This window comes from Hyperolius riggenbachi, chromosome 7 (assembly GCF_040937935.1).
Source record: "Hyperolius riggenbachi isolate aHypRig1 chromosome 7, aHypRig1.pri, whole genome shotgun sequence".
Lineage (NCBI taxonomy): Eukaryota > Metazoa > Chordata > Amphibia > Anura > Hyperoliidae > Hyperolius > Hyperolius riggenbachi.
Window position 1 is genome coordinate 19468212 of NC_090652.1, and position 62696 is coordinate 19530907.

Consider the following 62696-nt stretch of genomic DNA (forward strand, 5'->3'; position numbering starts at 1 on the left):
CTAAAGGGGGGGGGGGGGGGGGACAGAGGGAGAGGAAGGTTCAGCAGTTATACGTATATACATATTATACATAATACTTTAGAATGCACATAATTATAATATTTCCTCTGTAATGCAGTAGTCATACCATTTGCAGAACACTAATTATCCCCTTTTGGGGGCATTGCTAGGATCCTAAGAGATCAAAGAGATTAGCACAGGTTATCAAGTCCGTTCACTGGAGGAAAAAGCCAATTAGGACAGTCCTTACATCCTGCTCTCTCTCTCTCTCTGTGCTCTTGATCAAAACTTGACATGTAAAAAGCAGAGAACATGAATATAGCATAATTCTGTGTGTAACATAACTCAGCCAGGTAATATCGTCACCACAACTTCGTGTTTCGTGACTTTGGTGTTTCGTGACACTCCAATAACGTGCAACCTGCCACCGGTGCTGCAACACTCCCCTTATGTGTCTGCACTAGTGTTGGGCGAACAGTGTTCGCCACTGTTCGGGTTCTGCAGAACATCACCCTGTTCGGGTGATGTTCGAGTTCGGCCGAACACCTGACGGTGCTCGGCCAAACCGTTCGGCCATATGGCCGAACTAAGAGCGCATGGCCGAACGTTCCCCGAACGTTCGGCTAGCGCTGTGATTGGCCGAACGGGTCACGTGGTTCGGACCCGAACGCGCTCTGATTGGCCGAACTGTCACGTGGTTCGGGTAAATAAATACCCGAACCACGTCATATCTCCGCCATTTGTCTGTGGGTTTAGCTTTGGGTAGGCAGGCAGGGTAGTTCGCGCTCCAGCCACGCTAGCCAGGGTCCCCCCCAGTCATTGTGTGTCGCTGCTGGGAACAGTAGTACACCGCTCGTTCAGCCACACTATATAGCATTCTGTGTACTGTTCTGTGTCTGCTGGGAACAGTAGTACACCGCTCGTTCAGCCACACTATATAGCATTCTGTGTACTGTTCTGTGTCTGCTGGGAACAGTAGTACACCGCTCGTTCAGCCACACTATATAGCATTCTGTGTACTGTTCTGTGTCTGCTGGGAACAGTAGTACACCGCTCGTTCAGCCACACTATATAGCATTCTGTGTACTGTTCTGTGTCTGCTGGGAACAGTAGTACACCGCTCGTTCAGCCACACTATATAGCATTCTGTGTACTGTTCTGTGTCTGCTGGGAATAGTGGTACACCGCTCGTTCAGCCACACTATATAGCATTCTGTGTACTGTTCTGTGTCTGCTGGGAACAGTAGTACACCGCTCGTTCAGCCACACTATATAGCATTCTGTGTACTGTTCTGTGTCTGCTGGGAATAGTGGTACACCGCTCGTTCAGCCACACTATATAGCATTCTGTGTACTGTTCTGTGTCTGCTGGGAACAGTAGTACACCGCTCGTTCAGCCACACTATATAGCATTCTGTGTACTGTTCTGTGTCTGCTGGGAACAGTAGTACACCGCTCGTTCAGCCACACTATATAGCATTCTGTGTACTGTTCTGTGTCTGCTGGGAACAGTAGTACACCGCTCGTTCAGCCACACTATATAGCATTCTGTGTACTGTTCTGTGTCTGCTGGGAACAGTAGTACACCGCTCGTTCAGCCACACTATATAGCATTCTGTGTACTGTTCTGTGTCTGCTGGGAATAGTGGTACACCGCTCGTTCAGCCACACTATATAGCATTCTGTGTACTGTTCTGTGTCTGCTGGGAACAGTAGTACACCGCTCGTTCAGCCACACTATATAGCATTCTGTGTACTGTTCTGTGTCTGCTGGGAACAGTAGTACACCGCTCGTTCAGCCACACTATATAGCATTCTGTGTACTGTTCTGTGTCTGCTGGGAATAGTGGTACACCGCTCGTTCAGCCACACTATATAGCATTCTGTGTACTGTTCTGTGTCTGCTGGGAATAGTGGTACACCGCTCACCCGTCACTGTATAGCATTGTGCTCTGTGTCGCTGCTGGGAATAGTGGTACTGTATAGCATTTCTGTACTGCCACTGTACTGCTGCCAGTCAGCGTGTACTGTAAGGATAAGTGAAATGAGGAAGAAATCCGGTGAAAGAGGGAGGGGCAAGGGAAGAGGTGTTTCCCCTGACGGTTCACGTACAGGCCACAGGGGAGCACCCAAGAAAACCCACTCAATACCGCCCATGTTGTCCAGGACAACAACCCTCACAAATCCAAAAGAACAGGACCAGATAATTACTTGGATGACCTCTCAAGCGTCCAGCAGTGGGTTAAGCAGCACCAGCACATCACGCACGAGGTCCGAGTCCTCAGCCAGTTACAAGGAGCCAGTGGGCACAAAGCTGACACAACCGGCAGCGACACCACGCACACAACTGCCAGATAACCAGTCCGATGAATTACCTCAGGACACAATGGGGTATTCGCAGGAGCTATTCCCAGCCCAACAAACTTCCACCTTTCAAAGGTCAATGGAGGAACAGCCAGAAATGTTGTGCCTGGATTCACAACCGTTAACTGTGGGAAATGCACCGCGCACTGAAATACAAGGCGAGTCCGAAGAGGACTCGGAAACCCAAATCCCAGAGCAATTTGGGCAGGAGGGGTTGCAATTGCAGGAGGTCGGCCGACAAGATCTGGAAGACGACGTTGGAGTGTGCTGCGCAGAGGTTGTTGTGGGGAGCTCTACTCCACGGCGGTGGCCCACAATGACATATGACGAGTTTGAGGAGATGGAAGAGGAGGGTATGGACAATGTGGACAGAGACCCAGATTTTGTTTGTGAACGAGAACATCGCCGTCGTAGCAGCAGCACAGATGAGTCTGTTGAAGAACACACTGCTGCACGAGTTCGCCTTGTGCCACAAGGTAGGCGGCGCGCAATTTCAGGCACCACAAGCGTGGAAGTTCAAGTGAGAGGCAAAAGAGGAGCAAACAGAAATCGCCAGCAAGGAGGCAGGTGCTCCAAAGTCTGGGCTTTCTTTGAAGACTGCACTGAGGATGTTACCATGGCGATTTGCAAGGTGTGCAAGACCCGCCTGAGCAGGGGGAAAAATATTAACAACCTCTCCACCACCAGCATGAGCCGTCACATGCTATCCAAACATCCCACTCTTTGGGCAAACGCGTCAGGACAGGGTACCAGAAACAACACTGCCTCCCTTGGGTTCACCAGACTCACCACCAGACCCGCCTCAGCAGCAGCAGTAGCCCAGCCATTGCGTGGTTCACAACATTCACAAACATCAGACGACGCTGACACTGTCACTTTCCGGAGTAGTGCTCTTGAGGTCTCCCAGTGTTCATCAAACACAACAACCAACAGCCCTTCCGTGTGCAGCGCTACGGTTCAGTTGTCTGTGTCGGAGATGTTTGAGCGCAAGAGGAAATTGCCAGCAAATGACCCCCGGGCCGTGGCAGTAACAGCCAGCATAGCCAAGCTTCTGGCCTGCGAAATGCTGCCATATCGATTGGTGGAGACAAACAGCTTCAAGGGCATGATGTCAGTGGCCATCCCACGTTACGTGGTTCCCAGCCGCTACCACTTTGCACGCTCTGCAGTGCCTGAGTTGCATGAGCACGTGGTCAGCAAAATAACCCGAAGCTTGAAGAATGCCGTTGCCTGCAAGGTTCACCTCACCACTGACACCTGGACGAGTGCGTTCGGCCAGGGTCGATACATCTCCCTTACCGCGCACTGGGTGAACCTTGTGGAGCCTGGCAGCGATTCCTCACCTGCTACGGCACGGGTGTTGCCCACGCCACAAACAGCTGCACCGCCGTCCCTCCCACTGGATAACAACAGCAGCACCTACCTCTCTGACTCCTTCTCCTCCAACGCATCTCAAAGCTGTACCTCATCCGGAAACGCTAACCCAGCAGCAGTAGGATCGTGGAAGCAGTGCAGCACAGCTGTTGGCATGCGTCAGCAAGCGTTGCTGAAGCTAATCTGCCTTGGGGATAAGCAGCACACAGGGGAGGAAATTTGGAGGGGAATAAAGGAACAGACGGATTTGTGGCTGGCACCGCTGGACCTGAAACCGGGCATGGTTGTGTGTGATAATGGGAGTAATCTCATTCGCGCTTTAAGGTTGGCTAAGCTGACACACATCCCTTGCCTGGCGCACGTGATGAACCTAGTAGTTCAGCGGTTCCTGAGGACATACCCAGGCGTGCCCGATCTGCTGTTGAAGGTGCGTCGAGTGTCCAAACATTGTAGAAATTCCAGTACTGCTTCGGGGGCACTCGCCAAGATGCAGGAGCGCTTCAATCTCCCCCACCATCGCTTGCTGTGTGATGTCCCTACGCGCTGGAATTCTACGCTGCACATGCTAGCCCGCTTTTGCGAGCAGAAGAGTGCAGTGGTCCAGTACATGACGGCGCAGTACCGAGGCGCATCCGGCCAGCTGCCAAGCTTCTGTGGATCCGATTGGGCCAACATGTTGGACCTCTGCCAAGTCCTCCAAAATTTTGAGCAATCCACGTTGCTTGTGAGCAGTGACAACTCTTCAGTCAGCATTACCATACCACTGCTGTGTTTACTGAAGAGGTCGATGTTAAAAATCAAGGAAACAGCTGTCATGATGCAACTGGGGGAATCTGAAGGAGAAAACGATCAGCGTGATGGTACCAACATCAGGCCATCCGCCTCAGGGAACGCTGGCCCCAGCAGCTATGACGAAGAAGAGGAGGAGGAACAGCTGGAGTTGGAGCAGGAATTTCATGCCACCACTGACGAGGGCCAGAGCGGTGCACGTTGGACTTCCACAATTCAACGCGAATGGTCAGCAGAAGCAGACCAGGAGGAAGGTGACGACTATGATGCATCACAACAACTATCACAACGCTCACAAGAGGATGATGAGGATTCTGGTAGGACTCTGGCACACATGGCTCAATTCATGCTAGACTGCATTGAACGTGACCCACGCATTGTGCGCATTCTGGACAACACCAATTACTGGGTTTATACCCTTCTGGATCCACGGTACAAACACAATGTTCCAAAACTGCTTGAAGAAAGAGTCAGACAGGTCAAAATGGAAGAATACCAGCAGGCCCTTGTGGAGACTTTAGAGAGGAGATTGACATCCTCCCCCTCCTCTAGCCAGTTGTACGCAGACAGACTGACTTCCGCAAACCCAGGACGACCAGGAGGGCAGCAAACAACGCAAGCCGCAGCTAGTACCCAAAAGGGAATGGTATCGGCAGTGTCCTTGGAGTGGGAAAATTTTCTGACACCCATGCAGCCGCAGCCCACTGAACAGCAAGCGTGCAGATCCACCTCCAACACCGATCGCCTGGAGAAGATGGTCAAGGACTACATGTCAGATGGCGTAGCTGTGTCGAACCATCCATCTGCACCCTTCAACTATTGGGTATCGAAGCTAGACACCTGGCACGAACTGGCAATGTACGCAATAGAGGTGCTGGCTTGCCCGGCAGCCAGCGTTATGTCGGAACGCTGTTTCAGTGCTGCCGGAGGCATCGTCACAGATCGGCGTATCCGCCTCTCTACAGAAAATGCAGACCGTCTGACTCAAATTAAAATGAATCAATCCTGGATTGGAAATGACTACGCAACACTCCAGGACCCCAACCAAGTAACATGACCAATGAACATCTGGGATGGTGTTGCGTTTCCGGGCCCTGTTTATTGAACCTCTCATCTGTATTACATTTATGACTGCATGGCGGCAAAAAGCATTGCTGCTATATCCGCACGCTTTTTGTCCACATGCAAGGCCTGGGTTGTTGTGTCTCACAAAGCGTGGCCTTCTCCTCCTGCGCCTGCTCCTGTTCCATCACGTCTGCTGCTGCTGGGTTAGCGTTGCCGCGTGGTCCCTGTTTATTGAACCACTTATCTTTATTACATTTATGACTGCATGGCGGTACAAAGCATGCTATCCGCACGCTTCTTGCCCTCATGCAAGGCCTGGGTTGTTGTGTCTCACAAAGCGTGGCCTTCTCCTCCTGCGCCTGCTCCTGTTCCATCACGTCTGCTGCTGCTGGGTTAGCGTTGCCGCGTGGTCCCTGTTTATTGAACCACTTATCTTTATTACATTTATGACTGCATGGCGGTACAAAGCATGCTATCCGCACGCTTCTTGCCCTCATGCAAGGCCTGGGTTGTTGTGTCTCACAAAGCGTGGCCTTCTCCTCCTGCGCCTCCTCCTGTTCCATCACGTCTGCTGCTGCTGGGTTAGCGTTGCCGCGTGGTCCCTGTTTATTGAACCACTTATCTTTATTACATTTATGACTGCATGGCGGTACAAAGCCTGCTATCCGCACGCTTCTTGCCCTCATGCAAGGCCGGGGTTGTTGTGTCTCACAAAGCGTGGCCTTCTTCTCCTCCTGCGCCACCCTCCTCCTGTTCCATCACGTGTGCTGCTGCTGGGTTAGCGTTGCCGCGTGGTCCCTGTTTATTGAACCACTTATCTTTATTACATTTATGACTGCATGGCGGTACAAAGCATGCTATCCGCACGCTTCTTGCCCTCATGCAAGGCCTGGGTTGTTGTGTCTCACAAAGCGTGGCCTTCTCCTCCTGCGCCTCCTCCTGTTCCATCACGTCTGCTGCTGCTGGGTTAGCGTTGCCGCGTGGTCCCTGTTTATTGAACCACTTATCTTTATTACATTTATGACTGCATGGCGGTACAAAGCCTGCTATCCGCACGCTTCTTGCCCTCATGCAAGGCCGGGGTTGTTGTCTCACAAAGCGTGGCCTTCTTCTCCTCCTGCGCCACCCTCCTCCTGTTCCATCACGTGTGCTGCTGCTGGGTTAGCGTTACCGGTCCCTTTTCCTGGAACCTCTTATATGTATTACATTTATGACTGCATGCCGACAAAAAACATGTTACCTGTGCAAAGAAAACAGACATTTCCCGCATTTAAAAGACAGTTTTCCCTTTGAAACTTTAAAATCGATTTTCTCAAAAACTATAAGCTCTTTTTGCTAATTTTTTTTTCCTCTTGTACCCACTCCCAAGGTGCACATACCCTGTAAATTTGGGGTATGTGGCATGTAAGGAGGCTTTACAAACCACAAAAGTTCGGGTCCCCATTGACTTCCATTATGTTCGGAGTTCGGGTCGAACACCCGAACATCGCGGCCATGTTCGGCCTGTTCGGCCCGAACCCGAACATCTAGATGTTCGCCCAACACTAGTCTGCACTCACCCTGGCATCCTCCTTTAAGATCTGGACCTTTAACATGGACTAACGTTGGCCCATTGTGCCTCAACAGAAGGCTCCTAACAATAGTATCTGAACCAGGGAAAGTAAACCGTCCTCCCCTGGGATGCTTTCCCAGCACTCTATGCATTCTTTGCCATATGCTCACATTCCTGGAAACCCCATCGTCCCTCATTGGTGCCTTGCAGGATATTTAGAATATATAAGGAAAACATTTACCTGTTTGTTGCAGGCAGAAAGCGAGCAGAAGTTGAGTAAACATCATCTTTTCTGATCACGGAAATAGTAATAAATTTATAAGTCTAACATTCCATTTCATCGTACAGCAGTGACAGGTCTGTCTGCATTTTTTTTTATTGGCGAACTGCGAACACAGTTCTAAGCATCCATCCCAGTAGAGAGAGCAGTATGCAGTTATTTTAGGTGGAGCAGCCCCTGGAGGAAAGTAAGGCCAATCTTGATTAAGTTCACCTGCAGCTGGTGTGTTCATGCTATGCAAACACTCAACAGGCAGAGTTAAAGTGGATCCAAGATGAAAAACTAACTATAACAAGTAACTTGTCTATATATCTTATCTAAAGTTTAGATAGTTTACAGCTTCAATAGAATATGATTATTTCTTCCTGTGATACAATGATAGGAGCCATGTTGTTTGTAATAATTACACAGAGGCAAGCTGATCTGCATCTTGAGCACTGAGGCCCAGTGTAAAACCAAAACCGCTAGCAGATCCTCACAACGCTAGCGGTTTTTGGAGCAGATTTCAGAGCGATTCTAGGCATGTTTAGAGTCGTTTTCTAAACATGCCTAGCGTTTTTGGGAGCATTTTAGTGTAGCTGTGAGAAAACGCGGAAAAGCCGCCGTGTGTGTTCAGAACAAGGCGGCTGATTCCACGTCCAATGCGGCGGTTTGCGCGCGTGGGCCTACATCTACTATTGTGGCTGAACGCGTAGAAACCACCGCATGCCCTGATAGCGGTGCGGCTGGTTCCGCGTCCAGCGCGGCGGGTGGTACACAAAACATGGCTGGTGTGGCTGGGACTGATAGTCCACACAGGTTCAGAAGGACGCACGCGCGCGCTGAGAGACAGAACTTTTATGACAGCCAGAAGGGAGTCAGCTGACCAAGCCGGTCAGCTGACGATTCAACCAGTTCCCATTGGTCCAGCAATTAGGGGAGGCGCTGGAGAGCGCTGTGCTATATATACTGGGTGCTGGTCATTCACTGGTTGTCTGCCGTTGCGATCACTACGTGGAAGCACTCAGACCTTTTGTTAGATTCTGTGTTACCAGTTGTTATATCCAGACTAGTTCCAGGGTGTTGATGATCAAGGACCTCACACCCGATTAGGGACTTGTATTACCATTCTGTTATACTTCAGACTAGTTCCAGGGTGTTGATGATCAAGGACCTCACACCCAGATTAGGGACTTGTATTACCATTCTGTTATATTTCAGACTAGTTCCAGGGTGTTGATGATCAAGGACCTCACACCCAGATTAGGGACTTGTATTACCATTCTGTTATACTTCAGACTAGTTCCAGGGTGTTGATGATCACGGAGCTCACACCAAGACTAGGCATTGTTTATTATCTGTTATGACCTTCTGCTTTCCTGACCACTCTTCTGATTACTGATTTGGTACTTCGCTAGATCTGATATTCTGTTGCAAAACTGTGCATGTTTTAGGATTACTGAATCTGTCTCCTGTCTTTGTACTTATCTGTCCGTGTGTTGCCGACCTGGCTTGCCCGACCTCGAGAGCTATCTCCCCACCTTAGAGAAAGTTCACAGATCATTAGTAACACCCTCCTATTGGTGTCACTCACGCTCTGGTCCTTCCATCACCTTGCCTGGCTCCTCCCTTCGGGAGATTCTCAGGTTACTGGAAGGCACTTGTTCTCTTTTGCAGTATAGCCTACTGCTCTGATACCTGTTCACCAGGTATTGCCCTCAAAGTATTTACTGTTGCACCAAAACACTCATATCTCTCCGGTGTCCAGAGGTTAGTGATATATCTGATTATCGGTGATACTGCAGATCATCAATAATCGGGTATATATCTGTATTCTTGGTGATACTGCAGATCACCAATAATCAGACCCTCTCTGTGTTACACCGATCGTTACAGTAGCAGATTACAAATATTGTTACAGTAAAAGCTGTTACTGAACAGCTTCTGTAACAACAACGCCTGGAAAACCGCTCTGATGTAGCGTTTTCCAGAGCGGTTTGCGTTTTTCCTATACTTTACATTGAGGCAGAAACGCTTCTGCAAACCGCAAACGTGCAGCAGGAGGCATGTTTGCGTTTTGCTAAAAATCTCAAACCGCTGGTGTGCAACATTGTAATACATTAGCCAAGCGTTTTCACTGGCGGAAGCGGTTTGCAGATCGCTGCAAAAACCGCTCGGTGTGCACCAGGCCTTAGCCTGTGAAAAAACCTAATCCCCCCTCCTCCCCTTTGCCCCTGAAATCTCTGGCTAGTAACACTTCCTCCTCCTCCTGCCCAGACTGAGCTCCCATGAGCCCTTGCTACTGTCTGAAAATGCCAAGGCTCTCTGAAAAGCTGTGGGCGAGGCTTGTTTAGATTATAGGGAATTAGAGTATTAAAACAAAAGCAAAAAAGTATTTGGCTTGAGGAATGCCCTATAAACAATAGGAAAGGAACACAATTATGCAATAAGTAAAAGTTCATCACGGATCCACTTTAAATAAGGGTGCCTTCACACATATCCCTGCTATTTTCAGCTGTGTTTTTCCACTTTTTTTTTTTCAATCCTGTGTTTTTACAATTTTTTTGCATACGATTCCTTTTTTTTCTTCCTTTTTTTTGTAATTGAATGTGACTCTCCACATTACGATTTTTACTTGCAAACCAATTCTCCAATCATATATGTAGGGCGCTTTTTTCTGAAGAAAAATGGGATGAGAACATTTACATTAAAAGACACATCAAATGCGATGCCATTGACCTTCATTAACCACCCTGGCGTTCTATTAAGATCGCCAGGGCGGCGGCGGGAGGGTTTTTTTTAAATAAAAAAAAAACGATTGCATGCAGCCAACTGAAAGTTGGCTGCATGAAAGCCCACTAGAGGGCGCCCCTGAAGCGTAATTCCGATCGCCTCCGGCGATCAGAATTAACAAGGAAGGCTGCAATGAGCAGCCTTCCTTGTTTTGCTTACCTCGTCGCCATGGCGACGAGCGGAGTGACGTCATGGACATCAGCCGACGTCCTGACGTCAGCCGCCTCCGATTCAGCCCTTAGCGCTGGCCGGAACTATTTGTTCCGGCTGCGCTGGGCTCCGGCGGCTGGGGGGACCCTCTTTCGCGATCAGGTAGCACACGCGGCTGGCAAAGTGCCGGCTGCGCGTGCTGCTTTTTATTTGAGGAAAATCGGCCTAGCAGGGCCTGAGCGGCAGCCTCCGGCGGTAATGGACGAGCTGAGCTCGTCCATACTGCCCGGCTGGTTAAGGCCACTAAAGATCCAATTTCTAGCGAAAAATCGTTCACTACACCATCAACAAACCAATCTTTGCTTCCTATCTATCACAAACAACAAGAATATCCAAATTTTGGTTTGATGAAAATCCAATTGGATTGTTTTTATAATTGTATAATCGTTCACTCGAATGATTTTTCGCTACAAATTGTATCTTTAGCGGCCACCTTTAGATGTGCGGCGAACAGAAATTCTCAAAACCGCAATTAATGTATGAATTCTGTCGCCATGTGTGAAGGGGCCTTACCTCTCAAACCCGCTGTCTGGGTGTCACCCTAGACTCCACACTCTTCTTCACCCCCCCCCCCCCCCATCCAATACCTCACAAAGTCCTGCAACTTCCACCTCTGCAACATCTGCAAGATCTGCCATTTCCTGACATCTGTCACCACCAAACTCCTCATCCATGCCCTTATAATTTACCGCCTTGACTACTACAATGCCCTGCTGTCTGATCTATGACCGAATTGTCCCGCTGCTGTCCATCATGAATGTAGCAGCCAGAATGATCTACTCCTCCCATCGCTACACCTACCTAGCTGCTTACTCTGCTCCTACAATGAACTTTGCCTGACTGCCCCCACATCACCCAATCCCATGCATGCCTCCAGGACTTCTCAAGAGCTGCTCCAACACTATAGAACTTCCTACCTCCACCCATTAGGGTCACACCGTCTTTCAGCATCTTTAAGAAGGCCCACAAAATTAACCTTTTCACCTTTGCCTATTCCCCCTCACTGGTTCTCTAAACCCGCAGCTGAACTCTGGTCCCCTACCTTTCGTGTCTCTACCTCTCCCTTTAGATTGTAAGCCTTTGGGCAGGGTCCTCCTCCTTGTGTCTCCTGATCATGCACCTCCATTACTGTACACCAATCCTATGGATCTGAGTGAACTCGACTTGCCTAATCTCCATGCTCCATCCAGTGACTGACTAAGCATTACCTTGCACTCATACTGTGCTGTGTGATCTGGTGTTTCTTGTATTCCTGTATTGTCTTATTTCTGTATGTCACCCCTAAATATTGTCTGTAACCCTAACTTATGTCCAGCGCTGCATATGTTGGCTCTTTATAGATACAATAAATAAATAAATAAGGTATTGTCACTACCTATGACTAGAATGTTTTGAATGTGCCCAAATCTCGGATAGAGTACAAAAAGCATAATTTTAAAGTGAATCTGTAGTTAAAAAAACAAAACATAAAAACAGAGACTTACCTACAGAGAGGGAAGGCTCTGGGTCCTATAGAGCCTTCCAATTCCTCTCACAGCCCCCTCATTCCAGCGCTGCCTCCCCTGTTAGCAGGGTTGTTTGACTGGCTGGTCGAAGACTGCTCTCTCGAAGTCGAAGACTGTTCTCTGCCGCTGTGGGAGGCTTATGAAGTCTTTGGAAGTCCCAGAGCTCCCAAAGATGGTTTGCTTCATACTGCGCATGTGCCAGCATGCTCTTTCATGCACTCGCACATGCGCAGTACAGAGCTGCCCATTTATAGGAGCACTGGGGTTCCCCAAAAATTTCTGAAGCCTCCCTCAGCAGGATATTTGAATAGGGGAGTCAGCGCTGACCAGAGACCATGAAAGGAACAGGCAAGCTCTATAGGACCCAGAGCCTTCCCTCTCCTTTCTTCTTAAACAAATTAATTTAAGTCTACGGGAGAGGCAAAAATCAGCAGTGAACCACTTTCGCCTTTTGAACATTGCTGATACGTTAAGAAGGTTGCCACGGCCCGTTAGCCTGGAGATCAATGTATAGGAACAGAGTTCCCATTCATTGTTCTAAGTCTCCGTTAGAAAGACCGACTGCTTCTTTCAGAAGCCACAATCTTTCTATAGAAAAAAAAAAGTTTCCCACCCTCCCTTCACTTCCTGTAAGCGAGAGCGTTCGCTTACAGGACTAAAAAAAATGTTTTGACTGCGGCCATCTTGTGGCAAAATAGTAAGATTACATCTACATACTTTTTTTTAATAAATACAATTTATTACATTTAAAATTAACTGTTTACCCCCACACTCCAAAAAAAAATCCAAATAAATTTTGTAATAATAAAAAAAAAATTTACAATATAAAATAAATAAATAAATAGTTACCTAAGGGTCTGAACTTTTTTTTAATATGCATGTGAAGAGGGTATATTACCATTATTTTTAAATGATAAGCTTGTAAATAGTGATGGACGCATAACTGAAAAAATCCACCTTTATTTCCAAATAAAATATTGGTGCCATACATTGTGATGGGGACATAATTTAAATTGTGTAATAACCGGGACAAATGGGCAAATAAAACACATGGGTTTTAATTATGGTAGAATGTATTATTTTAAAGCTACAATGGCCAAAAACTGAGAAATAATGATTTCCCCCCCCCCCCCCATTTTTATTCTTAATATTTTTTTTCAGGAAAAAATAATTCTTAGCAAAATGTACCACCCAAATAAAGCCTAATTAGTGGTGGAAAAAAACAAGATATAAATCAATTCATTGTGATAAGTAGTGATAAAGTTATTGGCAAATGAATGGGAGGTGAAAATTGCTCGGATGCATAAGGTGAAAAACGACTGAAGGCTGAAGTGGTTAAGGGGCACCAAGCAGGGTCTTCAAACTCTCTTGTCCCTCCTACCATAATTTCACATATACTGGCGTCACATAAAAGAAAAACTCTTTATGTCCATCAATGAGAAACATTAGCACTTCTATCAAAACTCAAAGCACAAGACTCTCATTGTGGGCAAGGTGTGATACCCACTTTTCCAGCAATTTTTCTGATTTCATCCTCAGAAACACTTTCTATATTTATATTGTTATATATTGAATAAAACCCTGCCTTCCCAGTGATGTTTAGCCTAGGCTGATTAGCTATGTGCAATTCTTTTCCCTCAGCGTTCTGGGTGACCAGGTATATTTTCTACTGGTTGCAAAACTCTCAGTAACCAAACATTCCGCAGAGTTGCACCTGCCAGGACTAAAGAGGTCACCACCTGTGATAAATTTCAGGATGTAAATCAGGGAGAGTAAAGATTTTACAATGGGCAAACACTGACTAAATCAAGTGAATGTTGTTAAAGGCTTCTGTCTTCACAAAGGAAACAGCACTGTTGCAAATTACAGAGGCAGAAGAGTCTCAATCTTCAAACTGTAATATTAAATACTTAACGCAGGAAGACATGAAGGCAAGACTAAATAAATTAAAAATAGACAAGGCACCTGGCCCGGATGGCATGCATCCTCGGGTCCTAAGGGAATTAAGTTCAGTTATAGCTAAACCCCTTTATCTTATCTTTTGTGACTCTCTTGCAACTGGCAGAGTCCAAGTGGATTGGCGTACAGCCCACGTTTTCCCATTATTTAAGAAGGGCAAAAAATCAGATCCAGGAAATTATAGACCTGTAAGCTTAACATCAGTTGTATGCAAACTATTTGAGGGGTTACTAAGAGATATTATACATGACTTCATAGTAGAAAATAATCTTATTTCTCAGCATCAACATGGGTTTACTAAAGACAGGTCCTGTTTGACTAACATGCTCAGCTTTTATGAGGTAGTGAACGCTAATGTGGATATTGGGAATGCTGTAGATGTGATATACTTGGACTTTGCAAAGGCCTTCGACACTGACTGTTCCTCACAAAAGTCTGGTGCAAAAGTTGAGGATGCAAGGACTGGGGAAGAGTTTGTGTGCATGGATAGGGAACTGGCTAATGGACAGAAAACAAAGAGTTGTGGTCAATGGATCGTACTCAAAATGGGAGACTGTTAGCAGTGGGGTCCTACAGGGGTCTGTTCTGGGTCCAGTGCTCTTCAATTTATTTACTGTATTAATGACCTAGTAGATGCAGTAGTGAGCAATGTTGCTATTTTTGCAGACGATACAAAATTGTGCAGAATCATCAACTCTCAGGAAGATAGTGTCATATTGCAACAGGATCTGGATAGGATGGCTATATGGGCACATACTGTACATGGCAGATGAAATTCAATGTTGAAAAATGTAAAGTCATGCATTTTGGTCGTACCAATGGTCTAGCACCATACAAAATAAATGGGATACAGTTGGGGACATCAAACTTGGAGAAGGACTTAGGAGTACTCATCGACAACTAGTTAACCTGCCTGGCGTTCTATTAAGATCGCCAGGCAGGCTGCGGGAGGGTTTTTTTTTAATAAAAAAAAAACTATTTCATGCAGCCAACTGAAAGTTGGCTGCATGAAAGCCCACTAGAGGGCGCTCCGGAGGCGATCTTCCGATCGCCTCCGGCGCCCAGAATAAACAAGGAAGGCCGCAATGAGCGGCCTTCCTTGTTTTGCTTATATCGTCGCCATAGCGACGAGCGGAGTGACGTCATCGACGTCAGCCGACGTCGTGACGTCAGCCGCCTCCGATCCAGCCCTTAGCGCTGGCCGGAACTTTTTGTTCCGGCTGCGCAGGGCTCAGGCGGCTAGGGGGGCCCTCTTTCGCCGCTGCTCGCGGCGAATCGCCGCAGAGCGGCGGCGATCAGGCAGCACACGCGGCTGGCAAAGTGCCGGCTGCGTGTGCTGCTTTTTATTTCAGCCAAATCGGCCCAGCAGGGCCTGAGCGGCAGCCTCCGGCGGTACTGGACGAGCTGTGCTCGTCCAGACCGCCCAGCAGGTTAAATAATCGTACTCAATGCCAAGCCGCTGCAGCTAAAGCTAACAAAATTTTGGGATGCATTAAAAAAGAAATAAAAACTCAAGATGCTAGCATAATATTGCCCCTGTTTAATTCTCTAGTAAGGCCACATCTGGAATATGGAATTCAGTTCTGGGCACCACATTACAAAAAAGATATTGCAGTTTTAGAGCAGGTGCAGAGACGAGCAACAAAATTGATACGTGGGATGGAAGGTCTCGCTTACCAAGAAAGGTTAGATAAACTGGGTTTATTTAGTCTAGAGAAAAGACCCCTTAGAGGAGATCTAATTAACATGTATAAATACATCAGAGGGCAATATAATAGCTTGGCGGATGAGCTTTTTGTCCCTAGGCCTTCTCAAAGGACTAGAGGACATGATCTGCGCATGGAGGAAAAATGTTTTAGCCATTTATTTAGGAAAGGGTTCTTTACAGTAAGAGTGATTAAGATGTGGAATGCATTGCCACAGGAAGTCGTTATGGCAAACTCTATACCTGCATTTAAAGGGGGCTTAGATGCTTTCCTTGCATTGAAAGACATCCATGGATACAATTACTAGGCTATGCCTAATGATGTTGATCCAGGGATTTTTTTTGATTGCCATCTGGAGTTGGGAAAGAATTTTTCCCTTTTGGGGCTTCCTCTGGATCAACAGGGATATGTGAGGGAGCAGGCTGGAGTTGTACTTTGTACTGGTTGAACTCGATGGACGTTTGTCTTTTTTCAACCAAAATAACTATGTAACTATATGTAACTATGTAACTATGATAACCGAAGTAACATGTGACATGATGAGATAGACATGGGTATATACAGTGCCTAGCACACAAATAACTATGCAAACTTTGTGAAAGGCAACAGGTGTGACTCTGACATTCTGCTGTGTACTCCTATCTCCATTGCCTGATGAAGCGGGTACAGACCTGCGAAACGCGTTGTATAAAATTCCTGGAGTATACCAATAAATCTACTGTTGTCTAACTACACAGTTTATTGTGTCTGCTTGAGGGAGGTAAGTCCACCACTGCCTCCTAAGCAATTTTAAATATTTTAAAAATTGTTTTTACTCTTTTGGCGCCTCTGTTCAGTATACAGTATAAACTTAATCTTGTTTATGCGTCCTGTTTGTTTGATTCTCTGCTAGAGTTGGGCCGAACGGTTCGCCTGCAAACGGTTCCATGCGAACTTCAGTGGTTCGCGTTCGCGTCCCGCAGGCGAAGTTTTGCGGAAGTTTGGTTCGCCCCATAATGCACCATGAGGGTCAACTTTGACCCTCTACATCACAGTCAGCAGGCCCAGTGTAGCCAATTAGGCTACACTAGCCCTTGGAGCCACTCCCCCCCTAATAAAAGGCAGGCAGCGGCGGCCATTACGCTCACTCGTGTGCCTGCATTAGTGAGAGTAGGGCGAACTGCTGCAGACTGTCTCTCATAGGGAAAGATTAGTTAGGCTTAGCTTGTTCCTTCCTGGCTGCATACCTGTTCTGTGAACCCACCACTGCATACCTGTACTGTGAACCCACCACTGCATACCTGTTCAGTGAACCCACCACTGCATACCTGTTCAGTGAACCCACCACTGCATACCTGTACTGTGAACCCACCACTGCATACCTGTTCAGTGAACCCACCACTGCATACCTGTTCTGTTCAGTGAACCCGCCACTGCATACCTGTTCTGTTCAGTGAACCCGCCACTGTATACCTGTTCTGTTCAGTGAACCCGCCACTGCATACCTGTTCTGTTCAGTGAACCCGCCACTGCATACCTGTTCTGTTCAGTGAACCCGCCACTGCATACCTGTTCTGTTCAGTGAACCTGCCACTGTATACCTGTTCTGTTCAGTGAACCCGCCACTGTACACCTGTTCAGTGAACCTGCCACTGCATACCTGTTCTGTGAACCCACCACTGCATACCTGTTCTGTTCAGTGAACCCGCCACTGCATACCTGTTCTGTTCAGTGAACCCGCCACTGTATACCTGTTCAGTGAACCTGCCACTGCATACCTGTTCTGTGAACCCGCCACTGTATACCTGTTCTGTTCAGTGAACAGTTTGGTGTGTCAGTGTGAAGCAGTACCTTAATTACACTACTTGATTGATGTATACACATGCAAGATGTTTTAAAGCACTTTAGGCCTGTCATTTAGCATTCAATGTGATTTCTGCCCTTAAAACGCTGCTTTGCGTCAAATCCAGATTTTTCCCGGGGACTTTTGGCATGTATCCCACTCCGCCATGCCCCCCTCCAGGTGTTAGACCCCTTGAAACATCTTTTCCATCACTTTTGTGGCCAGCATAATTTTTTTTTTCAAAGTTCGCATCCCCATTGAAGTCTATTGCGGTTCGCGAACTTTAACGCGAACCGAACCTTCCGCGGAAGTTCGCGAACCCGGTTCGCGAACCTAAAATCAGAGGTTCGGCCCAACACTATTCTCTGCATGATCATAATGCTGATTGTTTGTTTGTAAGCTGTGTAACTGTTTAGTTGCATAACTCTGTGCATGAACTTAATGTGCAACATTTATGCTGATTATAATAAATCTTTATGTTTATTCCTTTAATTCCAGTCTCAGTGTTTCTTGCATACTGACAGAGCAATATTCCTTGCACACCAATGCAGCAGAATCATGACAGATGAGCTAGCCAAAAAATTCTGTCACCAGGAAATACTGAGAGTAGGTTTGCCGCCATGGGAATTAAATGGAATTATGCAAATATCGAATATCATTGCTGTTTGGCTGAGGATGATGAAAGTTTCTGTTTTGATAAGTTGTATGAATATTCATATGATGATTTGGTGCAAAGCATTAGGCAGATCAATTCATATGTCCAGCAGGGAGAATTCCTTGAATCTGATGTTCAACCTTTGTTAAAAATTCTACACACTCTTGAATTTATGAAGTCTCCCACCACCAACCAAATTTATCAAGCCTCTGTAACCAAATCCTTGCCAGTTCCTCTTCCCTGCAAAATTCCCACAGCAGTATTAAACCAGAGCAAACCAAATAATGTTCCAGCCACCTCCATGCAGACCGTTCACCCTAAAACTTATGCTCTGGATAATGAATCTGCCTATGACAAGAGTTCATGGGATCCTCCTTTTGAAAAATGGGAAATAGAGGCCTTAGTTTTTGAGATGGAATGTGATGAGGAATCATTTATTGATTATTACTTTGATACCAGTGAAAACTTTTTGAATGAATGCATAGATTCTGCATCCACTTTAGTTGATATGGGGGTTTGTATGAATGATTTTGTGGCCCCCTTAATTGATATCTGGAAAGATCTATTGCGTGAAAATTTCCCTCCTTCTGATGTTTCTGGCAGTCAGTTTATGCCGTACTCAGTAATCAATCATAGTTCAGTCAGATCCAGTAAATTTTCTAGTGTTAAAAGTGACAGGGATTGTGTTCTTGATTTTTCCTCTGAGCCTGTTAGACCGCATGCGGATGCATACCTGAGTGGTTGGAATGACTCCATTGATCAAGGTATCTGCAAAAGTCAAGCCTGTTTTGATATGACTGCTGAAGAGATTGATGCTTATTATTGGTATTTAAATGATGACAGGACAAGTTTCATGGAATTTCATTGCAAACAGAATGTGGAATTTGTAACCAAATGTCTGCTGAGTGTTAAATCCATGTGTGCGAATGGACTTTGTAAGCATGAAGCTGCTTCTGCCTTAATAATCGCTTGGCAAAGGGTTCTGTCTTCTCATTTTCATGTTTCTCCTTCTTCCGTTAACTCTGTACTCACCTCTGGCCAGAACTCACAATCTGCAGCAGTTAAAGTCACACCTGTTACTAAGGGAGACTCAACGTGTCCGTTGCCCTTAGCAACCAGTTATAAAGACTCTGTCTCGTCAGGATCCAACCGTCAAAGGAGACCTACTTCCTTGCAAACTGCAGTCAGAACTACACCTTGGTCCTGGCAAAAATCATTAGAAAATAAGTCATCATCCAAAAAGAAAAAGAAATTCTTTCCTACCAACTCCGATTCCAGTCATGTGCAGCCTCCAGTCGATTCCAGTCGTGTGCAGCCTCCAGTCGATTCCAGTCGTGTGCAGCCTCCAGTCGATTCCAGTCGTGTGCAGCCTCCAGTCGATTCCAGTCGTTTGCAGCCTCCAGTCTATTCCAGTCGTGTGCAGCCTCCAGCTGATTCCAGTCGTGTGCAGCCTCCGTCCAAGTCGGTACAGACTCCATGCAGGTCGGTGCAGACTCCATGCAGCTCCATACAGACTGCAGTTGATTTGTGTCCTCAACAATCTCCAGTCAGTCCTGAGCAGTCCCTCGCCTTTCTCTGTGGACTCTTTCATGGACTAGATTTGCTGACAGTGGGTCAGCCTGGCAGGCCTGAAGAGCCCCAGCATGTTCATCCTGCAGTATCCAGTCCTGCAGAGTGTTGCATCTTGCCTGCAGAACTTTGCTCCTTGCCTGCAGAACTTTGCTCCTTGCCTGCAGAACTTTGCTCCCAGTCCGCACAGGCTCAGTTCACACAGTTTCAGTGCCAGTCCGCACAGACTGTATTGGGATCTCAGCCAACGGTCCAGCCAAGCGCTCAGCCAACGGTCCAGCCAAGCGCTCAGCCAACGGCCCAGCCAAGTGCTCAACCAAAGGTCCAGATCCATGAGGTTACACAGTCTGCTGCCCTGTCTGAGACTACTGAGTCTGCTGTCCTGTCTGAAGCGTCCCAACCTGTTAACTTGCCTAAAGTTATCCTGTCTTCTGTTTTGCTTGAGGTTATGCAAGCTGCTCCCCAGCCTTCACAGACTTTTGTTGCTACCCTGTCCGAGACTATTCAGTCTGTCGCTAATCCGCCTGCAGCACTACCTGAAGTTTTCCAGTTTACTGCTCAGATGTCACAGACCTCTGCTGCTGCTTCCAAGTCTGGTGACTCTGTTGCTGCTTCTGAGTGTACCCAGTCTGCTGCGGCTGCCGCTTCTGAGGGTATGCAGTCTGCTGCCGCTTCTGAGGGTATCCAGTCTGCTGCCGCTTCTGAGGGTATCCAGTCTGCTGCCGCTTCTGAGGGTATCCAGTCTGCTGCCGCTTCTGAGGGTATCCAGTCTGCTGCCGCTTCTGAGGGTATCCAGTTTGCTGTTCCAGCTGTTGCTTCCAAGTCTGGCGACTCTGCTGCTGTTTCCAAGGTTGGTGATAGTGTTGCTGCTCCTGAATCCGGTATCCCTATGGCTGCTCTCCAGTCCGATGATTCTGTTGTTGCCTCTCCTGAGGGCATTCTGCCTGTTGCCTCTCCTGAGGGCATCCTGCCTATTGCCGCTCCTGAGGACATCTTGCCTGTTGTTGTTCCTGAGGGCATTCTGCCTGCTGCTTCTTCCGTGGGCATCCTGTCTGCTACCCCTGATGGTATCCCGCCTGATGGTGCCAAGGCTCTTGCTCAGCCTGATGGTGCCAAGTCTGCTGCTCAGCCTGATGGTGCCAGGTCTCCTGCTCAGCCTGATCCTGCCAAGCGGTTTGATCCTACTGTTCCTGTCAAGTCGTGGGTTCCTGTGGCTGCTCCCCAATCTGATGTTTCCGCAGTGGCTTCCAAGTCTGCTGATGTCCTTTCAGTGGTTCCCAAGACTGCTGCTGTTCCTCCGGTGGCCTCCAAGTCTGCTGTTGTTCCTGTTATGGCCTTCAACTCTGTTGTTCCTGCTACCACTTCCAAGTCTGCTGTTGATCCTGTTGTGGCCTCCAAGCCTGTTGTTCCTGCTGCTGCTCCCGAGTCTGGTGTTCCTGCCAATGTTCAGTCTACTATGCTACCTGAAGTTTGCACATCCTGGAGTCCTATGGATGTCTTGCCTGTTGCTTCTGCACATGGATCTTGGGCTGTTGCATTGCCTAAAGGTCTCCAGTTTGATCGTCAACATTATTTGTTACCTGATGACCCTGAATCTACTCAGCCCATCATTTTGCCTGTTACCTTGTTCATGTTTGTACACTTTTTCGCCCATGCCCTCCTTGGCCTTGCCTTTCTGCCCAATATGTCCTGGGATCCTGGTGGACGTGAGTTCATATGGAGCGTTTGGAGACCGCTCCTTGAGGAGGGGGTAATGTCACAAAATGCATCTGCTGGCGAATTTCCTGAACTATTTATGAACTTCCTCCATTTCGCCAGCAGATGTCATCTGTGTCCTCAGAGTTTGAAACTGCGTGAAGTATCCTCTGCCACCAGCAGAGGTCTCACTCACAAGAACTGTTATTATTATAGATTTAATGAGGGCAGCTCTGTGATCACCTGGACTCTGTCATCTGACTTTCTTGGACACTATTTAAGCTGCCTTAACAGATCACTCTGGGCTAGCTCATCAAAGTCTGATCCTGAATCAAAGTCTGTTCCTGATCAAAGTCTGTTCCTGATCCTGAGTTCTAGCCTTGTATCCTGTCTTGAGTCTTAGCCTTGTATCTGCTCTGATCGTGTTTGACCTGTTTTCTGTATCTGACTAACCTTTAGCGATTATATCTTGTTTGTATCTCTGGTTTGACCCTGCATGTATGACGTTCCATTGCCTGCCGATTATAATTCTGATGCTCTGTCTCTGTATATAATGTATATTATTCTCATGTGTATATATTAGTCAGGTTTGGGGTTCAGTGTGCACACTATATTGTTATGCTTGGATACCTTTGCATATTATCCTATATGCAGGGGGTCCATAGCATCTGCAATACCTGATATATTCTGCTTATGTGTTATGCTTCATACACACTTGAGATAAAAGTCTTTGGAAAAGGCAAGATCACAGACCAATTTTACCCCCTTCCATGTACTATGAGAGCCATACCTACACAGTCTATTCTATGGAGCTGAACTCCCCATCAGATAAAATCTTTGCAAGATGCTGCACAGAAAGATGCCCGTACACACTCAAAAGATCATTATCTGCAAAAGATCTGTTCCTGCAAAAAATCCATTCCTGCAAAATGCATTCATAGTCTATGAGATCTGCAGATCCTCATACACACCTGGTTTAACAGACAATCATCTGCAGATCATCTGCAGATCAGATCCACCAGGATGGATTTTCAGATCTGCAGATGATTGCCAGATATGCAGATGAAGTCTGTTAAACCAAGTGTGTATGATGATCTGCAGATCTCATAGACTATGAATGCATTTTGCAGGAATGGATTTTTTGCAGGAAAAGATCTTTTGCAGATAATGATCTTTTGAGTGTGTACAGCATCTGTGTGTGCAGCATCTTGCAAAGATTTTATCTGATGGGGAGTGCAGCTCCATAGAATAGACTGTGTAGGTGTGGCTCTCATAGTACATGGAAGGGGGTAAAATTGGTCTGTGATCTTGCATTTTCCAAAGACTTTTATCTCAAGTGTGTATGAAGCATTAGTTTCCAGTTGCACCATTGCTTATATTAATTGCCTGACGTCTGCATGATTCTCTGCATAAACTTAATGCTAATTGTGTATGCATTCTGATGGTCAGATTCTCTGCATAAACTAAAGGCCCATACACACGTCGGATTTGCGCGAACGACGGGTCGTTTGAACGTTCCGTCGTTCGCACGTTTCCGCATGAAATCCGGCGTGTGTACAGACTATCGTTCGGGAGATAAGACTGGTTACCAGCGATCCGCCCGGCGGATCGTTGGTAACCAGTCTTATCTCCCGAACGATAGTCTGTACACACGCCGGATTTCATGCGGAAACGTGCGAACGACGGAACGTTCAAACGACCCGTCGTTCGCGCAAATCCGACGTGTGTATGGGCCTTTAATCTTGTTTATGCGTCCTGTTTGTTTGATTCTCTGCATGATCTTAATGCTGATTGTTTGTTTGTAAGCTGTGTAACTGTTTAGTTGCATAACTCTGTGCATGAACTTAATGTGCAACATTTATGCTGATTATAATAAATCTTTGTTTATTCCTTTAATTCCAGTCTCAGTGTTTCTTGCATACTGACAGAGCAATCTTCCTTGCACACCAATGCATCAGAATCATGACAATATTACAATAAAAACATTCAGTGTACAGCTGTGCGCAAACATTGCAATCCTTCATATTACTGTCTTCAACCAGGAAAGAAACAAAGTCCCCCCAAGAGCAGATTAGTGGGGAGTCTACATCCATCCTTCTGCACTGACTCCATCACGCGGGGCAATTAGAAGGCACTGAAAGGAGAAAAATAACTTAGATATAAAAAACATTTTCTAAGATATTCAATGTTGTTAGAAAATTGTTATTATTTACCGTATTTTTCGGACTATAAGACGCTCCGGACTATAAGACGCACCTAGATTTAGAGGGCAAAAACCAGGAAAAAAAAAAATTACTAAATCTAGGTGCCTCCATGGTCCAGGAGTCTCCTATAGACCTTTAACCTCCCCCTAAGATGTTTCTAATACTGCCCAGCTACACTAACCACTTCTGCCCCACCAACTACACTAACAACTGATACCTCACCCCCAGCTACACTATACTTCACTAACCACTAATGTATCCCCCCACCCAGCTACACTATACTTTACTAACCACTAATGTATCCCCCCACCCAGCTACACTATACTTCACTAACCACTAATGTATCCCCCCACCCAGCTACACTATACTTCACTAACCACTAATGTATATCCCCCCACCCAGCTACACTATACTTCACTAACCACTAATGTATCCCCCCACCCAGCTACACTATACTTCACTAACCACTAATGTATCCCCCCACCCATCTACACTATACTTCACTAAGCACTAATGTATATCCCCCCCACCCAGCTACACTATACTTCACTAACCACTGATGTATCCCCCCACCCAGCTACACTATACTTCACTAACCACTGTTGTATCCCCCCACCCAGCTACACTATACTTCACTAACCACTGATGTATCCCCCACCCAGCTACACTATACTTCACTAACCACTGATGTATCCCCCCACCCAGCTACACTATACTTCACTAACCACTGATGTATCCCCCCCACCCAGCTACACTATACTACACTAACCACTGTTGTATCCCCCCACCCAGCTACACTATACTTCACTAACCACTGATGTATCCCCCACCCAGCTACACTATACTTCACTAACCACTAATGTATCCCCCCACCCAGCTACACTATACTTCACTAACCACTGTTGTATCCCCCCACCCAGCTACACTATACTTCACTAACCACTGATGTATCCCCCCACCCAGCTACACTATACTTCACTAACCACTGATGTATCCCCCCACCCAGCTACACTATACTTCACTAACCACTGATGTATCCCCCCACCCAGCTACACTATACTTCACTAACCACTGATGTATCCCCCCACCCAGCTACACTATACTTCACTAACCACTGATGTATCCCCCCACCCAGCTACACTATACTTCACTAACCACTGATGTATCCTCCCACCCAGCTACACTATACTTCACTAACCACTGATGTATCCCCCCATCCTGCTACACTATACTTCACTAACCACTGATGTATCCCCACACCCAGCTACACTATACTTCACTAACCACTGATGTATCCCCCCACCCAGCTACACTATACTTCACTAACCACTGATGTATCCCCCCACCCAGCTACACTATACTTCTCTAACCATTGATGTATCCCCCCACCCAGCTACACTATACTTCACCAACCACTGATGTATCCCCCCACCCAGCTACACTATACTTCACTAACCACTAATGTATATCCCCCCCACCCAGCTACACTATACTTCACTAACCACTGATGTATCCCCCCACCCAGCTACACTATACCTCACTAACCACTGTTGTATCCCCCCACCCAGCTACACTATACTTCACAAACCACTGATGTATCCCCCCCACCCAGCTACACTATACTTCACTAACCACTGATGTATCCCCCCACCCAGCTACACTATACTTCACTAACCACTGTTGTATCCCCCCACCCAGCTACACTATACTTCACTAACCACTGATGTATCCCCCCACCCAGCTACACTATACTTCACTAACCACTGATGTATCCCCCCACCCAGCTACACTATACTTCACTAACCACTGTTGTATCCCCCCACCTAGCTACACTATACTTCACTAACCACTGATGTATCCCCCCACCCAGCTACACTATACTTCACTAACCACTGATGTATCCCCCCACCCAGCTACACTATACTTCACTAACCACTGATGTATCCCCCCACCCAGCTACACTATACTACACTTCACAAAGCCCTGTCACCTCCCCCCCCCCCCGAACCTAGCTACACTAATTAACCATTACTATTAAACTAAAAGCTCACCCATAATGAGGAGGTTCGTGGCAGCAGAGTTATCCAGAGGGGGTCCAGCATAGCAGCAGCTGCTGCAATCTGTATGCCGGTGTCCATTGTCTTGTCCCCCGAGCGGCGGCATTGGGGTCAGCTGTACATCTCCCTGGGTGGCATAGCAGCAGCCGCTGCAATCATCTGCAATGCCTGTGTGTATCTGCGGCTTGTCCCCCGAACGGCTCCAGCAGCAGCGTAATCCGAGATAACTCCCCGGGTGGCTGTAGGTGCTAATAAGATTGCTTATGCATGCGCCTCTTCTGCCCCGCATCAGCCGCGCGTCATTGTAATACAGGCACAGCGGGACATCTTCAGCCACGTTACTATCAGCATCCGGCAGAGACCTCTGAACTGCTTCCTTATTGGTGCCCTCTGATGACCTGCGTCGCACGTGCGCCGGGGTCATGTGGCGAGCCAATAAGGAATGCTAATTACACCAGAGAGAAAATGTGTGCATCAACCAAGTGAACCTGACAAATCTGGCTTTGCAAATTTGGCCTATTGGCTAATCACGAGACATTGCTCATGCAAATATGCATTTGCTTTCGCATGCCTAAATATGCAGGGTCAAAAACCAAAAACCGCAAAACAATCGCCCTGCGGGAATTAGTTCATGCTACATAGGACTATCCAGGGGCGCCACGAGGAGGCTTCCCATTGCCCCCATACAACCGGGGGGCCGCGGGGGTCCCAGGCTCTCTCACCGCCTGGAACCCACACATCGGCACCCCGGAGGTGGAGGCTGGGGGTGCAGGCGATCTCCCCAGCGTGGCCAGCGCCGGGAAGAGCCGCCCGCACACACCTCCCAAGATTAAAAACAGGCACTTACCTTAACGTCCATTACGTTCTGCTATATGCGCATGACCTGGGCGCGACACATAAGGGGAGGACAGGCGCAAATAGCCTGCTCCAGGGCTCTCACCTCCTAAAACAAGCCATTCACCACTTGCCTCCAAAGGAAAGAAAATGCAATGCTAATTACACCAGAGAGAAAATGTGTGCATCAACCAAGTGAACCTGACAAATCTGGCTTTGCAAATTTGGCCTATTGGCTAATCACGAGACATTGCTCATGCAAATATGCATTTGCTTTCGCATGCCTAAATATGCAGGATCAAAAACAGCATGAACTAATTCCCGCAGGGCGATTGTTTTGCGGTTTTTGGTTTTTGACCCTGCATATTTAGGCATGCGAAAGCAAATGCATATTTGCATGAGCAATGTCTCGTGATTAGCCAATAGGCCAAATTTGCAAAGCCAGATTTGTCAGGTTCACTTGGTTGATGCACACATTTTCTCTCTGGTGTAATTAGCATTCCTTATTGGCTCGCCACATGACCCCGGCGCACGTGCGACGCAGGTCATCAGAGGGCACCAATAAGAAAGCAGTTCAGAGGTCTCTGCCGGATGCTGATAGTAACGTGGCTGAAGATGTCCCGCTGTGCCTGTATTACAATGACGCGTGGCTGATGCCGGGCAGAAGAGGCGCATGCATAAGCAATCTTATTAGCACCTACAGCCATGCCGCCCGGGGAGTTATCTCGGATTATGCTGCTGCTGGAGCCGCTCGGGGGACAAGCCGCAGATACACACAGACATTGCAGATGATTGCAGCGGCTGCTGCTATGCCACCCAGGGAGATGTACAGCTGATCCCACTGCCGCCGCTCGGGGGGACAAGACGATGGACACCGGCATACAGATTGCAGCAGCTGCTGCTATGCTGGAACACCTCCGGATAACTCTGCTGCTGCTGACACAGTGCCCGCCCAGACAGGTAAATTGTTACATTTGGACTATAAGACGCAGTAACTTTTTCCCCCCACTTTTGGGGGAGAAAAAGTGCGTTTTATAGTCCGAAAAATACGGTTTATAGTTATTACAGTAGAATCTTTTTATAGTAAACTCCAAGGAACCAGGAAAAGTGGTTTACTAATAGTGATGATGGTAATCCACTAATTATGATTACACAAAATTTTGCATAAATTTCCGCCTATACCAAATTACGATTTGTAAATTTAATTGATCTTGTATGGTCATTTGCGGAATATTTTGCATAATTTCATGCTGACTTAATAGCAAAACCCACATGCATGCTATTGACACCACAATTGATACATACAGTGGCTTGCAAAAGTATTCGGCCCCTTGAAGTTTTCCACATTTTGTCATATTACTGCCACAAACATGAATCAGTTTTATTGGAATTCCACATGAAAGACCAACACAAAGTGGTGTACATGTGAGAAGTGGAACGAAAATCATACATGATTCCAAACATTTTTTACAAATAAATAACTGCAAAGTGGGGTGTGCGTAATTATTCGGCCCCCTTTGGTCTGAGTGCAGTAAGTTGCCCATAGACATTGCATGATGAGTGCTAATGACTAAATGAAGTGCACCTGTGTGTAATCTAATGTCAGTACAAATACAGGTGCTCTGTGAGGGCCTCAGAGGTTGTCTAAGAAAATCTTGGGAGCAATCACACCTTGAAGTCCAAAGAACACACAAGACAGGTCAGGGATCAAGTTATTGAGAAATTAAAAGCAGGCTTAGGCTACAAAAAGATTTCCAAAGCCTTGAACATCCCAAGGAGCACTGTTCAAGCGATCATTCAGAAATGGAAGGAGTATGGCACAACTGTAAACCTACCAAGACAAGGCTGTCCACCTAAACTCACAGGCCGAACAAGGAGAGCGCTAATCAGAAATGCAGTCAAGAGGCCCATCATGACTCTGGACGAGTTGCAGAGATCTACAGCTCAGGTGGAGGAATCTGTCCAAAGGACAACTATTAGTCATGCACTGTACAAAGTTGGCCTTTATGGAAGAGTGGTAAGAAGAAAGGCATTGCTAACAGAAAGCATAAGAAGTCCCGTTTGCAGTTTGCCACAAGCCATGTGGGGGACACAGCAACCATGTGGAAGAAGGTGCTCTGGTCAGATGAGACCAAAATGGAACTTTTTGGCCAAAATGCAAAACGCTATCTGTGGTGGAAAACTAACACTGCACATCACTCTGAACACACCATCCCCACTGTCAAATATGGTGGTGGCAGCATCATGCTCGGGGGGTGCATCTCTTCAGCAGGGACAGGGAAGCTGGTCAGAGTTGATGGGAAGATGGGTGGAGCGAAATACAGGGCAATCTTGGGAGAAAACCTCTTGGAGTCTGCAAAAGACTTGAGACTGGGGTGGAGGTTAACCTTCCAGCAGGACAATGACCCTAAACATAAAGCCAGGGCAACAATGGAATGGTTTAAAACAAAACATATCTATGTGTTAGAATGGCCCAGTCAAAGTCCAGGTCTAAATCCAATCGAGAATTTGTGGCAAGATCTGAAAACTGCTGTTCACAAACGCTGTCCATCTAATCTGACTGAGCTGGAGCTGTTTTGCAAAGAAGAATGGGCAAGGATTTCAGTCTCTAGATGTGCAAAGCTGGTAGAGACATACCCTAAAAGACTGGCAGCTGTAATTGCAGCAAAAGGTGGTTCTACAAAGCATTGACTCAGGGGGCCGAATAATTACGCACACCCCACTTTGCAGTTATTGATTTGTAAAAAATGTTTGGAATCATGTATGATTTTCGATCCACTTCTCACATGTACACCACTTTGTATTGGTCTTTCACGTGGAATTCCAATAAAATGTATGCATGTTTGTGGCAGTAATATGACAAAATGTGGAAAACTTCAAGGGGGCCGAATACTTTTGCAAGCCACTATATGTTAAGGATAATAGTGGGTACAAGTCAAAAAAAGTTTTTGAGAAAATCGATTTTAAAAATGCAAAGAAAAGATGGTTCTTAACCAGTTCGCATTCAGTCGTTTTTCGCTTCATGCATCCGAACAATGTTCACCTCCCATTCATTAGCCTATAACTTTATTACTACTTATCACAATGAACTGATCTATATCTTGTTTTTTCCGCCACCAATTAGGCTTTCTTTGGGGGGTACATTTTACTAAGAGCCACTTTACTGTAAATGCATTTTAAAAGGAAGAATAAGAAGAAAACGGAAACAAATCATTATTTCTCACTTTTCGGCAATTATAGTTTTGAAATAATACATGCCTCCATAATTAAAACCCACGTATTGTATATGCCCATTTGTCCCGTTTATTACACCATTTAAATTATGTCCCTATCACAATGTATGGCGACAATATTTTATTTGGAAATAAAAGTGCATTTTTTCCGTTTTGCATTCATCACTATTTACAAGCTTATAATAAAAAAAAAAAAGAAATATTTCATCTTTACATAGATATTTAAAAAGTTTAGACCCTTAGGTAAATATTTGTGTTTTTTTTTTTTTTAATTGTAATGTTTTTTTTTTTTTTTAATTAAACATTTTATGTGGGTATTTTTGGGAGGGTGGGATTGAAATTGTATTTTTTTTGTAAATATATGTGTATTTTTATTTTTATTTAACATTTAGATGTAGTTTACTTTTTGGCCACAAGATGGCAGCCATGAGTTGTTTACAGTGACGTCACTCTAAGCGTACCACGTACGCTTAGAGCGACATAGGAGGCAGAAAAAGCGTAGCTTCCGAGAGAAGCTGTCGCTTTTTCTGCGGGGGAGAGGAATCAGTGATCGGGCACCGTTGCCCGATTCACTGATTCACTGGCTAACAAACCGCCGGCCGATCGCGCGCGTGCACGCGCGCGATCGGCCGCGTGGACGCGCAGGAGCGCACATGGCTTCCTGGACGTGAGTTTCACGTCCAGGAATGTGAAATAGTTAAACTCAGAAAAAATTACGATTTAAAAAAACATTTTTTCTTTGCATTTTTAAAATCAATTTTCTCAAACACTACAAAATCTTATTAAAAAATTATTGAAAAATTATTTTTTGACTTATACCCAATATTCTCTTTAACATGTGTAGCAATTTTGGTAGAAATATCATGTATAAGGGCTTTGATATTAACCGCTAAATTTGGCAGAAAATTACACAAAATAAAACGAATATTATGCAAAAAATTATGCGAAATTGTGAAATATTAGTAGTATTACATATAATACAAAATTAATTATGATTTTATCTTTATTTTGATTTATAAATTTTGATGCAAAATTTCGGTCCACCACTGTTTACTATATCAGAAGTTTACTATGAATGAAAATCAAAAATATCAGAATTGGTCATACATTGCATATTTATACAGACACATTTGCTCGGACCCAAAGACTCAGTTTACTATATTCAAATGTTTACTACATCAGAGTTTACTATAATGAGATTCTACTGTATTAGCTAAATTAAGGCCGGGTTTACACCAAATTGCTTTCCCCAAATTGCAATCGCTGGTCCTGCAGCATTTTTGGAGCTTTGGTGCTTCAATGCAAAGTAAAGGAATGCTGCAAAATCACTTTTCCACAGCGATTATTGCTGTGCTTTTACTACCCAGAAAAACTTGCTGTACCCAAAACCTCTTGCAAAAACCTGCGCCCTTCCTGTTTCCTGTTTCCTGGATGGTACGAGGACATAGTTTAGGATTATCCACAGGCATAAGAGAAATAGCTAGCAAGCAGTGGTTCAGCACTGAGCAACTGATTTCTCAGGTCCAGAATCATCCAAAATCATAGCAGCCATAGTGCATTTTGAAGGACCAATCAGGTTGTAAATTGCTGATGAAAATTGCAAATCATTCAGTAAAACGCTGAAAAATCTCTACCATAAACGCATAGCGGTTGCAGTTATGATTCACAATTACTAGTGGGCCTCAGTCATTGCTCTCTGTTGACTGAAATGTTGTGTGTTTCCCAAAATGGCTGAAATCTACAAAAAATGCATCTCACACTTCAATGCAAGACTGCAGGACTTCTCAAGAGCTGCCCCAACTCTCTGGAACTCCCTTCCATCACTTATCAGGCTCGCCCCATCCTTCAACACCTTCAAACAAGGCCTCCAAACACACCTCTTCAAGATTGCCTAAACTCCAGCGTCATTGCCATAACTCACTCTGCTGAACACCTTTATGCAACCCGTACCTAGTGTGCTCCTGCCCACTCCCTTTAGATTGTAAGCCTCTGGTAGGGTCCTCCCCCCTAATTTATCCAACTTGATCATGCAACCCTTCCATCGAGTACCCTTCCTGTGGTGGACTAACTTGGATTTGAACTAAGTGGTCTCTAAGACTTAAACTCTGTTGCATGATCTTGTTTCTTGTGCCTTGCTGTCTGTCTCCCTATTTATCTATTTCTCAGTGTTGTGTAATATGTTGGCAATTTATAAATACAATCAGGGATGCTCATCCGGATTCCGGTTATCCGGGAAACCCGGATATCCAAACTTTTTTATGTTGTCCGATTCAGATTCGGATTCCGGATTTTTTTTTTAAACGGATAGCTATCTGCGGATATTTGGATGCATAACACGGATTCTCTCTCTCACTCTTCAAATCTTGTCTTCCAGGAATTTGTAGGGTCTCAAAAGCAAGCTCACATACATTGGCCAGGAATCAAACCCAGGTCAACTACTTGGAAGGCAGCTATGCTCACCACTATACCACCAACACTACATGCTGAATTTAAAGTCTGGAAGATTCCAGATTCCATGAGCCCATAACCCAGAGGTTGATGGATCTAAACCATCGTCTGCTAGGTGTACTTTGTTTTTTACACCTTGCTTTACCACATGGGCCAATCGGCGGCCATAGCCCCTTAAGAGAAAGTGTCATTAGGGCCTTGCTGTAATAGAGATTGTAGTGTAACTATTTCAACTAATGTACCCTTCTTAAACTTGAAGACTGTATACAAATGTAAGCAGAGTGACGTAGTGGAAGTGTGCTGGGCCCATAACCCAGAGGTTATGGATCGAAACCATCCTCTGCTAGGCATGATTTCGTTTTTGCTTTAGGTTAGCAGGAATGGTTGCATTGCCACCTAGCTTTTCATCCTTCCCACCCTTGCCCTGGAATCTTCCAGACTTCAAATTCAGCATGTAGTGTTGGTGGTATAGTGGTGAGCATAGCTGCCCTCCAAGCAGTTGACCTGGGTTCGATTCCTGGCCAATGTATGGGAGCTTGCTTTTGAGACCCTACAAAATCCCTGGAAGACAAGATCCGAAGGGGGAGGAGGAAGAGAGAGAGAAAGAGAGAGAGTTTAGCTTCCAAAACGGTTTGGAAGCATTTTAAGGCCACTTCCGGTTTTCAAACCGGATATCCAAATCCGACTGGATATTGGGTTCGGATATCCGATTCTACTCGGATACCCAAAAGTTCGCATTCGGATCCGGATATCTGGGTATTCGGATCCGAATCTATTCGGATTTTAAAAATTGGTATCCGAGCAACCCTGAATACAATAAATAATGATATATAAGGAACTCACATATCTCCAGAGGTCCTGTACTGACTTCCTTTGGTTGCTCCAGGCTAGGATGCTCCACTCTACAGATGATCTCTGAGCCTTGGTCTTCACTCATGGTTGGAGTAAAATATAAAATTGCTGTACAGCTAGAGGTCTTCTTTTTGCTCTCGTGTTGTACGACCTCAGAACCCTCATTACCAGGGAATGGAACCGCGGACTCCTCACCTCGTCTTTTCTTAAACCAAGCCACGGATGTAACATCGGGGAAATAATCAGTGATGTTGCATCTTATCCAGGACTCCTCCTTATCTATGAGTTCTGGGACTAATATGTCTAAGTCTGGAGGCCAGGGAAGCTCTGCAAGGACAAATATTCATTCACATATAACTAATTATATATTTACCTATTTATTAATACATTTACTTAATTATTTTTTTAACTGCATTACTTTTAAAGCGAACCTTACGTGAAAATAAACATATGAGATAAAGAGTTGTGTGTGTAGTACAGCTAAGAAATAGAACATTAGTAGCGAAGAAAAGAGTCTCTTAGGCCCGGTTAACATTTGCAATCCCTGTCCGGATCCGCCTGATTGGATCCGGACCGTATACTGTACAAACGGAACGTACGTTCCGCATAGCAATGCAAAGGCTATGCGGACGTTCACACGCTTACGTTCCGTACAGTACGGAGCCGGACCGGATCCGGACTCCGGACACTTTTCCAACATGTGCTATTTTTTGATCCGGCTCATCCGGCCCACGCACCCGGACCGGATCCTGACTGCACCATCCGTAAATATGAAACCAATGGGAAATGGAAGCACAGAACACACTGGAGACAACACCGGACGTTCTACCCCACTTCCTATGCGTATCAAAGCAGCCATTTCGGATGGGGACACATGGGCCCAGCATATCTGGAGTGGAGCAGCAGTGATACACGTGCTGGAGCTGTTTTGGCAGTATGTCGGAGGTGGAGGTGAGGCCTACAGCGGAGGACCTGATTCTACAGGTGCACCAGGTGCACTTTCTGCAGACCCCAACAAATTTTAAGGTTTTTTTTTTCCCCCCACGGATCCGGATGGCAGCCTGAAGCAGTCCTGATGCGAACGGACCGGATCCGGATCGGATCCGGATCGGATCCGTACGGTTCCAATCCGGATCAGGTCCTGATACGATCCGGATCCGGTCTGTTTGCATGCCAAAACGCAAGTGTGAACGGGGCCTTATTGTTTTCCAGTACAGGAAGAGTTAAGAAACTTCAGTTGTTCTCTATGCAAAAGAGATTCTCTGATCTATTCCACCCAACGTGAGCGGAATACAGTCCTGTTTTCTGAAGCACTTTAGCAGCCTAGAAACAGTGAGGCCTCCTGGCGCTTCACTGCGCACTGCGTTTGTGGTAAAAGCGCTTTTCTAAGCACTTTACCAGAGCGGTTTTGTAATTCACTCCCTGACGCAAGTCCGGACGTGAACTCTTTGACCCGGAAAAGAAGAAATACAATGTATTTATTCTAAAAAACGCGAATACAATCGTTGCATAAAGCAGTTTTTTGAGCATTAAGCGCTGTTCCTATACTTTCCATTATAGCAAAAACGCCCCAAAAGTGGTACAGGTACCGCTTTGCTGAATGAACCTTGCTGATATGAACTTCTCATAGAGATTCATTGAACAAGCGTTTTGTGAGCTGTTTTTACAATCGCCTGCGCTTGAAAAAAGGCCGAAAACGCCCCTAATGTGAACGAGCCCTGAAAGACAGTTTGAGATAAGGTTTTACTGCAGAGAAGTTCAAAGGATCATTAGTTCTGTTTTGTTTTATAGAGTCAAATACAGAGTGTGGTCTGTGAACTACAAGTATGACAGAATGATGCAATGTTTATTAACCTCCTGAGCGGTATGGACGAGCTCAGCTCGTCCATCACCGCCGGAGGCTGCCGCTCAGGCCCTGCTGGGCCGATTTTTATCAAATAAAGTGCAGCACACGCAGCCGGCACTTTGCCAGCCACGTGTGCTGCCTGATCGCCGCCGCTCTGCGGCGATTCGCCGCGAGCAGCGGCGAAAGAGGGCCCCCCTAGCCGCCTGAGCCCTGCGCAGCCGGAACAAAAAGTTCCGGCCAGCGCTAAGGGCTGGATCGGAGGCGGCTGACGTCAGGACGTCGGCTGACGTCGATGACGTCACTCCGCTCGTCGCTATGGCGACGATATAAGCAAAACAAGGAAGGCCGCTCATTGCGGCCTTCCTTGTTTATTCTGGGCGCCGGAGGCGATCGGAAGATCGCCTCCGGAGCGCCCTCTAGTGGGCTTTCATGCAGCCAACTTTCAGTTGGCTGCATGAAATAGTTTTTTTTTTATTTAAAAAAAACCCTCCCGCAGCCACCCTGGCGATTTAATCAGAACGCCAGGGTGGTTAAAAAAGTATGTAAATAAAAATAAGAGACTTTTCTGTGCTAATAATGTTCTAATCCTTATCCGTACCACACACACAATTCATTGTATCATACTGTTTTTTTGCTTTAGGTTTACTTTAAAAATGGCTTTACCTTTTACAGACAAGATTTTGGTTTCAGGTCCATCCATGGCTTTGTGTTCCCAAGTCACGTAGAATTTAAATTGGGGATCCTTAAAGCTACAGTCCAGATATTGACATTGGCTGGTGACACGGAATGTGGCATCGTCTTGTTCTGTGACGGTTTCGGTGTGTCTTATGTCCTCTCGTACCCCTTTTATGGGCTCCGTCTCCCCCTTATGCCATTTTACCCTTATATCATTAGGAAAGAATTCCTTCAGAGTCAGACAGAACCGAATTGTACCATGATCTCCAAAACTTATCTTCATGGAATCCATCCGAGGTTTTCCTGGAAAAAAAGTGGCAAGTAGTAAGTCAAAAACTGGTGACATATTTAACGGTCAAGTTTAAACTTCCATTTTTAATGCCTGCTTGTGGTATGAGAGTACGATGGCTCTCTAATAGGGACGATCTGGCACTTTGATGGCACTAGGCAGCTCTCGAAATTCACTGGAAAACGAGTAAAGACACAAAAAGAGAGAGCGCTCTTGAGTGTAGCTAGTAATCAAAGGGCAAGTTCCATAATATGGAAAGTAGGGATGCTCATTCGGATTCCGCGGAAATGCAATTTCTGAAATTCCGATCGGAAATTGCATTTCCGCATCGGAATGCGGAAATCGGTAATGCAAGTGCGGTAGGTGGATTTCCGCCGGAAATCGCGGAAATTTCCCACAGAAATTGCGGAAATTCCACCCGACTTTAACATCGATTTTCTCTAAAACTATAAGGTCTTTTTTGAAAACTTTTTATTGCATCTTGTTCACAGGATTTAGTTTAATAAACCCTGAAAATTTGGTGTTTCTAGGACTTACTGGGGCTTTGCTATTAACCGCTAAAGTCGGCGGATTTTTACTGTAATGTAAAATGCAGAAAACCTGCATCTGCCTATTTTCTGCATTTTACATTACAGTAAAAATCCACCGAATTTAGCGGTTAATAGCAAAGCCCCCGTAAGTCCTAGAAACACTAAATTTTTAGGGTTTATTAAACAGAATCTTCTGAACAAGATGCAAAAAAAAACTTTTCAAAAAGACCTTATAGTTTTTGAGAATATTGATGTTAAATTCGGGTGGAATTTCAGCGATTTCCGGTGGAAATTCCGCATTGGAATGCGGAAAGTGGTAGCGGAATCGGTAATTGGCAATGGCGGAATGCGAATTTACCGCATAATCGGAAAATGCCATTTCTGACCATCTCTAATGGAAAGGTCTCACCTGGTTAGTGTGTGGCTGTATCTGTGAGGACAGCCAGCGAGAGCAGTTGTCCCACTTGTCAAAGGCCAGAGACCGGGCTCTGGAAGGCGTCAGCTGTACAGAAGATCCCAGTGCTTCCAACCGTATTTACATCCTGTTGCGCGTCTATTCCCCACTGCAGTCGCACTTATTATAGCAGGAATCGCGTGAGGGGGAAGTGAGCGGCCGCCGATACCATGCGCCACGGCTTGTGGAGACGAAGAGGAGCCGCTAGGTTGCTAGGCAATGCTGGATCGTGGCAGTCAAGTTACGTATTATTGATGGGGGGGGGGGGCGCTAAAAGGGGTTTATTGAGGTTAAAACAACGCGTTTCACAGAGGACCACCCTCCATTCCATCAGGTTGAACCTGATGACAGTGATGTGGAACAGACGTGTGACAGGATTTAATTAGTCCCGGTAGCCCTGGGATCCTCTGTGTAGCTGATAACTTCCAGAGCCCAGTCCCCGGCCTTTGACCAGCACAGCGGGAGACATGGCAGCACTTTCATACAGAGGCTGTACCCGATAAATCAATCTGCATGGATGTGCAGAGCTCCAGAAACTGGACAACATTACACAACTAGCACTAAAACAGGTATAACAAATGAGGGTGTTAGCTTCAGTAAATCATTTGTGCAAAGATCATTCTGTGATTCTGTCACCCTTGAGCGCTGTCATTTTTGACAAGCATGGCAACAGCTCTCTCCAGCTGTCCTCATATACAGCCACACACTAACCAGGTGAGACCTGTCCGTGTAAGGGCACTTACCCTTGTATTACTAGCTACACTCAAGAGTGCACTCTCTTTTTATGCCTTTACTCATTTTTAATGCATATGACAGTATGTTTGCAAGAAAAAGCAATGCAGGATTTTTCAGTAAATATGTTGAAAGTACCTGACTGGCTGGCTCCTGAATCTGGTAGAAATGATAGGGAAATTTTACTGGACAGAAAGCGATACAGACTCCTCCCCTTACCCCATCACCCCCAATTGAATTAGCTAGGAGAACTGTGAGGAGACATTAGCCAGCTTGTGTATGAGGCTTATATCTTGTACACACAATAGATAATTCTTAGCCAAGGGGGTAATCTTTGCCGCGAATCTAGGGTCCGTAAGGAACTCAGGCCCAAACTGTTGCCTGAGGGATCAAGTCCCGTTCCCTGACAATCCCTGTATGTGGGAAAAACTGCTCACCCCCAGCAAGTCCGTCATGCTCTGAGCCTGCAAGCCTTCAAATGTACTCTCAAATCGCACCTGTTCAGACAAGCTTATAATTGGAGGTTTATTGCCTTACCCGCTAATCCCTGTGTCTCCTCTCCTAGTGTCTCTGCCCCACTACCCTCTAGACTGTAAGATCACAAGAGCAGAGGGCCTCCTCCTAGAGTTTCCTATATCCTCCTAGTGTTTCTTATTCTGCTGTAAGTTATGGTATTGGTGATGTCTCAAACCACATCTACTATGGGCTTGATTCACAAAGCGGTGCTAACCTAGTACCTAAAGGCTTTAGGCGTGCTAACTAGGGTGCCAAGTAGTTAGCACGCACAAAGCTTCAGGAAACAGTTCTCCCAGCAGAAGCCCTAGCAACCAATCACAGAGGGGAACCTTGGCCAGCCCCACCTGACCTCATTGAGCCAATCAGAGGGCTCCCAGCCTAAACCCTGGCACCCAATCACAGAAAGGAACACTGGCCAGCCCCCCCAGTATAATAAGGAGGGCTGCCATGATGAGACATATCATCCTAGCTTGCTGAATGCTCACTGAGAGACATGCTCCAGTGCTGCTGGCCTAGCAAGGGCTGTACATAGTTATAAACCTAAAGCTGTTCAGTGATTAACCCCTTCACTATCACTACACTATTGTTAAATCGTTAATTAGCTTGATGTCTTTGTGTGACAGTCATTGTGTGACAGTCAGAGTGTGTGCTCCAGTGCTGCTGGCCTAGCAAGGGCTGTACACACAGTGATAAGCTGTTCAGTGATTAACCCCTTCACTATCACTACACTATTGGTATATTGTTAATTAGCTTGATTTCATAGTGTGACAGTCAGAGTGTGTGCTCCAGTGCTGCTGGAGCTGCTATGTGTCTGTGTGTGTGCTGTGTACAGACCAGGCCAGCTACTGCCTGCTGGCTAGCTATTAGCCTTAGCTAGCTACAGTTTAGGTTAGGTTAGGGATTAGGGGATAGGATTACTGTGTTATTGTGTAGTTAGTACTGTAGTACTGCAGTCAGTGCTAGTAGTTGTTAGAGTAGTAGTACTACTGTGTTAGCTTTCTACAGAACTACTGTGCACTAGTGTCTTCTCCTCTGCTGTCTGACTGTCACGTGGCACTTGGCACGTGTCACTTGGCACGTGTCACGTGGCACTTGGCATGTGTCACGCAGCACTTGGCACATGACAAATGCCAAGTGACACGTGCCAAGTGCCACATGACATGTGACACGTGGCAAGTGACACGTGGCAAGTGACACGTGCCAAGTGCCAATTGCCACGTGCAGGGGCGTAGCAATAGGGGGTGCAGCGGTAGCGACCGCATCGGGGCCCCGAATGGCCCTCCCTCAACTACAGTATTAGCTCTCTATTGGTCCTGTGCTCATAATAATCATTTATATATATATACTTTGAATAGTGGTAATCATTAACAAACTATTCCCCATCCCCTTTTTGCACCTCTGACATTGTAGTTGCCATTGGCAGCTTTTAGTGTGCCGTTTCAATTGCTATGTATAGAGTGCATGGGGGGCCCCATTATAAAACTTGCATCGGGGCCCACAGCTCCTTAGCTACGCCACTGGCCACGTGCCACATCCGGCATGCTCCTGGCACACGTTACACCTGTTGCTGCTGAATTGCCCTGCTCCTGCTGCCTGTGCAGCTCCCACCGCCAGGCCAAGGTGCCACAGGCCACTGATACCACCTATTTAACCCAAAACACAATTGTTGCGTAATTTTTTTGGAGGTGTCTTGGCTGAAAACTGTCATGTCCCAGTTGTGCGGTTGGACTTTGGACACAATGTGGGCTGCACGACCGCTGTCTGGAACCTGGGCCTGATGCTAAATGACAGCCATTTTTTTGGGGGGGGGGATTTTGAGTCCCCACATCATCAATTAGTGTTCCCCTTTAAAAAAATAATGATGCTACATGTCTCATTTACCCTAAATACCATTTTTAAAGCAATTTAAAGGCCACTTCTGTTTTTCTATCCGGATATCCTAATCTGTCTGGATACCCCGGATACTGAGGTCGGATATCCGATCCGGATCGGAAAATTTTGAAATCGGATATCTGACCCGGATTGGATATCTGGGTATCTGGATCCGAATCGGATCCGGATTTTGAAAAGGGGTATCCGAGCAGCACTAGTTGGCGCAATATAGCTGTAGGGGTGCCGCAAGCTACTCAAGCTGCTTGTCTGAGTGACAGAAGTTAGTTTAGGAGAGGATGCTGGAGAATGAATATTAACACTTGTACTGCTGTGTGTGTGAGCAAACATTTAATCTTAACCAAAAGATAAGGGATTAATGAGTGAGATTTGTAAGTTTGATCTCCTGGTAACTGGTTCAAACTTGCTTACCAAAATTTTCAGTGAAATTGCTGGCCAATCTCTGACTAAATTTTGCATGTTACATTGTCAATAGCAAGAAGTTTTAGATCAGGATGATACCATTTATTGGCTAACTTAGAGATAAATAAAAATTAAGCTTTCAGTTAATAATAAGTCTTCATCAATGGCATCATCCTGATCCAAAACTTCATGCTTTTACTGATGGCTAACACGGTACAACACTCTACTGCTTCTTCTACATTATCGATAGCAAAGCTCACATATTTGCCATGTTCACCAATTTGTTCAGGTACGGTAAGTTAGGGATGCTGGGGAGAATAGTGAGAACAAGTATTTTTTTTTTCAAAAAGACCTTGTAGTTTTTGAGAAACTGTAATTTAAAGTTAAGATAGGATTTTTTTTTTAAAGGGACTCCGAGCAGTGCAGAAACTATGGGAAGATGCATATCATTTTAAAGCTCTCTTTCTCCTCTTTCCAATGATATATAAACCACCACCCTACGCCTTTTAGTTTTCGCTATATTCGCGATCGAAATTTCAGCGGCCGCGACTTCGATCGCGAAAATAGAGAAAACTAAAAGGCATAGGATGACGATTTTGGTGTCGCCAGAAAGAGGAGAAAGAGAGCTTTAAAATGATATCCATCTTTCCATAGTTACATTGTATTACACAGGGCGACTTTTTCTGCTGAATGGAGCTGCTGACTTTGAGAAAAAGTCGCCCTGTGTAATACAATGTAACTATGGAAAGATGGATATCATTTTAAAGCTCTCTTTCTCCTCTTTCTGGCGTCCCCTAAATCGTCGCCCTACGCCTTTTAGTTTTCTCTATTTTTGCGATCGAAGTCGCGTGCAATTTAGATTGTGAATATAGCGAAAACTAAAAGGCGTAGGGTGGTGGTTTATATATCATTGGAAAGAGGAGAAAGAGAGCTTTAAAATGATATGCATCTTTCCATAGTTTCTGCACTGTTTGGAGTCCCTTTAAATGCAGTTAAATGAAGGCCCCCTGGATGCTTCATTTGTGTTAAAAAATACTTAATTTTGGTAACACGAGCCCTAGAGGATGCCCAAGGATTCTTCATTCAGTGGCGGGAGTTAATCAGATGTGGCGGCACCTTAGAGGATATTGTCATGGGACCTTACTTTTGATATTGGCAAGGGAATATTAATTCAATGTATCTATTGTTATTTTTCAAATAATACAATTCTCTTTTCTTTGTGTGGTGTTTTGGGGAAATCAGTAAGGGGTACATAAACACTCCTATATACGTGGTAGCTGGCATTGTTTAAGGTGCGGAGCTCCACACAGTCCGGGCCCTGAATTCTATTCTGACTACACCAGCCTTGCTTGGGGTAAAAATTGGGGGGATATACAACAAAATATTCTAAAATAAGGGGAGGGGATATAGAGCAAAGTATACACTTCCACCCTACAGTGTTGTTGTTGCTGGGGCAGTCCCAACCCTATGAGCCACAGCAATTTGAGCAGATTGTGGGACCACACTGTCTTGTAAGTATAGGTAAATTGAAGGATTAGCATTTTTTCCCCATTGGCTTTGAAGCCACATAAAGGTTCTTCCCAAGATATCCCTTAAAATGGGAACAAAAACGTATATAGTATAGCCTGTATATATACTATTCTATCACCCTCATGTGACAGGCATTCATTAACATACAAGGTGTGAGAAACACAGAAGGGGTCCACCACCTGTGGGCTCAGGCGCTCCCCCCCATTATCTCCCTGCTCACCAAACGTTTGCCTCTAATGAACATTCAATGTCTGCCACCTGGGCTTTTCCTCATGGATGAATCTGCAACCAAACTCAGAGAAACGTACCATGTGTAAAACCTCCTTTAATACTTAGATTAAAAAATAAGTAATGCCCGTACATAAAAACAAAACATCAACAGCATTGTATATCACCATCCCCTCGGTAAAGGCAGGATTCCGCGTCTCGCTGTGGAGATGCGAGACGCGGAATCCTGCCTTTACCGAGGGGATGGTGATATACAATGCTGTTGATGTTTTGTTTTTATGTACGGGCATTACTTATTTTTTAATCTAAGTATTAAAGGAGGTTTTACACATGGTACGTTTCTCTGAGTTTGGTTGCAGATTTATCCATGAGGAAAAGCCCAGGTGGCAGACATTGAATGTTCATTAGAGGCAAACGTTTGGTGAGCAGGGAGATAATGGGGGGGAGCGCCTGAGCCCACAGGTGGTGGACCCCTTCTGTGTTTCTCACACCTTGTATGTTAATGAATGCCTGTCACATGAGGGTGATAGAATAGTATATATACAGGCTATACTATATACGTTTTTGTTCCCATTTTAAGGTGTTTCTTTGCAATACTGGCAAATGATGCTATGTGATTGGAAGGAGTGATCGCAGTATTTTGAAAATTGGAGGTTTGCTACAGATTGGTAATCTGCAAGTACAGCGATCCACGGAAGAAGGGAACTGGTATACGTATGTACTGTGGCCTTAGTAAAGGGTGAAGCGCAGCACAAAGACACTTCGTTTTGTCTTCCCAAGATATGTTTACCCTCGTGTTTTATTGCACTGAGCTCTGCTTACATATGGGGGCTTTCTTGTGCCTCTTTTGTTGCATGTCGCTGCTGTAAAAGTTCCCCATAGAGTAGAAAGCAAAAAAGAACTTTCTTCGATAGACTTCATTAGCTTTCTATATTTGCTTCTGAATAAACCAGAGCATTGCAACCAGTTTGGGTGGACTGCTGTCAAACCGAACCAATGACATTTGACCAACGCTGGTCAAAATATCTTTGCATTATAAGTGTTACCAGTTATCTGTGTAGTGGTAAAAATTCCAGTCCGCCCACCCATCCATCCTATTCTGCCAGACAAAACGTTGGCTGTAACCCAGTGAACATGTACTGCTCCAGTCATCCCCACACAGTTCAAGTTGTAACTTTCTGCCCATCTTCCCATTCTCTCTGAGGAAAGGTCAACAGGAAGCCATGTGACTACCTGGCCAGCTATGGGAGGAGCAGTATTAGCTTCTTGGTCACAGCTAAATTTCTTGCCTGTAGGACAGGATAGTGGGAAGAATTTCAACTCTACAGAAAATCAACAAGACATCAAAGTATTGAGGCATTTTGAAATGTTATGGGGGCATCTTACGTCTTTATTTTTTAAAACCAAGACAGCTACTCTTTTACACTCACCCAGCAAAGAGAGCTTTCCCGTGCTTTTCACAATGGCCTTCTCAAGAGAAGGATGCTCAACTCTGCATACATATTCTGCCCCCTGGTGCTCTCTCAGTGTAGGTGTGATGGTCATTCTTGCCTTGCAGCTGTAGGTGTTGTCTGAACCTTTGTCTGATGAGATCTTTGAGACAGAGACCATGTCTGATTCCTCACACAGCTCCAGATGCTTCTCACTCCTCCTCAGCCATGTCACCGTAACAGCATCTGGGAAATATCCTAAGATGCAGCACTCCAGAGTAGCAAGCAGGTTGTGATATAAGCGTGGTACGTGTATGTCTTCTACAACTGGACGCCAAGGGAACTCTACAGGAGACAGGAGAACATTGCACACATGATGACACACTGTCATGATCTGGTCAGAATGCATCAGATGGGATTTCTCTGATCCCTCACCTGGATCTGTCATAAGGAGTTCTTCTTCACATCCACCACAGCTGGTGTACTCATGTTCCCATGTGAGAAACACTGTGGATGTTGGATGTTTTAGGAGGTCCTGAGGAATGATGACCTCACTGCAGACTGTGAATAGGTCGTTATCCTCTAAGTAGACATCTTGGGATGAGAGAATGTCAGGTGACGCCTTCTCTCCACACATCCAGGTGATATGAAGGTAACCAGGGTAAAAATTCTCCAGAGTGAGGGAACATTTCAGCTTACCAGAGACACTCAGACTCCTCCTTACTGGTCTCACTGTGAGAAAAACATGGAGACTATTATTACTGCTTCACAGAAAATGTCTAAGTAAGCTTTTCTAAAGAGGATAAATAATAATAATGTCCCACAGCAACCTCTTAAAGGACACCGGAAGTAAGAGGTATATGGAGGCTGCCACATTTATATCGTTTTAAACAATACCAGTTGCCTGGCTGTCCTGCTGATCTTTCTGGCATCAGTAGTGTCTGAATAAAGGTGGCACCACACTATAATATTTTTTAAATATATTTTCAAATCAAGGAAAACAAATCAATTTTCCTGATTGATTGTAACATTTGGAAAATCTGATCAATGTGTGTTCAATTTCCCTCAATTATGCAAAAAACATGATTGAAAACTCTGAGAAAATTGCTTGGGTGTATATATAAATAAATTGACAATCTACCACACACCATTCAATTTTCCTAAAAAATGATCAGAAAAATCCACCACTCCCGATTGACTCTTATATCGAATAAAAACGGGAAATCCGATCGTATTTCTTGCTCGAATAAAAAAAAAAAAAGCTTTCGATATTTTGGAAAATTCGATCTTTTTATCGAATCGCCATAAAATTGGATCATTTTATTGTATTGTGTTTGGTTACCTTTACACATATGAAATAAGCACGTGGCTAATCTAGACACACTTTAGTCAGAGCACGTGATATGCTGCATGCTTGTACAGAGTCAGTGGCTTCAAGAATGAGAGGCAGAGGAGCAGCAGGACAGCCAGGCAATATGCATAGTTTAAGTTTTTAACAACCAATTTATTTAGCAGTCTGCATGTGCTCCAGGGTAGTTTATTTTAGAAAATGTAATTTTGTACCTTACTTGAAACGAAGATAAAAACCGAGAGCCCAATATAGTGTAGTATTTAACCTCCCTAGCGTTCTGGACGAGCTGAGCTCGTCCAGAGACGCCGGAGGTCACTGCTCAGGCCCTGCTAGGCTTGCCGCTGATCCACCGCTACCCGACACGAAAGAGGGCCCCCCCGCAGACCCCGTGCGCAGCCTGGCCAATCAGTGCCAGGCAGCGCCGAGGGGTGGATCGGACTTCCTATGACGTCATGATGTTGATGACTTCGATGACGTCATTCCGTTCGTCACCATGGCGATGGGGGAAGCCCTAAAGGAAATCCCATTCAGAACAAGCAAGCGCACTGGCGGCGATCGGAGGGGTGGGTGGGAAAGCGCAGGGAGAGGGGCATCATGTAGCTAACGATGGGCTACCTACATGAGAAAAAAAAATTGGGCGGGTTTTCAGAACGTCCAGCGGGTTAAGTCAGTTATGTAGATTATTGGGAAAGTAGCAAGGGTTATACTCACAAACGAGGGATTACCACACAGGCAACCACTGACCAGGCAGGTGGGGAGAATTAGAACCTGACCCCACACAGGTTTAAGAAGTCGCTCTCTGTAGATAGGAAGAAGTGGGTGTACACCCCTTTACCAAGGGTGGACTAGACTAATTGTAAATTTTTGAACAGAGGCACCAACAAGATTAAAAACGTTTAAAAAACATTTAAAATCGGGCAAGTTTTCCCTCGTAGAAAAAACAGACTGAGAGAACGTTACTACAATTCAATGTAACATTTATTGGCCTGACTTCTGATTAGGGATTTTTTATCTGTTCGCTTGCATTTCTGTTTTTAGTATTTTCCACGTTTAAAGGAAAAAAAAATTGGACGCAAGTAAGATTAACCCCTTGCTATACAGTGCAAATACAAAATCGTACAAAAAATTGTGTATGGAAAACGCAAACCAAAATTGATCCATTGCGACACAAAAATCAATACGGGCCATGATTCCATGCAGTCAAGTGTGGCATCATGGCATGATAACAGTTATTAGTCTGAAGCCATACATAGTACTGGGATGGTACAGTTAATAAGCTGGAAGCGGTGTAGCAACATATTTTGACTACTAGATGGCAGTGTAGGAAGGCAGAAGAGATGGCAGAAAAACGCTCTACCAAAAAGAAAACAAAAATGCTAGAAATTTAAAGAGAACCCGAGGCAGGGTTCTCACAACGAAATCCCCATACAGAGGCTGGCTCTGCCTATAGAGCCCAGCCTCTGTTGCTAATCAGATCCCCCCTAAATCCCCCCCCTGTGCTCAGCCAGACCCCATAAATTACAGCCACGCTGTGCGGCTGTGTTCATCTTTCTAACGTAAGTCTCGGCGCTCCCCCCGCCTCCTGCAGAGGTCCGGTCCCTGCCAGCGTCCCTTCCCTCCAATCAGTGGGGAGGGAAGGGACGTGGGCGGGACCGGAGCGATGCAGGAGGCGGGGGAGAGCAGAGACTGACGTTCTAAAGGTAAACACAGCCGCTGCTGACACGCTGCGTGTCAGCAGCACGGTTGTTATTTATGGGGTATTGGCGAGCGCAGGGGATATTTCGGGGGATCTAATTAGCAACAGAGGCTGGGCTCTATAGACAGACCCAGCCTCTGTATGTGGATTTCGTTGTGAGAACCCCGCCTCGGGTTCTCTTTAAAGGGAACCTGAAGTGAGAGGTACATGGAGGGTGCAATATTTATTTCCTTTTAAACAATCTCGGTTGCCTGGTATCCTGCTGATCTCTTTGGCTGCAGTAGTGTCTGAATAGCACAAAATAAACAAGCTTACAGCTTATCCAATCAGATTATTGTCAGAAACATCCTATCTGCTGCATGGTTGTTCAGGGTCTATGGCTAAAAGGGTAGATGCAGAGGATTAGCAGGACAACCAGGCAATGTGTATTTTTTAAAAGGAAATATGGCAGCCTTTATATGCTTCTCAGTTCAGGTGTCCTCTAAACTGAACTTGAAGTCTATGTTAAAGGGAAAACAATACGGAATTAGGCTACTTTCACACTAAGACGTTGCGTTAGATGCTACGTTAAGGTCGCATAACGTGCACCTAACGCAACGCATAGTGTGATAGAAGCTGGACGTCAGATCGAGCCGCGTTATGCGGCTCTTCATATGTCCTGTGATGCCGTGATGCGTACTCTTGGACGCATGCGGCATCACGTGGTCCCGCCAGCCAATCGCCGCACAGAGCGGCCGCTCCCGGAAGTAAACACTGCACGTCACACCGTGCAGTGATTATTAATTAGCCATGTGCCTGGCCGAGGAGGAGCAGGGGGAGACCTCCTCCTCCAATACTACTGAGCATGTGCAAACAGTCTAACGCGTAGAACACACAGCATGCAGCACTTTGAAATAACGTGAAGCGTTACAATGTAACGCAGCGTGGGCACTGTGAACAGCCCATTCATTTTTCATTGCTATGCGGTGGGTTGCGTTACAGGCTGCACTAACGTGCGCCTGTAACGTCTTACTGTGAAAGCAGCCTAAAGGTATAGAGAAATTTAATACCATCCAACTTTTTGACATAAAAACAGGGATACAAGCCACACCCCTGCCACACATACGTCTTTGAGCACAGAAGATGCCAACCCATCGGGGGTGGGCGAGCCTTCAGAGGTTGCCAGCGGGTCCCAGGAGTAGACCAGAGCTGCGTTGAGGGACACATATGACCTCTAGGGGCTGGAAGAAGCCCCAGGTATCTGAAGATAGATTTATTTTGTCACCTCAGATAGCCTTCAAAGCATATTGTATACAGGGAACTGTGACATACTCCCATAATTCCTCTGAATGAGCGCATGCAGTGACATATTTTTATGCCACCGCTGATTACATACGAAGAGTGGGGGGTCAGTAAATTCTGTTTGAGGATGAGGGACCTCTGCCAGGTTCTAGCTGCTGTTCTTTGAAACCCCACATTTCCCCACTCAGCTCTACCATAACATGCATATTTTGCTCACCTGTAGGGGCCGCTATTCTTCCTTCCTGGACCGCACTTCGTCTTACAAATCGCTCCACTGCCAACAGAAATGGGTGTAAAAAATATTGTTACAGTATTCACATTATAAAAATAAAATGTGCAGAAGACGATAATTCAAACAGGCATGGTAAACAGTAACACAATCCAGATGGACAGCCCATTCCATACAAAAACACGAGTTTTAGTCATTAAAACGTTCACCACCTAGTAACCCAATAAAACCCCCAATTGTGCTGCCACTTTATGTATAGCTTGTTCCGCCTGCTCACAAGTGCAGACAGTTGCCGTTATATGGTCCGCCGGTTATGCAGTCGGATTGCTCCTCATTTGAGGGCAATCAGCTTGGCAGTAAGCATACTAAATATTAAGAGCAATCTCACTTAAACCAGTGGGTGTGGTCGACTTGCGAGGTATCCATAAATTGTTGAATACATTGGCAACTCCTTTAACTGCACGCCCATCATTCAAACCGACTGGTTTCGCCGGTGATGGCGGTTCGAGAGAGGAATTGGAGAGTAGTCCCAAACCTCTCCGATCTGTCAAATTTTTATTGTAAGTGGGAGTGACACAGGAAAACAGTCATTTAAAGTGCATTTTGTTCTGGGACAAATGTACTGTACTTCTTACATATATTTTTTTTTACATTTTTTTTTTCTTCTTACATGTATGTCAAATGTATTTTAGCTTTTATTGTTTTTTATTGTAGTGGTTCTTAAATGTTTTTTCAATACATGTCAATCACAAGCTCTATGCTTATAGATAAATATTGGCTGATCCCATTCACTTGTAGTAAATGGGTCAGCCGCGCATTTTGCAAAAAAATGCGTGCAGCATGCATTCGCGGACCGCACTGGTCCACAACGCATGTAATGTGAACATCGGACAGTGCAGTCTATGCACTTCTGATGTTCCTGTGTGCCTGACTCCCGCACGCGTTGCCAAAATACAGACGGCAACGCATGCAATGTGAACGAGGCCGAATACAACTTATACAAGAAATGGCCATGAGACCCCAGAGTGTTGTAGGATCAATCAACTTTAAAAAGCACCTGAGAATAAATCTGTGAACTACATGCACCAATGTATGTGGTATGGAGTGTTTATACTTACCCAGGGCTGGGCTAAGGCAGAGGCAAGAGAGGCTCCAGCCTCAGGGCACAGTGTAGGAGAGGGCGGGGCAGAGGTGAGAGAGGCTCCAGCCTCAGGGCGCAGTGTAGGAGGGGACGCACAACTCACTCAGCTATCATTCCCCTATTGTGTTTGAAGCAGAGAGAAATAAGAAAAGGGGATACATGGCAGTGACTGCAAGCCAGATAACTAGAGATTAAGGTGTTGGGGAGGTTGTGGGCCCTGTGGCCCTATTAGTCTAATAGAAATCAGTGTGACGGCTGGGGTGGGAGGGATGAAGGGGTGCACTTTGGTGCCTTGGGTGCTGGAGGACCTTGTCCCGCCTCTGTACATATCTGTCCTTCAGTTTGGTTAGGGTCTCCTCCTTTGCATTGCTCTGACATCTGACCTCTGTTCATGCACTGTAGCAAGACGCACAGAATGGTTCATGTCTTGACCACTCATGCTCCCTGTAATGTCGCACTCCTGACAGGCGTGGGCTGCGTGGCTAAGAGTGTTCTGGGAGTGCATACTTGAGAAGTGCCGCGGGAGCCACGAATGGAGGTCAGTGAAGGCCCAATGGAGGGGACCCCAACCAAAGTAATGGAGAAGTAAGTATAAGCACTCCAATCTACACAGGCGTATGTGTGTAGCTTACCGTTTGATTCTCAGTTCAGCTCAATCACTTATCCTCCTATGAAGCATTTTTTTAAAGAAGTAATCCTCTTGGCACCTCCTAATTTCAGTGGTACTTTATCCCACCCCCCTCCAAATTCTCCTGATTGGAGTTCAACCATTCAGGAAACAGCTATGAATAATCCAGGAGAGTGGCCCAGCGATTCTCTTACCTTTTGTCAGGTCTTGTCGAAGTTCTTGTGCTATTAATTTCTCATTGATAGCTTCAAGAACAGCAAGTGTCACCTCAATCCCGTAGGTATCCCTGTAAAACAATCTGATGAGATCAGCCACATCACTCTGGTCTTTGTCGTCTAGTCGGCCTCTTGGGATCTTCTTGAATGGTGGTTCGATATCCGTGTCGTGCAACTTCCCCCGGAACTTCTTAAATCCATTGTGGTTCAAGTTCTCCAGAGCTGTCACCAAGACATCCCTCAGAGTCACCCTCATCTCTTTCTATATTGATACAGGAATCTTCATCAGCAGCAGTTTTATCTTCCTGTAGAATCCATATACAGTGGCACCTAGGACCAAACCATGGGACCTTTGTAGAAATGGTTATTGCTTGTTCCTAGGAGAGAAACTCTTGTTCTGTACAAAGAGATCAGGGCAGTCTGTGGTTAGTAATTGTTACAGATATATATACTTGCCGTCTGAAATTCAGGACCAAACATTAGGAGGCATGCAAAACACATTCCAGTGGTCAGATCATTCTACCTAAGGTAGGGGTGTCAAACTCAAATACAAAGTGGGCCGATAGTTAAATACTGGGGTCAAGTCGCAGGCCAACCACAATGTCTAGTGGCCACCTCACTCACTTATAAAGTTCCCTGGTGTCTAATGGCCCCACCTTTTCCTGTATACAGTTCCCTGGTGTCTAGTGGTCTCTCTCCCTCCCCTACATAGTTCCCTGGTGTAGAGTGACCAGATTTTTGTTGGTTCAACCTGGTACAGGGGGGGGGGGGAGGGGTGGTGGGGGGCGAAAAATGGGGGGATGCGGTGCGCGTGAAAAATGGGTGTGGCCATGACATTGTATGGGCGGAGCTAACATAATGATGTAACAGCGAGGCATGAGAAAGCACTGTTTACGCCATGATGTGGTCAGACGAGGTTTCGCATCATGGGTGTGCAGAAACTGTGTGATGCTATTTAATAGTATACCGTAAGCACAAAGCAGCAAACATAGCCAACTATGACCATTAAATATTAAATGCGGCAACAGTTACCCCAGACACCAGAAAATAAACGCAATGTGGGCAAAATTTCAGCACAAAATAAATGCAAAGTGCAACATGTCAGCACAAAATAAACGCATTGTGGGCAGCATGTCAGCACAAAATAAACGCAATGGGCAACATGTCAGCACAAAATAAACGCATTGTGGGCAACATGTCAGCACAAAATAAACGCAATGGGCAACACGTCACCACAAAATAAACGCAATGGGCAACATGTCAGCACAAAATAAACGCAATGGGCAACATGTCAGCACAAAATAAACGCAATGGGCAACATGTCAGCACAAAATAAACGCAATGTGGGCAACATGTCAGCACAAAAAAAACGCAATGGGCAACATGTCAGCACAAAATAAACGCAATGTGGGCAACATGTCAGTACAAAATAAACGCAATGCAGGCAAACATGGCAGCACAAAATAAACGCATTGTGGGCACAAAATAAACGCACTGCGGGCAAACAGGTCAGCACAAAATAAACGCACTATGGGCAACGTCAGTACAAAATAAATGCAATGTGGGCAACATGTCAGTACAAAATAAACGCAATTGCGGCAACATGTCAGCACAAAATAAACGCACTGTGGGCAACATGTCAGCACAAAATAAACGCACTGTGGGCAACGTCAGTACAAAATAAACGCACTGTGGGCAAACATGTCAGCACAAAATAAACGCACTGTGGGCAAACATGTCAGCACAAAATAAATGCACTGCGGGCAAACATTTCACCAGAAAATAAACGCAATGGGGGCAAACATTTCACCAGAAAATAAACGCACTGCGGGCAAACATTTCACCAGAAAATAAACGCACTGCGGGCAAACATTTCATCAGAAAATAAACGCACTGCGGGCAAACATGTCACCAGATAATAAACGCACTGCGGGCAAACATGTCACCAGATAATAAACGCACTGCGGGCAAACATGTCACCAGAAAATAAATGCACTGCGGGCAAACATTTCACCAGAAAATAAACACAATGGGGGCAAACATTTCACCAGAAAATAAACGCACTGCGGGCAAACATTTCACCAGAAAATAAACGCACTGCGGGCAAACATTTCATCAGAAAATAAACGCACTGCGGGCAAACATGTCACCAGATAATAAACTCACTGCGGGCAAACATGTCACCAGAAAATAAACGCACTGCGGGCAAACATGTCTCCAGAAAATAAACTCACTGCAGGCAAACATGTCACCAGAAATAAACGCACTGCGGGCAAACATGTCACCAGAAAATAAACGGACTGCGGGCAAACATGTCACCAGAAAATAAACGCACTGCGGGCAAACATGTCACCAGAAAATAAACGCTCTGCGGGCAAACATGTCACCAGAAAATAAACGCACTGCGGGCAAACATGTCACCAGAAAATAAAGGCACTGCGGGCAAACATGTCACCAGAAAATAAATGCACTGCGGGCAAACATTTCACCAGAAAATAAACGCACTGCGGGCAAACATCTCACCAGAAAATAAACTCACTGCGGGCAAACATCTCACCAGAAAATAAACTCACTGCGGGCAAACATCTCACCAGAAAAAAAACTCACTGCGGGCAAACATCTCACCAGAAAATAAACTCACTGCGGGCAAACATCTCACCAGAAAATAAACTCACTGCGGGCAAACATCTCACCAGAAAATAAATGCACTGCGGGCAAACATCTCACCAGAAAATAAACTCACTGCAGGCAAAGTTCACCTAGAAAAAAAAGCATTTACTCACCTGCCAGAAGACTCCTCTGGCGCGCATCTCCCCCGGACGATCCTTCTGAAGTCTCCCGCGCTGACAGGCAGAGCAGGGCTACGGCAAGATGGCGCCCGAAACCCTGTACTGGAGACACAAATAGTCTCCAGTACAGGGCTTCGGCAGCCATCTTGCCGTAGCACTGTTCCCCTGCCGGTGTCGGAACACCGGAAGATAGTAAGGAGGCTGGAGCGGGGCTGCGGGCAATGAACTGGCACGGCATCTATAGACGCCACTGCCAGTTCATGCAATAAAGTGACCAGAGTCCCGAGGCCGGGACGTCCCGCTGCTAAAAGCGGGAGGTTTCCCGGGACCTCATGCAGCCTGGGACAGCGGACCCCGAATCCGGGACGCGTCCCGGGTAATCCGGGACGTCTGGTCACTCTACCTGGTGTCTAGTGCTTTCCCTTCCCTCTCCATGTGGATTCCCTGGTGATATAGGGCTTTACCTCCAATATAGCTTCCCTGCTGGTCTAGAGTTGGCCAAACATGACGCAAAGAGGGGAAACCACTTGGGGGGCCAAATTTGATGGCTCTGAGGGCCAGAGATCATTGAAACACATTAGATTAAAGTCTGTTGACGTTTTGTTAGCCACAATATTTTGATTGCCATTGGGCCGATCCAGTTCCCTTTTTTCTTCTAAATTTCTTCCTAGGAGATAATTTACATCTTCAGTTTTAAAAAGACTTCTCAGCACTCTGCAATTGAAAAAGTACCAAAAGGAAGGTGAACAAGTGCTGTCAACATTTTTCTGAGTATTTTCATGCTTGCTGGTGGCTTGAAAGGCATTTTATTAATTAGATGTGAAATGCCACCAAGGAGAAAACGTGGGAGAAAAAGTGAATTGGATCAGGCCCATTCACACAAGTCCTAATGATTTCTGCATGCAATTTCCTGCTTGCACAAATTTGCATTTACAATTTTTCATATCTCTTTTGTTGGAATTCTTGTGAGCAATTTTTGTCTTCTGTGCTTGTATGTAAATTTTTCCTTTTTCCTTTTTTTTTTTGTGTGAATACCATTGAATATCCAGGAGCATAATATCTTAACCACTTGAGGACCAGGGGATTTTTCCCTGCACTGTGCTGCGTGGGCTCTTCAGCCCCCAGCACAGATCGTGTTGCAGGCAGGGTGATCAGCCTTCCCCCCTTTTTTCCCCCATTAGGGGGATGTCCTGCTTGGGGGGTCTGATCACCGCCGCCTGTTTGTGCCTTGCGGGGGGGGCTCCTCAAAGCCCCCCTCCGCAGCGATATTCTTCCTCCCTCTCTTTCCCTCCCTCCCCTTCTCTGTACGGGCGGTACAGGACGGCGATCCGTCCTGTACCGCCTCTGATAGGCTTCAGCCTATCAGATGCCGGCGATCCCCGGCCAATCAGAGGCTGGGGATCGCCGATCTCCTTTATGGCACTGCTGCGACAGCGGCGCCGTACGCTGTAAACCCTGGGGATTTCTTCCCCGGGTGTTTACAATTAGCCTGCGATCGGCGATCGGGGGCTCGCAGGCTGTTCACGGAGACACCCTCCGTGAACTGACATGGAAAGGCCGCTGTTTCCATGGAAACCCACTTACGACCAGCTGCCGCCTATCGGCGTTAGGCGGTCGTTAAGTGGTTAATACTAAACATTAATTATTTCCTTGTAAGGCAGTAAAAAGGCAATCTGGGCTTTCTCTGAACCGCTGGTGTATAGCAAAAGGATAGCTTATAAAATGTACAGATCAACCCAACATGCAGACACCTGGTTTTGAGCTTTCTGGTCCTCATCAGTGCATGGCAGGAATATATACTGTATGGTATTATGGGATAGGGCTTGGGCCAGTACTACACCAGCCATTCAGGATGTGTACCTGGCTTCAGGGAAATAAAGACTTTTGCACATTTAGGAGCGATGCATCATGGGAAACCACAGTTGCTCACTTAAAAGATAACAGAGCTGAAACAGATTGTAAAAAAAGAATGGAGAGCAGGCATGTATATGAATCAGTCCTCACGCTCACCGCTCCCCGCATTGCCCACATACCCATGTCTCCCGTTTCATGGAATGCAAGATTGCAAGAAATAATTCCTGGCCGCTACAGTCATTTCTGGAGGTGGGGGCAGTGAAGGGGGAGCCCGAGGTGAGGGCCCCAGAGCCACGGGCCCTCCTCAGGCTTCTTCCCCTACTGTCCCTCTGTAGCTGCATCCATTGCAGGTGGTGCGATTGTTATGCTCCTGGACTTGGCTCTGTAGAAGCAACAAGTTCAGTATACACCATCGGTTCTGGCTGTGAGCCTGGCTGCAGGGGCATAAGGGAATGACCTGCATATTTGGGAGTGGTGCATTATGGGAAACCACAGTTGCTCACTTATAGCTTATATGATCACAAATGCCTCCTGTGTTTCTGGGTATTCTGACTGCAGCCACTCATGCTTATGAAGGGATATTTTTGTGCTCAGTAAATATACACTGATAATAATGCATAGAAAGCATTGGAGCCGTCTGCAGACACTACAGCGGCCAGGGAACAGTCAGGACAATTCTTACTTTTCCTCTGTGACTTTCTCTGCAGCTCTCCCTCTTCCTGTTACTCGGATCCTCCTCCTCCTCCTCCAGCAGGAAAAGTTCAGGGTGGGGGAAGAGGGAGTCAGTTACAGGCCAGGCATGATTACTCTGCACATGCCTCACATTCAGCACAGCTCCAGTCTCCCTTCTGCTGCCTCTAAAGCTGAGTAGAAGATAAACTGAACTGTGTAGAGGTTTGATTCTGAGCACCGGCCTCTGTCAGTTGTTTCCCATGACAATATTGGGTGACACTTTTAGCATAGCTCCCAACTGTCCCTCTTTTGGAGGGAAAGTCCCTTTTTGGGAGCCCTGTCCCTCTGTCTTCCTCATTTGTCCCTCTTTCAGGACTTTTTTCCTCTTTCTATGTAAATATATATTTCCCTATGCTAATGTCGTCACACTTGGGTAGACGCCCCTCCCCTCTACCCATAGGACCATGTTGTTATAAATGCTTGAGGTTAGTCCCACCCCCCCCCCCCCCCAGTCTTTTTTTTGGTCCTCGACCACTTCGCCCATAGGGACCGAATATCAGAAGAGTTTTTTTTTTTGTTTTTACCCCTACCTAGCTAGTAAATCTGGCTAATTTTTTCTTTTCCCCCACTGGTGCCTCTCCCAGTGTTGACCTCATAAGCTATAAATTAGCTGCAGGGGACCCCGTTTTTCTGCTGGTCTTTTCGGGGCTGCCACGCTATATTATAGGTATAAATTACCTCAAAGCTTCGGCGTATAGCGTGGCATTTGGTGGGTTACATCCCTTTAAACAAGGGTTTAGGCGCAGGTGGATTCTCTTCCTCCCTTCTGTCTAATGCAGAATGCCGGAGACGCTGTATGCGTTCCACCAGCCGGCTTCCGCGTATGACGTCACTTCCGCATCCGCGTGTCACCCGCGTCATACGGAGCGACCAGGAAGCACAGGACACTTAAGGGAGCGCTGTGCATTCCTTTCCCGGCCATTCCGCGTGCAGGACGCTACGGGGACGCCATGGAGGCATGTACAGGGAGCAGCGAGGATGACCAAGTCATTAACCTGGAGGACAATGGTAGGAGCCTTTGGCATATCTTCTATACTATTGTATTCTGCTACCTAGCTGTTTTTTTGCTTCAGCCTGCATGCCATATCCTATCCTTTTCTCTTGCAGTGGCTTCTACTGCCTCTTTCTATCCCAGCGCGCCAAAAACAGACCAGCAAAGGGCAGAAAGGTAGGGGTCATTTCAGGTAGGTTTTTTTTTTTTTTGCCCTTACTTTTTATTGAGAGTGCATAGTCAACGGGTCTTGTCTACTTTCTACAGCTCAAGAAAGCAGGCGAGGAGATCCTCTAGATCCAGATCCCGTTCCAGAAGATGGATACGGCAATAAAGGAGCCCATCGCCCTACCGCAGGAGACGATCTCCTTCTCCTTATTACTATAGAAGACATAGGAGCAGAAGTAGATCAAGAAGGAGAAATAGATCAAGATCAAAGAGAAGATCTAGATCAGCTGACCGTCATCCAAAAAACTGCTGGGCATGTGGCAGGAACGTTATGCCTGGAAAAACTGTATGCAGTACATGTTTTGGCAAAATGTCTAGGGAGCAAGAACCAGTGCCTGTTGACGTATCTAAACTAATTAAGCAAGCTGTGCAGGACTCGATGAAACAATTTATCGCCACCTTACCAGCGCTACCTTCCACTTCTACGGAGCAATTGCCGGATGCAGAAGACCCGGATATGGAAAATATAGGTTTCGACTTTGCACTGGTGGAACCCTTTGTATGTGCGGTCAGGCAAGCGATAGAATGGGAAGATGAGCCAGAGGAATTAGAGAAACCTAAAAAGCAAAAACAATACTATACGCATCTTAAGAAAAAGGTTACTCCTTTTCCATTAATGGAGGAGATTAATGAGGTTATTAAGGAGGAGTGGAAGAAGGTCGAGAAGAGACCACCGCTGCACAATAGATTGGGCAAGTTGTATCCTATGCAGGACCGGGACTGTAAGCAGCTCGATAATCCGCCGGCGGTTGATGCGTCTGTAATGAGACTGGCAAGACCTACTACACTCCCACGTGATGATGCAGTAAGCTTCACAGATGTCATGGATAGACGTATAGATTCAGAACAAAAGAGAGTTTACACTTCGGCTGGTGGAGCAGCCAGACCAGCAATTGCTCTAACAGCGGTCTCACGTGCTCTGAAAGTCTGGACTCAAAATATCGAGGAAGCGATTAAAACAGACATGGATAAAGAAGCGATAATCTCGGGACTTGAAGATCTGAAATTGTCTGCAGACTATGTAGGCGAAGCAGCAGTGGATGTCATCAGGTGCTCAGCTAGAGCTATGTATTCGTCAGTTGTAGCAAAAAGATCTTTATGGTTAAAAGCTTGGACAGCGGACCCGTCTTCTCGCCAGGATTGGTGCAAGATTGCATATGATGGGGAACATCTGTTCGGTGAAGAAATGGATACGGCAATAAAGAGAGTGACAGGTGGTAAGTCTGGACTAATACCACAGGACAGGAAAGGAAAACGGCCATTCTCCCAACAAACGGGAAAATATCAGCAGCAGAGATTCAAGACGGCCAGAGCCTATAGACCAGGGAAGAGAAACTGGCAAAGCACTCAGAGTAATCTGCAGCGTCTAACGAAACAAAAGAATTCTACTATTCCTCCTGTGTCACAACAAAAGTCTTTTTGACAATCAGAGTTCCCAGTTCTGCCCGGTAGGGGGGAGACTAAAGCAATTCGGCCAGATCTGGGAAGAAAAGATTTCCAATCCCTGGATAATAAAGACCATATGTCAGGGTCATCAATGGAGCTTCAAGTTCCAACCCCCGCGCTCCAGATTCATACCTACAAGGATTCCAAAGCAGCAAACCAGGCTAGCTGTTCTGACAGATTACATTCAAACACTACTCGAAAAGGAAGCGATAGTGCCCGTACCAGAAATAAACAGGAAACAGGGTCTTTACTCCCCTCTTTTTCTGGTATTGAAAAAAACAGGAGACTGGCGACCGATTTTAGATCTAAGGTTTCTGAATCACCATATCCAGTTGAAAAAGTTCAAGATGGAAACACTTCAATCAATAACGCAATGCATAAGACAATCAGATTGGATGCTATCGGTCGATCTCGAAGATGCATACCTTCATATTCCCATCGCACCAACGTTCCAAAAATATCTGAGGTTTGCAGTCGGGGAGAACCACTACCAGTTTACCTGCCTCCCATTTGGGATATGTACGGCCCCCAGGACATTCTCAAAGGTCCTGCTTGCCCTAGTGGCCGTCCTTCGACTGCAAGGTCTGCGTCTATTCCACTACTTAGACGATCTGCTGCTGCTATCACAGGATTTCGAGACAATCTTACTACAGAGAGACACTCTATTAAATACAATCACCCAATTCGGTTGGAAGATAAACCTGAAGAAAAGCTCATTGGAACCAACTCAGGAGATGATTTATCTAGGAGCCCTAATAAACACACAGAAGAACTCTCTCTCATTGCCACAGGAGAAGATACGAACGATAAGGTCGAAGTCACGACAAATTCAATCCCTGAAAATGTTACCTGCGAGACAGTGTATGAGTTTTTTAGGGACTCTAACTTCCACTATCCCGATGGTCCGATGGGCTCATTGGCACATGAGGCCATTCCAGTGGGGTTTTTTGTCCCAATGGGACAAGGACAACTTGAATCAGACTATATACTTAACACCTCTAATGAAGAACAGCCTGGACTGGTGGACTCAGACAGAAAATCTAACCAGAAGTCATCTAATCCAGTGTGCTGGGATGATCACAATTACCACGGACGCCAGTGCCAGGGGCTGGGGAGCCCACTGCGGACAGGAGACTGCCCAGGGGTGCTGGGAATCATACCTCAACAGCACACCAGCGAACATACTGGAGTTAAGGGCAGCCCATCAGGGATTACTATCATTCCAGAATCTAATTATAGGAAAGACGGTCCTCCTGAGGATGGACAACTCAACAGCGGTAGCCTATGTGAGAAGGCAGGGGGGAACCCGAAGCTTACAGCTGCTCCTGGAGGCGGCAAAGATATTCCAGTTTGCGGAGCAGAACATCTGGGACCTAAGGGCAATCTATATTCCAGGACAGGACAACGAGACAGCGGATTACTTAAGCCATCATACGTTGAAGAACAACGAGTGGTGTCTATCTCAGGAAACTTTCCTATGGATATGCAAAAAGTGGGAGAATCCAGACTTAGATTTGATGGCGACTCCTCAAAACACGAAATGCGACAGGTTCATATCCAGATACCGATCCTCTGCAGCAGTAGCGACGGACGCCATAACAGCTCCATGGATTTCCAACCTAGCCTATGCATTCCCGCCAACACCACTAATCCTTCGATTCCTGTTGAGATTACTCAGGGAGAACATTACAGTAATAGCCATCATACCACATTGGCCGAATCGGCCGTGGTTTCCCCTCCTAATAGAGATGAGCGTGTGTCCACCTCTTACTCTGCCCTCCAATCCCAATCTGCTATACCAGGGGGCGGTATACCATCGAAATCCGGGAAGCCTGAATCTCATGGCCTGGAACTTGAGGGGCAAAGGTTGAAGGAAGGGGGCTGCTCAGAGGCAGTCATACAGACGATGTTGAAATCCAGGAGGCCTACAACTAATAACACATATAAGAGGATATGGGATCGTTTCTTAGCTCATGCCCAGGATAGAAATTTTAATCCTATGAAACCGGAGCCTTTTCAGATACTGGAGTTCCTTCAGAGCGGATTAGATCTGGGATTAGGCTATCACACTTTAAAGGTGCAGATGTCAGCTCTGTCATCACTTACAGGCACGCCATGGGCAGCTAATCCTCTCGTAAAGCAATTTATGAGAGCAGTCCTGAGGATAAAGCCACCTAAAAAACCAGTTTTTCCAAAATGGGACTTACCGTTGGTTCTTGAAGTATATTCTGCACCTCCTTTTTACCCGACTGAAGAATGTGATCTATGGAAACTGACATTGAAAGCTGTCTTTCTAGTGGCAATAGCATCAGCCAGACGTGTGTCAGAACTGCAAGCACTAGGTTGTGAGGAACCCTATCTGACTGTATTCCCAGATCGAATCCTTCTGAGACCTCTTCAACAGTTCATTCCTAAAGTCTCTACTACTTTCCATCTTAATCAGGACTGGACATTACCGGCTTTCAATATGGACGATTCTCAGCAGCCTCACCCGTTGGATGTGGTCCATACAGTAAAATCTTATCTTCAGGCCACTTCAACATTCAGAAAGACGGAGAGGTTATGGGTCATCCCTAACGGTTACAGGAAAGGGGAACCAGCATCCGTCAGAACCATAGCATCGTGGATAGTAAAAGCGATTCAATTAGCCTATAGGACTATAAATTTAGTTCCTCCTGAGCAAATAGTCGCACACTCCACTAGAAGTGTGTCCACATCATGGGCCGCTTATAACAAGGTGCCAGCTGATAAGATATGCCAAGCGGCAAATTGGTCTACAATCCACACCTTTATGAGACACTACAGAGTTGATATGACAGCTCAGTCCACTGCTTTGTTTGGGAAAACTGTTTTGTTGTCACATACTGAGAATTAAGTAAACTCTTATTTTGTTGCACAGCAATTTTGTCTCCCGCCCTTCATTGTTATTCCTAGTTAAATCCCAAGTGTGACGACATTAGCATAGGGAAAACGGAAAATTGTTACTTACCTATCGGTAATTTTCCTTTCCCGATGCTTATGTCGTCATGCGACCCTCCCTTCTGTGGGCTTCAGTGCTAGAGGCCACATAGACTGGGGGGGGTGGGACTAACCTCAAGCATTTATAACAACATGGTCCTATGGGTAGAGGGGAGGGGCGTCTACCCAAGTGTGACGACATAAGCATCGGGAAAGGAAAATTACCGATAGGTAAGTAACAATTTTCCGTTATTTCTATCTACTAAAAATGTGTTTGATTCTAAACTTTATTCCCATCCTTTAAATTGATATATTACTAATTGTAAAATGTTATGAAGGTAAATGAACCCGGATAGAAAGGACCAGTGTGGTTTCAATTATAAAACAACATATTTTTCTTATGAAATCTTTATGGTATGCATGACGAGGGCGTGATTAGGGGTGTGGCTGGGGCGTGGCTTAAGTGACCCTCTTTCTCATCTCAAAAAGTTGGGAGGTATGCTTTGAGGAAAGCTTTTATATACATCAGTTGAGGCCAGGAGCAGCTAGACGGAACAGATCAGTGCGCAGTTAGTGGGGGAGGATTTTGAATACATTTCTTAAACAAATTCATGATTAAATTGTTTTTCTGATCGATTTTGTGTAGAAGTGATTGGAAAATTGATAAGAAAAATCGGAAATCAAATGGACCTATCAGAAATGATTGATTCGACCCATCAGGGTTTGCTTAACTATGAAGGCAAATATAAATGATTATGCCATTTATGCAGATATGAAGTATTATCAGTTCCACCTTCCAACACACAGTAAAAGGAATGCATGTTTCTGGGTGTGCCCATTCTGAATAACGTGGTTACAAGGCAGTACTTACCTCTGATTCTCTGAATAGGAGGTTTGGGAAGTGGAATGCTGAATCTGATAGATGCTGATGAAGCAATGCAGTAGAAGGTACTCCTTACACAATTTGTTTGGCCTGTCCCTCAATCCATGGTCTTTGGTTTAAAATAGAAAGAGACTGCAGGGCCAGTCCTAGACGTTTTGCTGCCTGAGGCAAACTTCCGATTTGAAATGATCACACACCACTCGAGAGACATGACATGCTGCAGCTCAACACAATAACATACTGGCTGGCTGGAAGTCTGTGACAAACAAACTGCTCACACTCAGCCAGTCGGCCGTCCTCCATTCCTCCTCAGTCAGGACAGCAGTGCCACCTCCTCCCCTCTGCTGTGCAAGTCAAATGAAACACTGCTGCTCTCCTGCCTCCCCCCTCCTCACTCACTGTCAGACTCCTCACACAGCACAACGAGCTGCTCTTCCCCAATGATGCTCTCCTGCCTCCCCCCCTCCTCACTCACTGTCATACTCCTCACACAGCACAACAAGCTGCTTTTCCCCAATGATGTCCTCCTGCCTGCCCCTCCTCACTCACTGTCAGACTCCTCACACAGCACAACAAGCTGCTTTTCCCCAATGATGCTCTCCTGCCTCCCCCCTCCTCACTCACTGTCAGACTCCTCACACAGCACAACAAGCTGCTTTTCCCCAATGATGACCTCTTCACCTTGCTTGCTCTCTTCTCGCTTCTCCTCCTACTCTGACTGCATGCTGTGTTAACCAACCCCCCTCCACTCTTAACCTTAACCACCCCCCCTCCACGCCTAACCTTAACCACCCACCCCCATACCTA

The 62696-nt window shown here is 45.9% G+C and overlaps 1 gene segment (V, D, J or C); it reads right to left on the reverse strand.

Annotated features, from left to right (window-relative positions):
- Positions 1 to 23241: 23241 nt before the first annotated feature.
- Positions 23242 to 55381, reverse strand: LOC137525402 (Ig gamma-1 chain C region, membrane-bound form-like). The segment is given in 8 exon segments: positions 23242 to 23451; positions 32937 to 33272; positions 35455 to 35769; positions 43468 to 43812; positions 43903 to 44199; positions 48013 to 48069; positions 49988 to 50405; positions 55334 to 55381. Coding segments are annotated over 7 exon segments (1650 nt in total).
- Positions 55382 to 62696: the final 7315 nt, after the last annotated feature.